This window comes from Schistocerca nitens, chromosome 3, assembly GCF_023898315.1.
Source record: "Schistocerca nitens isolate TAMUIC-IGC-003100 chromosome 3, iqSchNite1.1, whole genome shotgun sequence".
In the NCBI taxonomy this organism is placed as follows: Eukaryota; Metazoa; Arthropoda; class Insecta; order Orthoptera; family Acrididae; genus Schistocerca; species Schistocerca nitens.
In genome coordinates, this window is record NC_064616.1 from 518,086,265 (window position 1) to 518,158,353 (window position 72,089).

Here is a 72,089-nt window from a genome sequence, read left to right on the forward strand (position 1 = left end):
ATACATTTAAGTATTAGAAAGTCTTTTCTACAAGTATTTGAGTGGAAGGAACCCTTGTGAGGAAGTAAAGCGTGGTGCTACAGAATAATGCTGTAGTTTACATGGGTAGATCGAGTAAATAATAAAGAGATATTAGCCGCGTTGGGGAGAAGAATTCCAAAAACATTAGTCTGCGAGAAGAAAGAGGATTCTGCGCCCTACAACATACCAGGAAGTGCAACGGCGAAAACATTGTTAGACTGATTACAGCGTAGATATATTGTACAAGCAATTTTTTCTCATGCTCCATCTGTAACCGGAAAGAGAATAGAATTAAACAGCAATAATTCATTACCTTTATCACGTATTACAAAACGATTTCCAGGGTGAAAATACAGATGAAAAATTCCTGGCCCTCCACCGTCACCAAGTACGCTGAATCGAGATGAGGTACGTTCCACTGTTTGCCAGTTCAGATTGGAAGGCTTGAAGAATTTCAGACTTACATCTGCATGAGATTGGTATCTACGTATGGTTTCCGATGATAAAGTTACTCTAGTGGACTGGGATAGCCTTCAGCTCATATTCCTGTATGTTATAGAGTGAGTGTAGAAGAAAGATCTGGTTTCTTGTCATTCACATAAGGAGTTCAAAGTTGATTTGCTTGACGCATCTACTAAGGAGTGGCGTGGGGTCTGACTCGATTTCGATTTCATCGACCCTCTTCCTAACCATTTATTCCTCATCCTCTGGAACGAAAATTTTACATACTAATTAGCTGGATTTTAAATGATACAAAAATGCCACAATGAATACAACAATAAATCATAATCGCTAGAACTTTATGTCTCACTCAAGAACTCTATTTTGGATTCGCCTATTGTTCCTCATCTAGTGACGAGTTTTTGATGATCTTTACTTATATCTCATTTCTCCTTACTATTGAAGATGAATGACCTTGTTAGTCTCTGTTCAAATGCAAACGAAGCATTACGTGACGCAGAAGATGGAAATAATGAGTAAAACGGTGGCATTTCTGAACAATGGTAGCACGCACGTTAAATGCACTCACTGTCACGCAATCACGAAAGCCGCATAAAACGGAAGTAAGAACGGCCGGAACACCGCTATATTCGAACAGAAGTTAAATGAGGTGACCATACACCGCTTCACGTGGTCAAATCCAAGAACCATTTGTCATTTTAATGAATTTCCCATTTATTACTATTTATAAAGTGAAAATGTATTCCTGAACGTATACTTATTAAGGAGAAAATTTAGCGACAATAGCTGAAAAAATTCCGTAAACTGTACGATAAAGCCGAAAGTTAATTTTATTTTATTTACCAGGTCGTTCCAAATATTCGAAAAAATGTCCATATGCCTGAAACTAATTCTACGTAGGTAATGCTACAAAATTTCAGCGTGCAACGATCTAGATTAGATAGATATGAAACTGCAGCCTAATCTCTTAGCCCTAATCAAATAATGGCGTGTTAGAAAACACTCTCTTCGCAACACGGAACTTTGATCGTAGGTCAGTTCTGGCCTGGTTTATGAGTGTGACGGCGAGGAGAGAGGCGCATGAGCAGGAACAGTGAAAGGCCACTCGAGTTTCGGTCTCAGGTCTGGTCGTTCACCTTGGAGGAATGTTGCAATCAGAGCACAGCAGTGTCAGAGACAACTTTCTCATAGTAAGAGTGGCAGCTTGATCATCTGGAGAGCTCGTGTTTGTTAAGCAGGTATCAAGTGCATTACGTTCACGAGCAACTGACTTAGCGATTCCGCATGAAATATGTACAATATAACTGCCTAAGAAGACAATACCGGGTTGGTCGCTTTTATGTTTCCCAATTTTTTTTACTTTGTGTTCTGCCTTACGGCAGGTCTTGTCATGGGGGAAGCCTCGTCAGAGAGGTCCACCGCATGAGAGTCTAGGACAGTGATTCCAGTGGTGGTTCCACGTTGCCTTCCACTGATGATGATGAAATGATAATGAGGACAACACATCACCCAGTCCCTGAGCGGAAAAAAATCTCCGACCTAGCCGGGAATCGAACCCGAGCCCCTTGGCGTGACAGACCGCCACGCTGACCACTTTTTTTCTGAACTCTTTCCACTTTTGTATGTGTGTGTGTGTGTGTGTGTGTGTGTGTGTGTGTGTATGTAAGGAACCGCTGCAGGAGCAGGACGACGGGTAGGGCAGGGGGCGACACCCGAAGCCTGGCCATCCCGTCGCCACGGCCAAGCAACGTGTTCGAGGATCGAAGGATCAGGAAGAGGATGTAGTGGGTTTGTCTATGTTGTTTTATTTATTTATTTCTTTAATTTTTATAACATTTTTAATTTTTTAAATTTTTATTTTGTATTGTGTTTATGGATTTATTTTTGTTGTATTACAAAAAAAGATCCTACAACTGCCGTAGCCGAGTGTCCGAGTCGTCTTCTCGTCTGTTGGGAGGGGTTCCCCCCTATTCCGTCCGTAGAGGATCAATATGATCGAGGATTCTTTTTCATTTTCAGCGTCTCATGCCCAGAACGCCCCAGTGAGCAGTAGGATCCGCAAATAATGAACCTAAATAATTGGCGAAACGAGTTCTGTACTTCGGGTGGCGGCTGAAAGCTGCATGTGTCGTCATCAGTAGGGACCAAAAGTCGAGTGTGCCTTTGGGAGCATCGCAATATATGTAGTAAGGGCCATGCCTTTTAGCCAGTTAACGGCGTTCGCCCTGGTCGATGGAAAGTATACGCCGTCGGGGCGCAATATATCATCAGGGGAGATAGACTCCGGCAATCGCAGCAAGAGTAACGCCAGTACGCGCTGTGTCAGTAGCCAGCACTCGCTGGTCGCGGCGCAAGTCAGACGGTGTGCATCCGAGTCAACGACTGAGCATGTCGGACACAAGGGGTCGTCCGTCAGATGTATGGAATGTAGCCTCTGACGAGTAGCGAACTTCCCATTCACAACCACGTACCACAATGAACGCACCGTCGTAGGTAGAAAAGGCGTGTGTACCGCTCGCCACACCGTGTTCCAGGTAACTTCAGGATGTCTGTGGGCGACCGTATTTATAGGTTGCTGCTGTTGATGGAGGCGATAATAGTCTTTCGTGCTGGGCTTCCGTGTCGGCGGAAGTTCTGACCGTAAGTAGCTGAGGTCAATCAAGAACTCTGATGTGGGCGAGTGGCGGTGAAATGTGTCCTACAGAAACCGAGGGATGCAGAGAGTGTGGTGCCACTTCCGCTATCAGGGTGCCCGTCAGAGTGGCGTGGGCAGAGGTCCACGTGTGACGCATAGTGTTGAGATAAAGCGATCGCGCACGGTTATATACATGAATTAAACCGATACCTCCCACCCGCTGCGACAGTGTCAGGGTGGCGTATCGGACTTTAAAAACAAGGCCGGTGCTTACGAAATGTCCATATGCTGCTTGAAATCTGTCGGCCATCGTAGCCGTCAAGGGAAGGACATGCACAAAATAGTTCAGTTTGGAGACAAGATAGGTGTTGACATAACGTGTTCTGAGGAGCATATCCAAGCGACGCAATTTTTTGTCCTGCAGCAGAGCACGTGTCTGGTGTAGGAGACGGCGGTACGTAGCCACCGCCGTGCGGTGAACATTGCTATAGAATTGCCCTCCTAAACACTTGAGTACGGGCACCTTGTCAAAGGGCACCGCCGTTGCGTGGGAAAGCCCCCCCTCCGACATCCAAGTATTTTGTCTTCTTCACGTTGATGACGCTCCCAGCGACCGCCCCGTACTGGCGTAGCCACTGTAGCGCCATATGCATTTCATCCTCTGATCTGGCCAGGAACACCACGTCATCGGAGAATGCACCACAACGAAAGGTCACGTGCCGCATGGAAATACCTGTTAATCGCTGCCGTAGACCATGTAAAGCTGGTTCAAGCGCTGCCGCAAATAATATATCCGACAGGGGGCACCCTCGTCGCACTGACCGTCCGACAAAAATGTGACCTGACTGAAGACCGTCATGCGGGAGCGCGCTCCGTGGACCAGTCAAAGGAGCACCTGTGCAGACTCTGGAGAAGGGCCCATGTGTTGCAAAACTGGGCGTAAGAAGCCGTGGTCGACGCGGTCGAATGCGTGGTCAAAATCTACGGCGACAAGGGCGCCTCGTATTTTGCAGGCCGCCGTCAAAGCAATTACGTCTCGGTATGCTCCAAACGCCGTATGAATGTTGCTGACACCACCTAAACGTGTCTGATCGGTGTGGATGGCTTTCCCGATAGCGGTGTGGAGACGCGCGCGGAGGATGCGGGCGAAGATCTTGTAGTCGTTGTTGAGGAGTGTAAGTGGGCGAAAGTCCTGCCACCTACAACCACCATTCGGTTTCGGTACTGGGATCAAGATGCCGTCTGTGAATTTTGTGGGGACAGTGAAATCAGGGCGGATCAGGTCTTGAAACATTTGGAGCCACTTGTCGCCCATAAGGTCGTAAAAAGTGCGGTAGAATTCCAGGGGTAAACCGTCCGGTCCAGGCGACCTGTTCGGTGCTCCACGTGCCAAGGCCGATGTCAGCTCGTCGGATGTAACGGGTAACAGCAGACTATCATCGGGTGCCACGTTCCTATGGGCGGCAAAATCGTGCAACAGCTCGTCATAATCACTTACGTTTCGCGGATCTTCCATGTACAAGGCCCCATAGTGTCTGGCGAACGTGTGCGCTATGTCCGGTTGCGTCACTGCGCAGCCACCCTCCTCCGTGTTTACCGCCGTAATGAGCTGACGTTTGCGGTGGCGCCTCTCGCGCACAATGTGATAGACTGCCGTCGTTTTGTTGGGGATACAGTCTTGCACTCGCGCACGGATTCCAGCTGCTCTGCCCTGATGCGAAGTAGACGAGCTTTGATGCGTTGTACGGACATCTGACGTTCGGAAGACGGCGGTTGCGTCGCCAGCTCACGTAACGCTGTATAGTAAAATTCCGATGTTGTCCTTTGCCAGTTCGATCTGTCACGCCCGTAGGCTATCAGGGTCATTCGGAGTGCAGGTTTGACACATCCCAGCCACCACAGCAATGTCGAAGCGTACATGGGCAGGCGCCTGATACATCGACGTCACGTGTCAGTAACTGCTTGCCGACACGCTTCCTCGCAAGGAGGGAGACGTTCAGCGTCCACGGGCCTCTGCTGCGTCTTGTGAGTTGTCGGGGTAAGGTGATAGTGCAGATATACACGAGATGATCCGTGAAGGCCGTCGGCCAGAGTTCTGCATCACGGGTTGCTGTGCGGAGGGCACGTGAGACGTATATCCGGTCCAGACGACTACAGAGTGGCTGGTAAAGCGCGTACATCCACGCTGGTTACCGTGATGTAAGAGCCATGTGTCGTGGAGTGCGAGGTCCCGCATCAATGCTTGAAGAGCCGGGCATGGGACGTAATGCGGTATCTGGTCCTCGGGCCGCAGAACACTGTTAAAATCGCCGCCCACTATGTAATGGTCCATATTTCCTTGTAAACGTGGGGCTACCTCCTCCGAATAGAAGACATGCCTGTCACCACGGTGCGAATTACCGGAGGGAGCGTAGACGTTAATGAGGCAGACTGCGACAAGTGTGAGAGCGATGCCTCGCCCGTTCGGCAAGTACGTCACGTCCGTCGCGTCTATGCCATCTCGGAGAAGGATGGCTGTTCCTCCTGCAGCATCACCTGTGGGTAGGCTGTAGGTGGTGTAGCCATAAATGTCTAAACGCAGCTCAGGACAGACCTCCTGGAGAAGCACAATGTCCAAGTCTGCCGCTCTGATCATGTCTTGTAACATGCGGGTCTTGACAGTGGAGTGGACACCACTGACATTGACTGTTCCCACACGGTATGACTGAGACATATCAAGTGGCGGAGGCAGTGTGCTGGTGCAAGCCCACAGTGATCTCGCACATCACACAGCCATCCAGCCGCATGCTGTGCCTTACTGTGCCGTATGATCCCCTGACTGGCAGAGCCCTCCGGGCTCAATGTCAGCCATGGGTTCTGGTGGAGATATCGACGTTTGCTGTGCATCATAGGCCTCCATATCGTCTGCCCAATCACCAAGAGAGGATTGTGATGTCAATGGTGGCTGGTCGCTTTCACAGGAGCCCACGTTTTGGGAGTCGACGCAATGCGCCTCGTTTTCTGGGTTACCATATGTAGGAGAGTGTTCCTTGTCTTCAGGCGCCTTCTGGTGAATGATGCCACTGGAGTCCGTTGCAACTGTGGACGAGTCAACGAAATCGATGTCTTCCACCTGCTTCACATCCCTGTCCCGTTCTTCAACTGACAATCGCCTCTTCTTGTGTCGCTTGGGTTATTTTTGCTTGCGGGTCCGAGATTCGAAATCCACTGGAGGGTGGGGCTCCACATGGTCGCGGTCACCAGGAATCCCTGTGTCCGATCCCGACAGTGACGGCGGCTGGGTGCCCACGACGCTGCGGTGGGCAGAGGCTGCAGGACCCTCTGCATTGTTTGGCTGCGGCGTCGTCGATGGCGCTGACTCTCCAACGGAGCTCGCAGCGGCCCGAGGAGGTAGCAGGTTTTGATCACCCATCACATCATGTCGTGCCGCCTCCACACACGTTAGCGGGAGAGAGGTCATCGTGGATCGTTGGAGAAGTTCATTGCGGGGCACCTGAACGAGGCGGAGCTGCAGACACTGATTTCTAACATGGCCATCCTGGCCGCAGCCCGAGCAGGTCCTTGGTTGGCCATCATATGTAACAATTGCGCGGCAGCCACCAACGAAAATATATGATGGAACGTGCTTCTTCAAGTTCTATGCGCACTTGTCGTACCCCTTAAGGACATGGTACGTTTCGAATGTGTTCCGTTTCTCCTCGGTGTGGCTCAGAACCGTGCCGTATAGCCGCAGTGCATCAACGACAAGGTTGGCAGGAACTTCCAACGGTAGTTCAAAGATGCGCACGGTACGCACCCCCGAACCAGCATGGTCAATTCCTACCACGCTCACATTACCGTCTGCGTGACAGAAGTGCAAGCCGTTTGCAGATCGTTGGAGTAGTCTGTCGCAGGCCGCTTCGTCAATTAGTTTGAGGTACACTGTGCTGGATACAATAGACAAATGAATGCCTATCAGTTCTTGCGGTTCTCTGTGCATGATGTCTCGAAGAAACTACACTTTTATTGCACACTACATCGAAATTTCTTGCTTTTATAATTACGAATGAGATGTTGGAAGAAACGATAGTTTGTACCCCTCTGTAACAGTTGCTATTAGAATAATTTTATATTCACGTTCTGCACAGGATCGATTTGTACAGTTTGCTTTATATTCATTAAATATCTCCTGAAAGTTGGTCCTTGCAAATTTCTAACCGGAAAACTACCCAACGCACCCCATCCCCCCACCCACCTACCCCCTCAGATTTAGTGGTAAGATGGCTCAGCGGATAGCCGGTCAAAGACTCAACACAGATCAAGCATGAAAACAGGAAGAAGGTGTACTGAACTGCACAAAAAGGTTAAAAATAAAAATAAATGAACTGAAGACGTGCAACATCGTGCGTATTGGAATAGTGGCGGCTTCGTGGTTCTGTGGTCGTTGTATTGGACTGTAAATGGCGAGATCCGTGTTGAAATCACCCTCGTGCCCTTTTTTGTTTCACAAAATTGTGAACTGTCTTCTGTCGGGTCACTGAAGTGTCTGCTGTGTTCAAATTTCTGTCTGTATAGTGGTGTAACGTCCGTTTGCAACAGTGAGGTGTAAGGAAGGGGCCTCGAGAAGTACGTGCCTCCTATTTGTTCTTCACCATTATCACATGTTATGACTCCTGCGTTCCGTTTTCGAAGTTTTGACTACCGAATTTCTTTGTTGTAATATAGTTATGTGTTGTCTTCGTATCTGTGAGAGTTCTATGCGGCTTCTCGCCATCACATTTATTGGAACGGTAATATATTCTTACCACATAACTCACATCCTGTAACCAATGTGTAGTATGACAACTACCAAGACTTCAAAAAGGAGAACAAATACGTCAGTGACCGGGCGGGAAGTTCAAACACCGTGACCACGCAACCACGACGCTGTGATTCTTGTAATTCACTCGATGTTGCACATATTGAACTTGGACCGTTCATTGTTTCTGTTTTTCTTATTTTTTCACAGTTCACTAAAACTACTTCCTGTTTTCATGATTGATCTGTGTTCAGTTTTGACGGACTATACATTGGGCCATTTTACCACTGTGTGGGTGCGCGATAGGAACTTTCCTTTGCAAGTAAGTACCGGTCTGAAACTAAGCTCGTTTCTTCGAGTGTCCGTCACTGCGACTTATTAAAATTTCGGATGTGAGGAAGAAGCCTGTAACCATTGTGCTGTCCTTTATACGAGTATACGTTCGTTGTCCTCTACTAGTTTCATACGTTTGAGAAGTATTCCAATTCAGCCCACACAAGTGTTTGTAAACAATTTCTTCAGCAGGCGTACTGCAGTTTCTGAATATGTTATCGACAAATCGAAGGCTTTGGTTTGTTCTGTTCAAATGTGTGTGAAATCTTATGGGACTTAACTGCTAAGGTCATCAGTCCCTAAGCTTACACGCTACTTAACCTAAATTATCCTAAGGACAAACACACACACCCATGCCCGAGCGAGCACTCAAACCTCCGCCGGGACCAGCCGCACAGTCCATGACTGAAGCGCATGAGACTGCTCGGCTAATCCCGCGCGGCTGGTTTGTTCTGCTCAACATTGTGCACGGCTTGAAGATCGCTCATTGTGTCCAGTATTCTCAGCCGTGGCAACAGTAACTTCTTCAAGAATTTGTGGCGCAAATGGCCGTCGACGTCTTGCAGGAGTAATTCCCAAATCGCTAGTTAGTATGAACTTCCGAATCATGTTCTACAACTCCGATGTGGAAAGAAGACCTGTCCGTATTTCTCTAATGCGTCGATACTCGCGAAGAGTAGCAGCCCTATTGCTGTTGTTTTGGTAAAACAGATTTACGAGTAAAGCCCGGTTCTTTCTTATCCAGACCTATGTTGACTGTTAGCAAATGTAATGTAGGATGGCATTTGTGTTTCAACCCTACGTCGTCGTGCCAGTACCGACGCCTAACGGTAAGTCCTGATACTAACAACGGAGAGGCTGCGTCCCCACTGCAGTGGTCCACAACCCCACGACGACTACCGCAGTCCACTTCACCCCTCCGCCACCCCACACCGAACCATTCTTTCAGGGTTATTGTGTGGTTCGGCCCCCGGTGGACCCCTCCCCCCTCCCCCACTCCCCCAGGGAACGTCTCACACCAAACGAGAGTAACCCCTATGTTTACGTAGTAGAGTAATGGTGGTGTACGCGTACGTGAAGAACGTGTTTGCGCAGCAATCGCCGACATAGAGAAGCTGAGGCGGAATAAGGGGAACCAGCTCGCATTCACCGAGGCAGATGGAAAACCGCCTAAAAACCATCTACAGACTGGCCGGCTCACCTGTCCTCGACAGAAGTCCTCCGGGCGGATTGGTGCCGGGAACCAGGCGCTCCTTCCCAATCCGGAAAGCCGTGCGTTAGGCCGCACGGCAAACCGGGCGGGCTGGCTGAGCGTTACTTCACTGTTAATTGTACTGAAAAATTCTGGTCGCACACCTGATTGGTCGTGACCATAGAACAAGTCTTCATACCTGTGATGAAGTGCTGAATGGTCGTGGCATAATGAATTGTGTTGCTTCTATCTTATGCTTCCAACACATCTGTGAACAAATATAGATTTTCACTGGGGTACATTCTGGAATACTTTGACAACGTTTATACAGGGTGTCCCAGAAATATTGCGACCAACTTCAGGGTTTGCAGAGGGTGTCTTCAGGAACAATGCGAGGATGGGAACCCGTGTCCTGAAAAGTCATCTAACGACGCTACAAATGTCGAAGTTATAGGCACCGTTCCCTGCCATTAGGCCATCCATTCGGCAGCAAACGTGGCTTAGTATGCTGGCGGACAGTAGACGGAACGACTCGCAGTGTTCTTTGCTATTTGGTAATCACACACTGACTGTTTAGATCGCCAGGGGAGAAGATAGGGCTAGCTGCTGCATAGAAAGGCCTTGTATCCTGTGGATGAGGTACTCTGTTGCCTTGGTAAATGCCGTTTTCAGACACGAATTTCCATCCGCAGCTTATTTCTCTCCTAAAATCCTCTAAAATCTCCAATGTTTTTCGGTATACAAGAGAAAAATAAACTGCAGATAGAGACACGTGTCTGAAACCGTCATCCACCAAGGCAACAGAGTATGGCATTCATAGGGTGCAAAGCCTGTCTACGCATTAGCTAGCTCCAGCTTCTCCACTGGAAATCGTGGCAGTCAGTCGCGATCACTGAACAACAAACAACATTGCGAGACATTCCGTCTATGGTCAGCGTGCGAAGTCACGTTTGCTGAACAAGGTGTTGCCTAATGGCAGACGGTGGCGCCTGTAACGTCGACGCTCTGTAATGTCGTCGGATTACGTTTCCAGGCACGGGGTCCTATTCTCTCTTTGTTCCTCAAGACACCACCTACAGCCACTCGAAGTCTCTATCAACATTTCTGGGATGCCCTGTCGTGAGGCCTTCCTCTATATCAAAAATGGTTCAAATGGCTCTGAGCACTATGGGACTCAACTGCTGTGGTCATAAGTCCCCTAGAACTTAGAACTGCTTAAACCTAACTAACCTAAGGACATCACACACATCCATGCCCGAGGCAGGATTCGAACCTGCGACCGTAGCAGTCGCACGGTTCTTCCTCTATATCCAGAGATAATCTTGATACTGAGAAACTAAGTGCATGGTTCTCTGAACAAGTGCCATTGTTTCAGATTAAGGATATATTTTCAGTTATCGCAGGAACTATTGGTCGTGAAGAGATGAACTATTATGTAGCTCAACGAGTTGGCATCAGCTGCATGAAGATAATCGTGGGAGAAAGTTTTATAGATCCGAACCTGAAATTAAAGAATTATGTCATTACCGTAGCCGCAGGTTTCAAACGTTATGAAGACTGCAGACAAAATTGTTGCAATTGATCCTTTCACGTCTTCCACCTAGTTTGCTTTGCCAAGCACGTTTGCCAATTAGTCTCTTCACACAGTATGCCCAAGGGTACAAAATCAATGTTGTATGCAGCTTTCACTCTGATTCAAGAAGAAGTGGACCTTGGCGTGCGCTAATATGCAGTAGTGGACAGTGGATGCCTTCTACATAAAGTACAGAGTAAGATTACAACAACCAAGTTCGCTCCAATATGTGACAGTTATATGAACGACGTGTAAAAACATTTCCGATAATTCGTCTTCCACAAACTTCATTACAATGCAGATGTCTGCAATGGCAGCAAACGGCACTGTGGTAAAACAAGCAATAGAAGATACCGATGACATGATAATGAACACTGTTATATCAAAGGCTTCTGACTTCAAAAATGGTTCAAATCGCTATGTGCACTATGGGACTTAATTTCTGAGGACATCAGTCCCCTAGAACTACTTAAACCTAACTAACCTAAGGACATCACACACATCCATGCCCGAGGTAGGATTCGAACCTGCGACCGTAGCGGTCGCGCAGATCCAGACTGTAGTGCCTAGAACCGCTCGGCCACTGAGGTCGGCAAGCTTCTGACTTCGATAGTGTTCCGATGACAGGTGAAGATGTAGATATTCTTATTTTGTGACTCAAAAATACGAGTAACGTCTAGTTCCAGAAGAGTAAGGAAAAATTACAATACTTCAACCCCCTTTGACAAGAGAAGAATAAAGCCTGCACCATCTTCAAAAAACACCCTTCCCTAGCTCACGTATTTGGTAATTTCAAACAGCCAACACAAAATTTATGCAGCTGGGGAAAGGTTTCTTGTGACATTGTACGAGGGAGACTATGAAAGGAGATACACTGGTCAGTCTTCGCATGCTGGCCATAAGTGAAATCTAAGAGATGTCAAAGGGGTTGCCTATGCTGCCAATGGTTAGGGATCAGAGCATGGGTGTCTCTGTACAGATACGTTTTTAAAGCGCTTAACAAAGGTGCGCAGTTGCCACCGAGGGTGTTGCCCAACTGGGGGATTTAGAGGGACCCTTTGCCATTTTATTCACGAATGTGTCAATATCACACACCTCCGTGCACACTTGCACATGAGGGTGCGAGAAAGGTGCGATGACAAATACATTTTGCTGCTTTGGATCATGTTAAGCTCCTCTATAATGGGTTTGAACCGTCCCTAGTAGTTCCACTCTGTATACCCGAGAAAAAAATTGTGGTCATGCAACACTCCGAAGGAGTGAGATTGCGTTCAATGTGGTTGCAGCCCCGAGACTTCCTTCGAAAAGGGTTGAATCTTCTGAGAACTGGAGTGTCCAAAACGATTTCGTTGACCACCTATAAGAGAACTGCGTAATTTCAGTCCTCGGAGTCGCGGTTCTGACCCCACCACAGATGTGTCAAGAGAAGGGTTGAGATGTGGATAAGCTAGAGGAGGGTGTTGACTTTTCCATGACGTGATACGTCCACAGTCATGTTCGAAGATGTTTCTGGGTGCACTACAGACCATCATATGGCGAGAGCTGGGAAAACGTAATGCACCCAGGAACATTGTCGAACATGATAGTTTTGGTGGTCTAGGTGTTATGGTGTGGGGAGGCATCATGTTTCATGGGCGTACTGACCATATCGGACTGTGCAGATGAAGTAGCTCTTAGAACGAGAGGATATTCAGCGAATGGACTGGCTTGCCCGTTCATCTGTCTTAAATCCCTTGGCACACGTGTTAAATGCGTATTAGAGCACGTCCACATGCACCATCCATCAGTCGTCAATCGCGCTGTGGGACGAATGGAATGTCCTACACAAGAACTCCTTACCAACTTTGTGGCCAGCACTGGAGCAGTTTTCAGAGCAGGCATTGCCATCAGTGGTGGTCACACACTCTATTAAGAACCACGTCCCACCTTCTGTAATGTCCAGGGGACCATCTTACATCGGAGTGATTTCAGTGTAGTTATTGTCTTCGATCTAAAGTGTCACTTCTGTTCGTGTTTCTTTCAGTTACTTACTGTAATATGCAGTAGCAGCAGTTCTTTCTATTTATGGTCAGTTTTTATCGAGCTGTGTTACTTGACAATGTCACATCATACGGAAGTCCTTTTCGTCCGTAAGTCTTGCACACCAGTGTACTGTGGGGAGACTCCATGTATGAGAATTCTAAGCAAGGTCACCCTTACCTCGACATTCATACACATCTTATGCAGCATGCGCGTCTAAATGTAACAGCCGATCACGTGCAGCGAGACCCCATTTTCTACAACGCGCTTTGAACGATGTGCTTCGAAATATTTGTGCCTGCGGTAGCATTGTATTCTGTCGTCTTATTTGCCACATATCTACATCAACAAGATTTCTCTGCAGTTCACATTTAAGTGCCTGGCAGAGAGTTCTTCGAACCACCTTCAGACTATTTCTCTACCGTTCCACTCTCTAATAGCGCGTGGTAAAAATAAACATTTCAGTATTTCTCTACAAGGTCTGATTTCTCTTATTTTATTACGAAAATCATTTCTCCCTAAGTAAGTTGGCAACTATGAACTATTTACACATTCAAATGAGAAAGCTAGTGATTGTAATTTCGTGCCGGCCGCGGTGGTCTTGCGGTTCTAGGCGCTCAGTCCGGAACCGCGCGACTGCTACGGTCGCAGGTTCGAATCCTGCCTCGGGCATGGATGTTTGTGATGTCCTTACGTTAGTTAGGTTTAAGTAGTTCTAAGTTCTAGGGGACTGATGACCACAGATGTTACGTCCCATAGTGCTCAGAGCCATTTGAACCATTTTTTTGTAATTTCGTGAAAAGATCTCGCTGCAAAGGAAAGCGCCTTTTGTTTACTGATTGCTACCCCTACTCAGTTACCATATCCGTGACACTCTCTCGCCTATTTCATGATAATACAAAACGAGCTGCCCTTCTTTGGACTTTTCCAATGTCCTTTGTCAATCATATCCGGTAAAGGTCTCATACCGTAGAGCAGTAGTCTACCAGAGGACGGGCAAGCGTGGTATAGGCAATCTCTTTAGCAGAGCTGTGACGTCTTTTACGTGTTCTGGTAATAAAATACAGTCTTTAGTTCGCCTTCCCCGCAACATTATCTATGTGACCGTCCCAATTTAAGTTGATCGTAACTGTGGTTCCTAGGTATTTAGTGCGTGACCTCACTCTTTCTCCTTAGTGAGAAACTATTCTCACTTTTCGCACCACACATATATCGTGTCTAAGTCATTTTGCAGCTGGTTTTGATCTTCTGATGACTTTACTAAACGGTACACGACAGCATCGTCTGCAAACAATCTCCGCGTATTCTACAGTACAAGGAGGCAACCCCCCCAACCCCACGTTTTATAATGAGGCGTGATCGTGCAGCATCTCGTCGCCTACTCGTGTTTTCATCGTCCTTAAACCACTTTCCATAGGTGCTCATGCCGACCGGCCGATGTGACCGAGCGTTCTAGGCGCTTCAGTCTGGAACCACGCGACCGCTACGGTCGCAGCTTCGAATCCTGCCTCGGGCATGGATGTGTGTGATGTCCTTAGGTTAGTTAGGTTTAAGTAGTTCTACGTTCTAGGGGACTGATGACCTCAGATGTTAAGTCCCATAGTGCTCAGAGCCATTTGAACCATTTTTGCTCATGCCGGCAGCACGTGAACGGCCGACCAGTTTCACCGTTTCCGAGTTGCTTGTTCCCAGTCGTCGGGTCGTAACAATCTTCCCTTCGTCAAAGTCTTTTATGCTAGTTGATATCCGCATTTGCGGCCGTATCGTAGCGAGATTTATATGCCATTTGTCTCTGCTTCTGCTATATACTTTTATTATTGCATTACAAGCCGACAACGATAACAGGTGGCATTCAATCTCTCTGTGGGTGGAGGTTATAATGTTTTCCCTCATCAGTGTATGTCTCGGAAATGTCTTTCTTTTTCGCCCCAGCAAATTGTGATCTACCAATTTTTCAGCTCGACTGCCATCACTCTTACCCTACCAAAGGGCAACGTACTAAGCAACATAACAACAGATTAACCGTCTGAGACTCGTAATCTACGTTGAATACTGGTCTATACATAGTAATAAAATTAGATTATCCATTTGGCAAGCATTTTTAATGTCAAATAACTATTATTTGGTATTGAAGTACGCTTTTATGAATCGCATTTTGGGGGAACCATTTATGTGCTGCAGATATCTGTTGTGCTATGTTTGGAAGCTAATTTACATAAACAAAAACTGTTAATTGTAAATAATGCACTAGAACTCATTAAATATAAATCAAACAGGCTAATTAAGATAATGTGCTTCTAATTAGTAATGGCAATCAATAGAAATTAGAGAATTAGGTGTACCAACTACAGCACTGTAATAAATACACTGCTCAACAAAAGTTTGGAATACTATCTTAGTATACTAGAGATCTCATTGCCGGCCGAAGTGGCCGTGCGGTTAAAGGCGCTGCAGTCTGGAACCGCAAGACCGCTACGGTCGCAGGTTCGAATCCTGCCTCGGGCATGGATGTGTGTGATGTCCTTAGGTTAGTTAGGTTTAACTAGTTCTAAGTTCTAGGGGACTAATGACCTCAGCAGTTGAGTCCCATAGTGCTCAGAGCCAAAAGATCTCATTGACCTAGGCATTTCACGCATTATCCAGTTAGGGCCCATATACTGGGCGGTGTTTACTACTGGCACCCTTTGTGGCCCTTTCCCATTTACTTAAACATACCGCTGTCGCGGGCGCCACACAGCGAGCAGTCCAGTATTAACAACAGCTTCATTCAGTTTGTGTTCAGCACTGCAATAATATGCCACGTAGAGGCATACACTCCTTGATAGAGTCAGGATAGTGTCTTTACTTGCAGCAGGTCATACACAGCAAGATGTTACCGATCGGTTACATTTCACTCAAAGTGGCGTGTCTGAGGTGTGAAGAGAGTACAGAGACAAAAAAAATATGAACGACAGACATCGCAGTTGTCGTCCTCGTATGACAACACCAATGCAGGATCGTTTCCTCCAATTGTCAGCTCACAGGCGCTCAACATCAACTGGCAGAAATGTTGGAAATGACTTCTCCCGGGCAACAGGGATTCGTATCTCAAGCCAAACAGTGCCTAGGAGACTGCATAACGGTGGTCTTCATTCGAGAAGACCAAAGAGAAGTTTTTCAATGAACCAACGGAACTGACGCAATACAAGGACCTGGGCTCTTGCACATCAACATTGGACCATTGCAGAATGGAGTGTAAATGTCGTGTGACTAGGGCCTCCCGTCGGGTAGACCGTTCGCCGGGTACAAGTCTTTCGATTTGACGCCACTTCGGCGACTTGCGCGTCGATGGGGATGAAATGATGATTAGGACAACACAACACTCAGTCCCTGACGTAGAAAATCTCCGACTCAGTCAAGAATCGAACCCGGGCCCTGAGGATTGACATTCTGTCGCGCTGAGCACTCAGCTACCGCGGGCGGACGCAGAATGGAGTAATTTCATGTTGGTGACGAGACCAGGACTGGTTTGGAGACGCGCTATACGACACCAGGAACGCCGATACGTTCAGGAGCTCCATCCGTTTGCAGGTGTAAGTATAATTTTGTGAGCCCAAATAATGATGGGACGACGGGCCCCTCTAATTCCCATCTATGGCAAGTTGACTGGTCCCCGATACCTCCAAGAGGTCCTAAAACCGACAGTAAGGCCCTACAGACGTTAAATCGGTGACAATGCCCTCACCGTACTCTAGCAGCGTCTCGGTATCTTCAAAGATGCAACATCAAATGGTTCAAATGGCTCTGAGCACTATGGGACTTAACTTCTGAGGTCATCAGTGCCCTAGAACTTAGAACTACTTAAACCTAACTAACCTAAGAATATCACACACATCCATGCCCGAGGCAGGATTCGAACCTGCGACCGTAGCGGTCGCGCGGTTCCAGACTGCAGCGCCTGGAACCGCTTGGCCACCCCGGCCGGCGATGCAACATCTGCCGAATGCATTGGCCAGCAAAAATCCCAGACATGAATGCAATTGAGCATGCATGGGACCTGTTGAGGGTGTCCTTTGCACAGAGTTCAAAGCCACCTGATAATCTTCAGGACCTCACTGAAGCCGCCATTGAGGAGTGGGTCCCATACCCCAAGGTAAACCTCATCTAGAGAATGCCTCGCAGAGTGGAACAAATCCGTGTGCGGGGAGGACATATTCACTACTAAAGAAGACTGATAATCAGCATCATGAGATAACGATTTCAGCTGTTTTTGTTTTCAAGGTGTACACTTAGGGGAGAGTCTGCTTCGTTTCATAATGATGTTTTGTAACTAACTAAAATTGTTCTTGTTTTCAGAGGGAGTTATGTTAATGTTGTTAATAAAGTATTGAACGAACCTCAATGGATGTACTATAAGAAGTCATTGTAATAAACTCTATGATATTCCAAACTTTTGTTGAAATGCGAATTATAAACACTTTAACTTCTATAAATGTTTATAGTAGTTACTTTTTACAAACTTTATTAATATCTTACTCTGAAGTGTTCAAAGTAAATGAGCAGACGACTCCATGTATTCTCCTTCTACACTGAAGCACCGAAGAAACTGGTACAGGCATGCGTATTCAAATACAGAGATATGTAAACAGGTAGTACACGGCACTGCGGTCGGCAACGACTATATAAGACAATAAGTGTCTGGTGCAGTTCTTGGACCGTTACTGCTGCTACAATCGGAGGTTATCAAGATTTAAGTGAGTTTGAACGTGGTGTTATAGTCGGCGCACGAGCGATGGGACACAGCTTCTCCGAGGTAGCGATGAAGTGAGGAATTTCCCGTACGACCATTTAACGAGTGTACCGTGAATATCAGGAATCCGGTAAAATATCAAATCTCCGACATCGCTGCGGCCGGAAAAAGATCCTGCAAGAACGGGACCAACGATGAATGAAGAGAATCGTTCAACAACGTGACAGAAGTGCAGCCCTTCCGCAAATTGCTGCATATTTCAATGTACATGTAAATGTCGTGTGACTAGGGCCTCCCGTCGGGTAGACCGTTAGCCAGGTGCAAGTCTTTCGATTTGACGCCACTTCGGCGACTTTCGCGTCGATGAGGATGAAATTATGATGATTAGGACAACACAACACTCAGTCCCTGAGAGGATAAAGTCTCCGACCCAGCCGAGAATCGATACCGGGCCCTTAGGATTGACATTCTGTCGCGCTGACCACTCAGCTACCGAGGGGGTGGGGGATAGACGCAGATTTCCATGCTGGGCCAAAAATGTCAGCGTGTAAGCGAAGCTTTACGCCTCGCCTGGGCCCGTCACACCGATATTAGAGTGTTGACATAATGCCCGTTTCAAATCGTATCGAGCGGATGGACGTGTACGGGTGTGGAAACAACCTCATGAATTCATGAACCCTGCTTGTCAGCAGCTGACTGTTCAAGCTGACTGTTCAAGCTGACTGAGGTTCTGTAATGGAGTGGGGCGTGTACAGTTGGAGTGATATGGGACCCCTGATACGTCTAGATACGAATCTGGCAGCTGACACGTTCAAGAACATCCTGTCTGATCACCTGCATCCATTCATGTCCATTGTGCATTCCGACGGACTTGGGCAATTCCAGCAGGACAATGCGGCACCCCACACGTCCAGAATTGCTACAGAGTGGCTCCAGGTACACTCCGCTGGCCACCAAACTTCCCAGACATGAACATTATTCAGCATATCTGGGATACCTTGCAACATGCTGCTCAGAAGAGATCTCCACACTCTCGTAGGCCTACTCTTACGAATTTATGGACAGCCCTGCAGGATTCGTGGTGTCAGTTCCCTCCAGCACTACTTCAGACATTAGTCCAGTCCATGGCACGTCGTGTTGCGGCACTTCTGCAGGCTCGCGGGGCCCTACACGATATTAGGCAGCTATACCAGATTCTTTGGCTCTTCAGTGTATAACAGGGATTGTTACCTTAATTTAGAATTTTTTTTCACTCCTCTCTGGATTTAGCGACGGTGATAACACTCAATCAGTGGTGAAATAAGAGATAACAATGGGAAAGTGGGAGCATATGATAAAAGAAACGCTGATCTGCAAGTCTGCAGTGATGTAGCACATACTGTTTAAAAACTGGCCTTTCAAGAATCAACGAGCAAAAGTCTTGCAGTGCCTTTCGAAACAAACTTAATTACTTAATTATGGTTTTAACTAATACCTTTTAGGTAACTAATTTTTTCTGTGTCAACAGAAATTTTACAATTTACTTATGCGCCAGTTGTAGAATATTCACGCTCTTAGGATTTAATAGTGCATGCACTTGTCTATCATGTTGTTTTGCGGTCATATGTGGACTTGTATGTCTAGTTAATTCATAGTCATTGGGGAGTTCCAAGATGCATCAGTGCCATTTAATTATCACTATCCTCTTCAAGTGCGAAGCAAATACAAAGATATTTACATTACACAACGTATCAAATTTATCCGGATACCTCAAAGTAATTCGAAATTGAAGTTAGGTGTCACGAGGGGTGGTCCCACCAGTATAAAAGGAGGCGGGAGTACTGTGTTGTCAGTAGAGAAGCAGTAGCAGGAGAATGCGTTGAGTAGCAGTGCTCAGTGACTTCGAATGTGGACTAGTCATTGGATATCACTTGAGTAATCAATCCACTTGGAATATTTCGACCCATCTAAGGCTGCCCAATGGTGCTGTTGGTGGTGTGTGTGTGTAAAGTGAAAACGCGAAGGAAACCACTGGTAATCAGAGACCAAGCAAACCTTGATTACTGACAGAATTGGCCGTCGAGCATTGCGGATGTTGATTGTACGGAATCGCAAGAAATCGACGGAAGGCATCACTTGTGACTTCCAAAGTTCTACCAGCAGCCAGCCACCGCAATTACTGCGTGTCGGGAGTTAAAAATAATAACGAGGTACAATGGTGGAGCTGCTTCTGGTAAGGCACACATTTCAGGGGACAGTGCTGAGCGACGCTCGAAGTGCTGTAAAGAGCGACGGCACTGGACAGTGGTTCAAAATGGTTCACATGGCTCTGAGCACTATGGGACTTAACATCTGTGGTCATCAGTCCCCTAGAACTTAGAACTACTTAAACCTAACTAAGCTAAGGACATCACACACATCCATGCCCGAGGCATGATTCGAACCTGCGACCATAGCGGTCGCGCGGTTCCAGACTGTAGCGCCTAGAACCGCTCTGCCACTCCTGCCGGCTTTGGCGAATGCCTGGAGAACGTTACCAGTCATCACACGGAGTGCCAACGGTAAAGTACAGAGATGGTGATGTTACGGTATGTGGGTGTTTTCTGTGGTGATGGTGTGATCTCCTTATAGCGATTAAGAAACAGCTAAATGGGGAATGATATGAACCCATAATAAAGCATTGTGTACTGTGTACTGTAGACGAACTCCTCGGAGACGGTGGTTATTTGTATCTGCTTGACAATGCACCCTGTCATAAGGCATCATCTGTGAGGCAATGGTACGTGGCCAATAGAATTCTTGAAATGGACCTACCTGGCCAGAGACCCGACGTGAACCCAATGTAACACCTTGAGGATGAGTTAAAACGTCGACTTCGCTACAGACTCCAGCGTTCAACATCATTACGTTCCTTGGTTTCGGTTCTTGAGAGAGAATGACGTGCCATTCCACCACAGGCATCCATACAGCTGATTGTAAGTGTCCCAGAAAGAGTTAAAGCCGTCATAAAGGCGAAGGGCTCTCACAATCTTTGCTAATGTCCTTCAAATAAATGCGCTTTTTATTAGAGCGAGACCTTTTCACGAAATTTCAACCACCAACTTTCTCCTCCGAATTCGAATATACTTTGTTGGCACCCACCAACATACATAGAAATGATCTTCGTAATAAAATTAGAGAAATCAGAGATCGCACGGAAAAATTTACGTGTTCATTCCTCCCGCGCAATGTTCGAGAGTGGAAGGATAGAGAAATAGCTTGAAGGTGGCTCTATGAACCCTCTACCAGGTCCTGAATCGTAGATTGCAGACTAGTCATGCAGATTGACATGTAATAGATGTCCTGATACTTTTGATCTGATAGTGTTCATTATCAGTGTAGAAGGTTTATAATAGTGGTTTTGCTGAAAAGTCGTTATACAAGTTATATCTCATTGTCTCGTATCTATTTACTTAGAGTAACAAATACCGTCAAAGCAAGCTATGTTAACATGCCTAGTTCACTGACATTCCATCGGGAGGTTTTCGGTTTTGACCATGTGGGTAGACGAAATTCTTATCACCAATATTTGACCCGAAGGGAGAGGTCTGGCGTTACCAGACTACCCATCAATGTCATGGGATAAATATCAAATCTCTGTACAGTGTCTCATAGAGTCAGGGCACATGACAGTGCTGATGGTGACCCAGCTGTCGGGTGTAGAAGTTAAACTCGACGGCCATGTTGATGATGTTCAAATGGAAATTAAGAAGGGGAAGACAGTGGAAGAAGACGAAAAGGATGAAAGCAGAGGAGAAAATTTGAAAAAGATTTCTGCTCAACACAGTTGGACGCTCTATCAGCCACAAGTGTGTTCTCATTCAAGTGTATCTGGTGAATACTGGACCGATCGCAGTTTATATGTTTCACTCACAGCTTAGGCGATTTCTCAGCTTACGATTTTCGATCATAAGTTTGCAGTAGCTTATTTTGATTTACACCTCTTGACAATAGCGTATGTGACAAGTACAAGACGTAGAATTCTCTAGTGACAGTGGAAAGATCTTTAGGTGACGTGATGATGTGGAATCCAGTGTCCAGCTGTGTTACAAACTGTGCAGAGGGGAGAGTCTCGAAAGTGGCTGATACTTGAGAGCTGACCGATTCAGAATAATGATCTCCTTCAGGATTTCAACAGCCTCGAGGAGTTCTTGAACGATATGCTTGAAACGAACATTATTTTTACACCAGTTTTCACAATATTGAGGAAATTCGCAAAAACAACGCCACTTCTTAAACTTACAGTTAGATCAAATGAGACGAAGCTTAGCCGCGGTATTAACACAAAACATACCATAAACAAAATATGAAATTCAAAGTTGCATCAAATGGTTCAAATGGCTCTGAACACTATGGGACTTAACTTCTGAGGTCATCAGTCCCCTAGAACTTAGAACTACTGAAATCTAACTAACCTAAGGACATCACACACATCCATGCCCAAGGCAGGATTCGAACCTGCGACCGTAGCGGTCCCGCGCTTCCAGACTGTAGCGCCTAGAACCGCTCGGCCACTCCGGCCGGCTGCACACAGTACTCGATTATTTCATAAATATGGTAGATGCAGCAATACATTCGTGGTGTGGGTACGATACTATTCCTTTAAATGCATAGCAACGTACAAAGGTGGACGAAAATCTGGGAACAACGAAAACACAACACATTACCACGCTTTACGCAGTGTAGGAAAACCCGTTGGCGTTCAAAACAGCTTCCAGTCGTCTCGTAATCTGTAAATACACATCCTGTATGAATTTAGAGGTAATCTTATACAATTCTTTTTGCAAAATAGTGGCACAGGTAACAATGATGCAGGTGGATAGCGTTCATGCACCCTTATTTTTTTGACGGCCTTCGTAGTGACAACACTTCACTGTAGAAACGGCCTACGAAGTCACCGCCACACTTTTAATAGCGGGCCGACCGGTCCGCTGGAACAGTGAACAGAAAGATGAAAACCCAAACACTCGGATTAAATGAAAGTCGGTACTTATCTTTATTAACGACGATACAGAACACAGTGGTGAACATGGTCTACAGAAATCTGTCTAGTTCGAGTCGGAGCGGCTTGGTCAGCGTCGGCTGACGACAAACAACAACTCTGCTGCGATGAACACACAACTGACTAGCAGGTACACAATTCGGTGGCGAGTATACAACTGAGCGGCGGATACAGAACTGTCCTAGCGCTCGCGACTCCAGCGCTTAAGAAGCCAGAAGCCAGCGGTGGCGCGCGCAGACTTGCGGCGATTTCCTGTATCGCTGGCGCTGCTTATGCGGACGGCGTCCGGACTTTGATGCTGCCAACCTTTTTGGCAGCGGGCTCGGTTGGCATTACTGGCTAGGATATAACACTCCTCCCCCCCCCCCCCAAGTCGCCGCACCGTCGTTGAATAAGGACGTGGCGAGCGTCGACGGTGGGGGAGGGGTCTGGCCGCAGGCGTAGCAGAAGAGACCGGGGCGGAGACTGTTGTCGGTGGCAGTCCCCGGTCCGCACCCCAGCATTGGCTGCGCGGGGCCTCGGGAAACACCGACTGAAAACCGAGGTCAGGGTGCACGCCTGTGACCACGGGCACAGCTTCTGGTACTGGACGCGACGGGGCGTCGGGACCCACGAAGAGAGGCAGCGTCTCCTGACGCTGCGTCGACGGCTGCTGAGTGGGCGCCGGACAAGGCGCTGCGGTGTCAGACTCCATGGGGGTGCCCAAGGAAAGCGGTTGCAGTACAGGCTGCACAGCCACCGCTTGGGAAGGCGGCCCGGCTGAGGGGTCGACGTCCATCAGCTCCGAAGGCGGTGGCGACTGAAGAGGGACCGCAGGCGCCGGAGCGACCACCCGGGGCGCTCCCGTATGAAGCTGCGCGGGAGGCAGCAACGGGACGGGCTGTCGGCGTGGTAGCGGCGACGGCTGCTGCTGCTGCCCTGGGGGCGGCAGCGAAGTCGGAAGGCACGGCTGGAACCCGCCGCGGACCAAATCTGTGGACAAAGAACGAGCGGCAGAATCCGGGCGGCCAGCGCGGCGCAACTGGTTCTGATGCCTCCTGTGCACCCCAGTAGCACCTTGAACAGTATAAAAACCGCGACCCTGGACACTTATCACGGTACCACGTTCCCAACGACGGCGACCGTGATAAACTCTGAAAAAAACGGCGTCGTTGCGCTGAAAACGCGTGCGATGCTCAGAAGCGGCGGGTCGATCCGGGGGGTGCAACAACCGTAGTAGGGTACGATGACGACGGCCGTGGAGAAGCTCCGCAGGCGAAGGGCCGTCGCGTGGCGTGGTCCGGTACGACGACAGGAACGTGATGAGGGCCTGCTGACGAGAGTGCGTAGCACGAAGGCGGTCCATATGATCCTTGAATGTGCGTACAAAACGTTCCGCTGCACCATTCGATTGAGGGTGGAACGGCGGAGTAAGAACATGGCGAATGCCATTGGCAGAACAAAAACCTTCAAATTCAGCAGAGGTAAATTGTGGACCATTGTCAGACACTAAAACTTCTGGAAGACCCTCAATACAAAAAATTGAAGTCAACGCCCGTATAGTTTGTGCAGACGTTGTAGACTGCATGGGCACAACAAACGGAAAATTACTAAATGCATCTATCACGATGAGCCAACGAGAATTCCAATATGGACCAGCGAAATCAATATGTACTCGCTGCCAGGGACCGGCAGGGCGTGCCCACTCAAAATAGCGTTGAGGCGGAGCAGCTTGGTGTTCGGCACACGTCGAACAATCTGTAGACATCTGCGTAATCTGCTTATCAATACCGATCCATGTACAATGACGGCGGGCGAGCTGCTTGGTGCGGACCACTCCCCAATGACCTTGATGCAACAAGTCGAGGACCTTGGATTGGAGCACTTGGGGAACCACTACACGAAGCTGGTCATTCTCGGTGCGTAACAGCAAAACTCCGTGCGAAACAGACAACAGATGACGTTGCGGATAATAGCGACGAACCACAGGATCCGATATGTCCTTTGCCTTGGACGGCCAACCACGTTGAACAAAACGTAATAGTAAACTCAGATGAGGATCCGTAGCTGTCTCACGTGCCACCTGACGATAATCAATCGGAAAATCCCGGAGGGATTGATGCTCATCGGCGTCAATCTGATGGCAAGAGTCGTCAGAGGAATCGAAGACATCATCCGCAGCAATCGTCAATCTAGAAAGCGCGTCAGCGTTTGCATGCTGAGCTGTAGGGCGATACAGTATCTCATACTGGTATTGTGATAACAAAACAGCCCAACGTTGTAGTCTCTGAGCTGTCCGCTGAGGAACTGGTTTAGACGGATGAAACAGCGACGTCAGGGGCTTGTGATCTGTGACTAAATAGAATGGTCTACCATAGAGGTAGTGATGGAATTTTGTGACACCGAACACAATAGCCAACGCTTCCTTGTCCAATTGGCTATAATTACACTGAGTTTTGTTTAACAATTTAGATGCGAACGCAATAGGACGTTCGGTGTTACCGACTCGGTGAGACAACACAGCACCGAGACCGAAAGAAGAAGCATCACAAGCTAACACCAGAGGCTTGTTAGGGTCGTAATGGACCAGACAACGATCATTCAATAAAGCCTCTTTTAGCTGCTGAAAGGCTGATTGGCAATCAGCTGACCACACAAACGGAACATTCTTACGGCGGAGACGATGCAACGGTGCAGCAATCTGTGATGCATTAGGTATAAACCTAATATAATATGTCAATTTGCCAAGAACTGCTTGCAATTCATGCAGATTGCGAGGGGCGGGCAAATCACGAATAGCTGCTAAATGTGACTGGGAGGGATGAATGCCTTGAGCATTAATAACATGTCCCAGATACTCCAACTCCGTAAGGAAAAATGAACATTTATCGATGTTGCAACGTAGGCCTGCCTGAGACAACACTGTAAACAAACACTCCAAATTACGGAAATGTTCAGCAGGCGTCCGACCGGACACAACAATATCGTCGAAATAGTTGCAACACGATGGCACATTAGCCAAAAGTTGGGACAAAAAACGCTGAAAAACAGCTGGAGCTGACGCACAACCAAAAGGCAAACGCAGAAAACGGAACAACCCCAACGACGTGTTTATGACAAAATACTGTTGCGATTGCTCGTCGAGGGGCAATTGCAAATATGCTTCACGGAGATCAATTTTGGAAAAGAAACGAGCTTCCCCTAACTTATCCATCAGCTCGTCCGGTCTAGGTAAAGGAAAAGAATCAATGACAGTCTGAGGATTAACTGTCGACTTAAAATCAGCACACAAACGTAACTTGCCAGACGGTTTCTTTATAATAACTAAGGGAGAAGCCCACTGGCTCGCTGAAACGGGTTGAATAACACCGTTGTTTTGCCAACGACGAAGTTCATCTTCTACAGGTGCCCGGAGGGCGTGAGGCACTGGACGAGCACGAAAAAATCGAGGCTGAGCATTATCTTTTAACGTAATATGAGCGGCAAAGTTCGCAGCACAACCGAGTTCGTCTGTAAATATGTCACTGTATCGTTTACACAAATCGGTTATGCTGTCTTGAGGAACAACAACAGAATTAAGTTGCAACACATTGTCTTGGATAGACAGGCCAAACAAGTCAAAACAGTCTAATCCGAAAATATTTACACTGTCTGTAGCGCGGAGCACTGTGAATGAAACTGTTTTTGTGTTGCCCCGGAATGTGGCTGGCACGCTACATACACCTAACACAGGAATGTGTTCGCCACTATAAGTAGCCAAAGAATGTTTTGCCGCTGACAGTTTAGGGCGGCCGATAGCCGCATACGTAGCACTATTTATGAGAGTCACCGACGCACCAGTGTCTAATTGAAAATTGAAGGTCTTATCCTGGATGCGTAGCATCACAAATAGTTTATTACACTGTCTCTGGATCGGTGCAGCGGAGGCGGAAGACACAAAATCAGCGCGTTTAGCGCGTGTTCGCTGCTTACGACAACTCGTGGGTTGGGCGGGCGGAACAACAACTCCCGCTTCACTTGCAGTCTGTACATTACTTTTTACAGCGTTTGAATTACGCTTGGGTCGCATAGCAGAGGGCTGGGTGGGTGGCTTATTGCGAACAAGTTTATTACCCACACGAACCGTGGAAGAGTCTTTAAACCCGACCTCCTGGGCGGGCTGGCTTTGAAGAACATGAATATCCATGGGCTGGGCAGCACTAGAATTGTTCTTGCGTTTACGCAAACAAACAGTCTGGATGTGTCCTTTCCTTTGACAAAAGTGACAAACCGCGTTTCGTAACGGGCAACGTTCACGAGGATGAGCAAGAACACACTTAGGGCAAGACTTAAGTCTATCATTTTGCACACGCGGCTGACGAATGTGTTTAACATGACGCGGCGGGCTAGTGTTTACAGTCTGACTCTGCCGGTGGGGCCGCGGGCGTGACATAACTTGCTTAGCACAGGCAATTTGAGAAATACATGGCTGATCTAACTCACACTCAGCATAGTCAAAAGTATCTTGGGCTTCAATAATGTTCATCACAGTCTCTAATGACGGGTCAGGCAACTTTAAGATAGCAGCACGAATACGAGAATCTGCAATGTTTTGAGTAATAGCGTCTCGTAACATGACATCACTGTAGGAAGCTCCACACACACAATTAAATCGGCACTGACGGGTGAGGCCCCGTAAATCTGTTAACCACTGTTTATTAGATTGATGTGGCAGTTTCTTTAATCTGAAGAACTTGAATCTGGCCGCTGCCACATGAACTCGCGACTCGAAATACTCAGCAAGCTTGGTAACAACAACGTCATAGTCTAAAGCTTCTGGCTTGGATTCCGGAAACAACTTACAAAGTAGTCTATAGACTTCCACGCCTGCAGTGGAAATTAAATAAAGCTGCCGCTCATTACCTGTGATTTTGTAGACTGACATGTGCGCCTGCAACTGCGCGAAATATTCTTGCCATTCTTCTCGTGATGCCTCAAAAGCACGAAAAGGCGGTGCTGCCTGTGCTTGTTCCTTTTGTGGTGGTGGATTAGCCCGCTTGTTTGGCGATTGCTTCCACCAGATTTTGTATTTGCTGACTCTGTAACAAGATCAACTGTTGTAATTCGGCAGACATAGTGAACACAAATTAAACCAGCCCCCCCAAAATTATATCTCAAGAAACAAGTTGAACCAGCCCTGCACACGAGTTCGGAAGTCCTCGTCGCCAGTTTTGTGACGGCCTTCGTAGTGACAACACTTCGCTGTAGAAACGGCCTACGAAGTCACCGCCACACTTTTAATAGCGGGCCGACCGGTCCGCTGGAACAGTGAACAGAAAGATGAAAACCCAAACACTCGGATTAAATGAAAGTCGGTACTTATCTTTATTAACGACGATACAGAACACAGTGGTGAACATGGTCTACAGAAATCTGTCTAGTTCGAGTCGGAGCGGCTTGGTCAGCGTCGGCTGACGACAAACAACAACTCTGCTGCGATGAACACACAACTGACTAGCAGGTACACAATTCGGTGGCGAGTATACAACTGAGCGGCGGATACAGAACTGTCCTAGCGCTCGCGACTCCAGCGCTTAAGAAGCCAGAAGCCAGCGGTGGCGCGCGCAGACTTGCGGCGATTTCCTGTATCGCTGGCGCTGCTTATGCGGACGGCGTCCGGACTTTGATGCTGCCAACCTTTTTGGCAGCGGGCTCGGTTGGCATTACTGGCTAGGATATAACACTTATATCCAAAAGTAGACCAAAAAGCCTCATAATATTGAGATCTGGTGACTATGGTGCCCACGGAAGATGCGACAATTCATCCTCGCAGCTCACAATATTCCAGTCCTGGACAATGCGACCTGTATGGGCGCAGACCCCGTTGTCTTACAACACAGCATCACCATTTGGGAACAATCGTTGTACCATGTTCTGGACCTGACCAGCCGAAATGGTCACATGATCCTTGGTAGTAATGCGACTTTGCAGAGTAACCAGGGATCCATGGAATACCACAATGTGCCTACCCGAATCATCACCGAACCCCCATCATGTTTCACTTTTGGGACGAAAATTCGGCCAGAAGTTGACAACAGTGGGAAACAACACTCATTTGACCAAATGACTTTATTCTATTGCTCGATAATCCAGATTTTATGGCTTCGGTACCACGTTTTCCTGTTACGGGCATTTGCGTCGCTAGTGTCTGGTTTTGGAATTCCACTTCTCCCTGTAATTCCCTGGTTCTGGAGCTCCCTTCGTGTTGTTTTGGTGCAGACAGATCTCGAGAGCGCTACATTTAGTTCTGCGGTGGCCTTTGCAGCTATCGTTCTCTTGTTTTTCGTCAAATTCCTCTTTAATGACCGTTCGTCACGATAACTCAACAAACACTTTTGTCCGCGATGTTACTTAGCGTATGTTTTCCCGCTTTTCCCGTATGCGGTGTAAATCTTCCATACAGTGCCCCTTGAAACACGAAACATTTCGGCTACAGTGATTAATGAAGCACCTACTATACGAGTCCCAACAATATGCTCACACTGGAATTCACTCAGCTCCGACGTAATTCATTCATAACCACACAGAATACTGTTCTGATTACGACTGACACTTGCAACGTATTGAGGGCATTGCACAGGTGCCATTCGTGGTCAGATACAACAGCACTACCTGCAAATTTGCCTATCGTGTGCATTTATATTCAAGCATGCATTTCTCTAGCTGTTTCCATAGTTTTGTACTACTCCTGCATATCCGTTAGCGCCAAGCATCTGAGATCGTAAACCGCTCTTGACCGAATCCGGTGACTCTTAAATTATTAATTTTTGCTATAGTCTCTACTTAACAGTAAGATCACCTCTATCTGAATTTAGACAGGACATCGGCTTGAGTACAGCCTTCCCCAAGAGCAAGTAAATGTAGCCTCGACACCAATCGCTTTTCTCTCGCTCTCAGCTTATTAACTGCAGACATGCGGTCAAAAACTTCTTCCTGGTCTGAGAACATATTAACATTTTCAATTACATCATTTGAAGAATCGTCCTTTTACCAACATAAGTGACGGTCATAGATCCAGCATTCAGCCATATAGCAAGAAGCTAGATATAATAAGACAAACAAAAGCATACGCACATAATATCAAAATTGTAATCAACGTTAAATGAGTAAATAGTTTCTCGTATTCACATTAACTTTAATGATTGTGAAGATATGTTGCAATTCATCGTATTTAGTTCCAAATCGTCCGCAGCTCGTGGTCGTGCGGTAGCGTTCTCGCTTCCCGCGCCCGGGTTCCCGGGTTCGATTCCCGGCGGGGTCAGGGATTTTCTCTGCCTCGTGATGACTGGGTGTTGTGTGATGTCCTTAGGTTAGTTAGGTTTAAGTAGTTCTAAGATCTATGGGACTGATGACCATAGATGTTAAGTCCCATAGTACTCAGAGCCATTTGAACTATTTTTAGTTCCATATCATTAAAAAAGGCATAGGAGTATAAGTATGTGTATGAAGGATAGTTTTGGCGTCGGATAAGCAACTCCACCCAGAACGAATTTTCACTCTGCAGAGAGTGTGCGCTGATATGAAAGTTCCTGGCAAATTGAAACTATGTGCCTGGATCGAAACTCGAACCCGGGATCTTCACTTTTCGACGGAAAGTGGTGAACTAACTGAGCTGCCATTTTATCTCTTCGTTTAAATTAATAAAATATTTATTTACGTTTTAGGATACATACAACTTTTACAGGCATAAGTAAACCATACAGCCACATGCTTCTCGTGTCATCAAGACCACAAAAGGCAAACCGCAAGCTCCTTGATCAATCATTTGAGCCCTATACAACGTGTCCATTTGGTCACTAATTCACGAAATGTCGGTGCATTAACTGTACACACATTTAAAAAATGTGTCAGGAGAACACTCAGTTCCTTTGGATAATGAAAAGAAAAAAGCAAGGCCATTAGATTTTGTAAGTCTTCTTCTAGTGTCATACAAAATTTTAGAAAGTATTAAAAATAGGTTTATCAGTCAGAATCAACGGAACAAATTATGCTTCGTCTCAGTCACAAGAGGGCTCCTCTTGATCAGGTGGTACTGTTGCAAAATTTCAGTACCCAATATTTACAATCACTATTATTAAAGTTGTCACAGTTAGTATAAAAAAATGTCCGTGTGTTTCACATATTCACTCGAGATCCACTTCTCTCGGAGCATAACGCAAAGTCAATGTAACATCATCCATATTATTCTGCTCCAGATTACCAGTGCTTTATATTGCACAGTCGAAGATAGGCTTCATCTGGGTGGTCCGGAATATCGCCCGCCCAGGATACAATGGTTTACTCCGCAACCGTTTATTGTGCCTCATGGAATTCTTTGACTTACAACACAGAGATTAGCACAATTTCATCGTCCTTCTGTTCACTTTTATGCTTTTTTATATTCGAGACAGAAGTTTCCATTTCTCAGCTTCTGCACAGCTTGCCTTGATTGTTTTGAAAAAAGGTATTGTTGCTGTTTTGTACCTTTTCAATGAAGATTTTGGCGAGTATCGCAGATTAAGAGATTTTGTGATTGCATCCACTGCCCACTGATTTTTCCAGCATGGTACTCCCATCAGTCCACGATTCCTCGTCGTATTTGTTTTCTGAATGCTCAGGATATTTAGTTTCACTGCGTTTCAGTTTTGCTCTGCTTTCATTAACGCATGCAGTCATCTTGATATTTAAATTCACAGCCATAAATGCATTCTGATTTTCCTCATCATGTGCTTTGTCAATGACGCTGATAGCGTATTCGCCGATTGATTTACTTTTATTGTCTACTATGGCGCTCTCCATTCCGTTCCATTGCTCTTCGGCGGTATTTTCATTAACACTTTTCTCTGATCTCATAAACTACCCCGCACAGTGAGGTAACGAAAGTCGTGGGATGCCTGCTAATATCGTGCCGGACCTCCTTTTACTCGGCGTAGTGCAGCAACACGACGCATCATGGACTCTGCAGATATATTGAGCCATGCTGCGTCTACAGCCGTCCGTAATTGCGAAAGTGTTGCCGGTGCAGGATTTTGTACACAAACTGACCTCTCGATTATGTCTCATAAATATTCGATAGGCTTCATATTGGCCATCTGGGTGCTCAAATCATTCGCTCGAATTTTCCAGAATGTTGTTGAAATCAATCGTGAACAATTGTGGCCCGTGAAATGGAGCACCGTCATCCATAAAAATTCCATTGTTAAAACGTGCAAAAGATGATGATGAATTTAATTAATTCACTCATTGTCACTCGAAACTGAGGCTTGTGTGGCAGTTCCCCTCGAATCACTGAATTGCTAGTTACCTTTATTGATCATTTCTGCCTGTGTTTTACGAGTACCTTCCCGTTCTATTCGCTTTCCTCTTATAAACGTTTGCCGAACGGTCTAAGGCGCTGCATTCGTGGACTGTGCGGCTGGTCTCGGCGTAGATTCGAGTCCTCCCTCGGGCATGGGTGTCTGTGTTTGTCCTTAGGATAATTTAGGTTAAGTAGTGTGTAAGCTTTGGGACTGATGACCTTAGCAGTTAAGTCCCATAAGATTTCACACACATTTCATATAACGTTTTTAAGTATTTCTTCCAAATTTTTGTCGCTATTGTTGTGACTGAAACTGCCTCAGTCATCAAATATTCTCAAGAAAGTTGATATGTGGCTAGCACGTCGCAACCCTTTATTCTCATTTTATAACAAGGGACTCTATGTTGTTTTGTCCTACGTTTTCCTGAATGTAGTCATATTGGTACATTATCAAAGTTTGACAGTCCTTTATTTGCTTGATGTTTGTTATTCTAGGATTTGATCCAACGATAATAACGCAGTAACTGAAAAAGGAATAGTTTGAGGTTTTAAAAGAAGATGAAAAATGTCACCTGAAATGTTTCGAGAAAACACAGAAAGTATTAATCGATACGGCGCCAATGAGCTTTAAATCCGATCTTGGTAAGGCCAGCGGCGATCTGAAACTGTTCAGTTTCAATAAATTATAGACGTACACCTCTTGCTCAGTCAAGGAACAAATGGTTCAAATGGCTCTGAGCACTATGGGACTCAACTGCTGAGGTCATTAGTCCCCTAGAACTTAGAACTACTTAAACCTAACTATCCTAAGGACATCACAAACATCCATGCCCGAGGCAGGATTCGAACCTGCGACCGTAGCGGTCTTGCGGTTCCAGACTGCAGCGTTCAGTCAAGGAACAAGCCAAGCTGTTTTTCGCTCCATAAGTCGGTATAAATTACTAATCCGCGGGAAAACACGTTCTCTGCAGTTTAAAGCATCCATTTAATCTAATTCCGGATTGTCTCTCGATTTCTGTTTCTAATAAAATGGTTCAAATGGTTCTGAGCACTGTGGGACTTAACTTCTGAGGTCATCAGTCCCCTAGAACTTAGAACTACTTAAACCAAACTAACCTAAGGACATCACACACACCCATGCAAAATGGTTCAAATGGCTCTGAGCACTATGAGACTTAACATCTATGGTTATCAGTCCCCTAGAACTTAGAACTACTTAAACCTAACTAACCGAAGGACATCACACAACACCCAGTCATCACGAGGCAGAGAAAATCCCTGACCCCGCCGGGAATCGAACCCGGGAACCCGGGCGTGGGAAGCGAGAACGCTACCGCACGACCACGAGCTGCGGACACACACCCATGCCCGAGGAGGATTCGAACCTGCGGCCGTAGCGGTCGCGCGGTTCCAGACCGTAGCGCCTAGAAGCGCTGGGCCACCACGGCCGGCTGTTTCTAATACACACCACAAAATATAAATGGCGCATGTTAACAACGCATGGCATGGATTACGTTCCGCACACACTTGTGAACGCATCGAAGTTCCTCCCCGTTATCCATGATTTAGCTAACGTTACTTCCAATTACTAAGACAGATCTGAAAACCTATAGGCACGCAGGAAGATACCGTACAGAAACGGGACGAACGCGGCATAAAAATAAGCAACCTCGACGGAGGACTAGTAGTCTGATAGGTCAACGGGATCTCCCGACCCAGGAAGGCAGCACTAGCCTTGCGGACTGCGAGGTCGGGTAGCAGCTACAAACTGCGGCACCAAAACACAGCCTGCTGCCTGGGGAATTCCGCGTGACGTCAAAGGGCCGAGAACCAGATCCAGCGGGCTGCCTGCAAGAGTATCTGCGCTTAGGCATTCCAAAAAGGAGGAAACCAAGCTACAGCTTCCTTCAGAGCTATCCCGTTGCTAAGAACGTGAGAAAATATTGTTCGTTTTATAACGGACAATGTTGATACTTGTAGCGTTGCTCTTTGGCGGGGGGGGGGGGGGGAGCAAAAAATCGTTATTTTTATTTTATTTTTTTTAATGTCGAAAAAGTGAATATTTTGGTGGGCCACTTGGCAACAGAATCAGGGACTGATTACTCTATTATAATAACATGCGTTGGGCATTAAATACCTGAATAAGAGCAGCAGATTTATTTATTTGAGATCGTTCGGAAGAAACATTATCATTTCTGTGCATTTTTATAGTCGCGATGTAGTCATACCCGGAACAACACTAAGGGACTAGAAGATTTATAGACTTTAAAAGAAATGCAACACTACACAATTAAAAAAAAAAGAGATGATTCAGAAATAATAGGAAAACGCTAATGTTCCTTCTGCCTCATGCTGCGTTCGGCCCATCAGCGTGATCGTAATTTCTGGTGATGAACTAACACAAAATAATTATCATTCAAGTAAATGAGGAGATGGAAATCATCAAGGTTAATTTACTAAAATAAGCACACTTATCTTTAACACATGTTTTTTTAATGCTACGTACCTTTTCATATTAAATTACAATAGATGACCATTGTGGTTAAATACTTGATACATAACAGTCAAAATGTCCTCTTGATGCTGTCTGTTCGTAATCAGTTACAAGAAATTACATGTTTTCTGATTGAAAAAAATAACAATTAGCACATTTACTGAATATTTTCGCATTAAATATAAAATACCAACGAGTAACGCAGCAAGTCCGCGTCCGCCTTTCATGGAATACAAACAGTAAAATGTGAGGCGCCCAACGCCTCATTTGTCTTGAAACAACAGAATTCTTTTTTATATCATTAATCGATACATGTACAGGCACCGCGCAAGAACGGCAGAGATAAAGAATAATAGATTCTGTCGCTGCTATGCGATGGTTCATTTCTTTTACTTTGCAATTGTTCGATAACTTTAGGCCATCAGGCGTTTACTATTGAGCGTATATTAATGTTTGTGGGGCGAAAATTACTAATATTACATACTCATCGTTTCATACCACTGTGGAACAGACGTTGTTATTTGAGCCTCGTGTAGTGAAAATTACAATAAACTCTGTTTTGGTTATTTGCTTGGGAAAAGGAAGGAAGATTAAGGTTTAACGTCCCGTCAACAACAACGTCATTAGACTTTTAGCACCAGAGGCGTGTTTAGGCCTAGGCAGACTAGGCAGCTGTTTAGGGCCTCAGATTTTAGGGGGCGGCGGAATTTAAGGAATGGCTTACAAGCTGTTGCTGTTTCTTTAATAACATTTCAGTCATAATTCTTCAAAAGACAATGAGAACTTTACTCACAGTGAAATGGATGTGATTAACATTAACAACAACTAGCTCAGATTTCATGCACGGTCTGGTGACGTAACGGAAAAAGGAGAGGGTTTGTTTTAGTAATGATGTGGTATACGTTAGGACGGCAAATGCCATTCCCCCAATTAAGCTTTGTGTTGGGAGGCGCTACTAACTCTGTCAGTGTCGACACTCAACAATGCTCATTCAAACTTCAAGGTCAAGTAAAATGTCGCCACTTATTCTAACGGTCGGCCGCCTGGCTGACAATTCAGTTTAATTTGAAACTGTAAGGAGTGCAGTCGTTCAGTGTTTCTTTTATGATTTATATTTTAGTGTTAATCAAAGTGAGTGACAGTCGGAGAAGAGTAAGTGGTACCACAAAATCGCGAATGATAAGGCAATGATGAGAGATAAAATTTAAGAATGAGTGCACAAGTAGAGGCGCTATTCAAAAATCAAACACAACCAGGTAGTTCTAGCTCGGGCTCAAGTCTACAAACATCAGTGTGTAGTAACGTGGAGTATAATAATGTGGTGAACAATATTGAAAATAGCGCAGCGTGTCGACTATCTGAGTCAGGCATTTTCGATATCAGAAACAATAATAATGGCGCAGAAACAACGATTTCAGTTGACCCAAATAACGAATATAGAGCCAATGATAGTGATATAGTTTCTGACGGGCCTGCTTACTGGCTTGTTGTGTACATAGTCCCGCGTAGTCAGCGCGTACACAACTTTCCCACTAGAGCGCGCCCCGCTAAGCACAACAGCGCAGGCGCAGCGCTCGTCCGTCTCCGCACTACGAGATGGCGCTGTCTTAGAGACGGACCAAATTCTGCTTCCGCCGATATGCGTATTAATATGTAACGCAGCCAATGAGATTGCTGCTAACATAGAATCTTTTCCCCTCGCGGATCACACTCGCGCAGTGATACCTGAACGCTCGAGGTATTATAACGAGTGTACAGACCTCCGATGAGTCAGTCTGCATTAGTCTGTAGTCAAGTTTCAGTCAGCGCCTAATAAGATTATCATATTCCTGTACATAGCCATGAAGAAAAATGTATAGACACTTTGTCAAGTATCAGAGATATGTGAGAATAAAATTAACGTACCAAGACCAAAGGAACTTCAGATCGTCAATTGTAAACAGCATCCAGAATCAAGTTACGTAATGTCTATGTTATTTATTATTTTAATAAGTGTGCGTGAAAATTAATCAAGTTCTGTTTATAGTTGGTCACCGTCAATCTGCTACTCTAAGCGTGCAAGTGGCATTTCTATCGTCTGACCTAACGGCAGAAGATAAACACGCCACGATAAGACCACGAGACATATTGCTGACACTCACCTACTTCGTTAGAGCGACGAGTCAAACAATCTGATGGTGTGTGTACCGAAGCTCTTACAGTACGCACACCACATGGATAATAAATGAAATCCTTCACGATCACGTCGATAAACAAGGTCATGTGGCACAGAATATGGATTATGATTTCAGTATTTCAAGCAGGCGTTATACCAACCCTCTGAGTAACCTAAATAAACTTTCTTTTCAGACCCATGAAAAAGAAGAAAGACCATTTTTAGTGTACTCTCAAAGGAAGGGTAGTGTAATTTGTGTCCCATGTTTACTGTCTGGGAACATCACAGTTTGTAAAAGCTACTAGGAGATTTAATGACGGGAATAACAGTCAGTCCCTATTAAATACCCAGAAAATGCAACTGAACATGGGAAATGTGTATTAACTTTAGAAGCTAGAGGACAAATCATGGGGAGAATAGATAAGAAACTAATATATCAGTTTGAGACAGAAACGTTGGAGGGACCTGTTAATATGAGTTGTCGCTGTGGTCAAAAACTTTTCCACACAAGGTCTATGTTTCAGGGGTCACAACTATGGGTTTGGGGTCAATATAGTGCGGAAATTTCGAGATGGCACTACAGCTAGTAGGAGAATTCCATCCTGTGCTATCTAAATATATTACAGATCTTTATGGAAACAAAGGAAAAGGAAGTACAGCATATCTTTCTTTTCAAACGTTTGAAGAGTTTGTGTCAATTCTGGCAGAAAGGGTGGTAATGTATATTTTAGATGAAGTGACTCAAATAAAATATTTTTCCACCATATTGAACTCCACTGCCGTACTATATACACGGATAAGCTGTCTTTTGTTACAAGGTATTTATCCAACGGTGGATCTACTGTTGAAAGATTTATCTGTTTTGGCCTAAACTGAGGGCACAAATCAAAGGAGTTAGATGATTCACTGATAAAATTATTAAGTGAAAATGATTTGGCCACTCACTAATGCAGGAGTCAATCATATGACAGTACAAGCGATATGGGTGGTACTTACTCTTGTCTCCGAGCTAGAATCAATACTCTTGCTATGTATATTAGGCGTGCAGCTCACACTCTTAACTTACCGATTCAGTTGAACGGGTTTTACAAAGATTGTGAAGAAAGAGAGGAAGATATTTTTGCTTAGCAAGAGTGACAGGATACAAACTTCAGAATGTCTGAAAAGTCAGCATCAAATAACCGTTGATGACGACGAACATGTGGAGAACGAATGGAAAAAATTCAAAGGCATCGTGCAATATACCCTAGGCAAGTATGTTCCGAGTAAGGTCTTAAGGGCTGGGAGAGAACCACCATGGTTTAATAGCCGTGTGAGAAAACTGCTACGTAAACAAAGGGAAGTTCATCTCAGATTCAAGAGAAGCAGAAACCTAGCTGACAAACAAAAGCTGAAAGAAGCAAAAATGAGTGTAATGAGAACAATGAGAGAAGCATTCAATAACTTTGAATGTAAAACTTTGTCAGTCGATCTGGGTAAAAGCCCTAAGAGGTTTTGGTCGCATGTAAAATCATTATGTGGGTCAAAAATCATCTATTCGTTCACTCAGTGATCATACTGGCACCGAAACGAAATATAGCAGATAAAAGACAGAAAAACTGAATTCGGTCTTCCAAAATTGTTTCACCGCGGAAGATCGTAACAGGGTCCCTTCTTTCAATCGTCGTACGAACGTCGAAACGGCAGATATTTAGATAACCGATCGCTGAATAGAAAAACAACTACAATGACCTATTTCGTTAACGTCAATCTGTTGTAGAATTATGGAATAGGTTTTATGATCAAGAATTATGAAGATTTTGGAGAATGAGAATCTCCTCTACAAAAATCAACATGGATTTCGCAAACAGAGATCCTGCGAAATTCAGATCGCTCTGTTCCTCCATGAGATCGACAGCGCTGTAGAGAACAGCAATCAGGTTGATGCAGTGTTCCTTGACTTCAGCAAGGGATCTGACACAGTCCCGCACTGCCGCTTAGGGAAAAATAATACGAGCTTATCCATTATCGGGCCAGATTTGTGACTGGATTCAAGATTTCCTTGCAGTTAGAACTCAACACGTCCCTCTTAACGGAACAAAATCGACAGATGTAAAGGTAATTTCCGGTGTACCCCAAGAAAGTGTGATAGGACCGTTACTGTCTACAATAAATGATCTAGTAGAAATTCTCGGATGCTTTTCAAGGCAGTTCGTCGATCATGCGGTTGTCAATAATAAAGTGTCAACACCAGAAGATAGTAACGATTTGCAGAATGACCTTGAGTGAATTGATGAATGGTGCAGGCTCTGGCAACTGACATTGAACATAAATAAATGTGACATATTGCGCTTTCATAGGAAAAGAAATACACTATTGCGCAGCTACACTATTGTTGACAAACTGCTGGAAACAGTATCTATCGTAAAATATCTAGGAATAATTATCTAGAGAGACCTTAATTGGAATGACAATAAAAAAACAAATAGTGGGGAAAGTAAATGACAGACCCAGATTCATAGGAAGAATCTTAAGGACATGTAACTCATCCATGAAGGAAGTGGCTTACAAGGGGCTTGTTCGACCGATACTTGAGTACTGTTTATCTCTCTGGAATCCCTACCAGGTAGGACTGATAGAAGAGATAGAGAAGAGCCAACGAAGAACGGCGCGTTTCGTGGCTGGATCGTTTAGCCGGCGCAAGAGCGTTACATAGATGCTCAACAAGCTCCATTGGCAGACGTTACAAGAGAGGCGTTGTGCATCACGGAGAGATTCACTACTGAAATTTCGAGAGAGCACTTTCCAGGAAGAGTCGGACAACGTATTACTTCCCCCCACACACGTCTCGTGTAATGACCACAACGAGATAATTCGAGAGCCGGTACAGAGGCTTACGGACAATCATTCTTCCCCAGAACTATTTACGAGTGGTACAGGGTTGAAGGGCTCTGTTAGTGGTACAAAAAGTACTCTGGACCACACACAATTTGGTAGCTTGCGGAGTATGACGTAGATGTAGCTGCAGAAGAATCATGTGCAAGAATATGTTATCCTCAAGCAGATTCTTTTTTCTGTTTGTCGCAACAAAGTTACACTTTCATACCTAATTCGATGAGTCGGTGTGATATTTTGCAGTCAAAATTAAATAGTTCACTCTCCGTAAAACGGTCTTCAGAGAAACGCTTGTCAGGGAGCTACGATGCCTGCTCTAGTCTAAATGTTAGCTGGTTAGAAATAATATCAGCTTTGAAAGTAATTCAAGATGAAGAAATCCACAAGACACCACAAAGATGAGAGGCGACTGGAATGCTGAGCAGTCTGCAGATCCTGGAAACTGCGATAACCACGACTTTTTGGTCAGCGATAGTGAAGAGATGTAATGCTACAAATAAATTGTTGCAAATTGTTGATGCCGATATTGGGGCTAAAATAAAGTTGCAGAATTCTTTACTTAAATACGCTCGAGAAAATCGTTCTGTTTGCGGCGCGTATTATGAAAACGCTGGCCTCAAGAAGAGGAGGATGAATATGTACAAAATTGCAACAATTGAGGAAAACTAAAGAAAACTGGAAGCGGAAGAAACAGCCGAGCTTGATACTAGTTTTGAAGAAAAGGAAGAATTTCAGGTGAGTATATTTCTGATTGTTATAGACAGATTGATATCTGAACTGGAGAAAAGAAAAGAATCGTTACGAGTTTTGTAGCAATTTTGAGTTCCTAAGTAATTTGCCTGGACGAGACAACAATGAACTATTGAAATGTGCTAGAAAACTGCAACAGCGTTACAAATATCACTGGAAGAATTTTTGGGTGATGAGGTTTTTCATTTTAAAACATACGTGGAGAGTAATTAAATAAAAACTTCTCTCAATGCACTTTGTATAGAGTGTTAAGTGAAAAACACTTTCAAGGATTGTTATGTCAACCGCTACAACCAATTGCTCGGCGGAGCGCCCTCTCTCACTATTCAAAAAACTCGAGGATTATTTGCAGTCATGCATGTCGCAGGATCTAATGAATAGTCCTGCCGTCGTCTCCATGAATTCTGATATAACGCAGCAAGTAGACTATGAAGATGTCATCGACAAATTTGCTAGAAACAAAGTACGCCGTAAACAGCTTTTCATAACTTGAGTGTGACGAATTCAATACGCATGCATTTAATATTATTATCGTTATTTTTATTATTATTATTGGCAGTAGCAGTCGTAGTATTCAGTTAGTACAGATGTGAGTTACTTGGTGGTACATGTATATCGAAATGAGGTGGAAGTACTTTTCTCTGCCTAGGTTCGGCAAATACTTAAATTCCCTCCTGCTTAGCACAGACGCGGAGATCGTAAGTATGGGTAAACGTCTCAATGTGAGCCGTTCCACCGGCTCTATTGAACTGCTTTCGGCCTCTATATACTTCGCAGCACATTTGTTCCTTAGAAGTAAGCCATGGTAAATCATATTGGATTATCTATTTCAGTTAGGGAAAACGACTTTGCTCATTAATACTTCAGTTATTTAATGTGACTCTTTGTCCTACCGCCACTTAGCGACGGGAGAGTGGGTTGTCCAACCTACGTCTCGTTTCAGTTAGTGTGAGACTTTTACGCGTGAATGTATTGTGTGTTCTCCGTTTGTCGTATTAGAATTCTTTTTCCATGTTTCAGTTGTAAATTCATTGCACGAGTTTCGGGTTTCTTGTAGCTTTTGAATTGTTGAAAGTTACCGCGTGCTTCTCATGTGGCAGACTGGAGCCTATAACACGTGGGCTGCAAGTTAGTGCCAAGTACGACACTCGCCTGCAAGCTAGTGTTACCCTCTGGGAGGAATTTTGAAATGTTTGACCGTGTGTTTAAGTAATGAATACAGGTTGTCGAACATTAATTTCTTATCTATGGCAATTGGCACTGAGCACTATGGGACTCAACTGCTGTGGTCATCAGTCCCCTAGAACTTAGAGCTACTTAAACCTAACTAACCGAAGGACATCACACACACCCATGCCCGAGGCAGGATTCGAACCTGCGACCGTAGCAGCAGCGCGGCTCCGGACTGGAGCGCCTAGAACCGCACGGCCACCGCGGCCGGCTATCTATGGCAATTAATAGAAAACTGAAAGGCTTTATTTTGGTGATAATGAAAGTAGTAAATGCATAAAAATGTATTAACAAATGGTCGCCAGCCTAATTAAGCATCATAATTTGAAACATTATGTTTCGACAAACATGAATATGAGTTACTAAATTGACTTTCATTAATACTCCTTTTAAATAGTGCAATGAATACACACGACTACCGGACGACCTGAGTAGTGGGTAGCAGTAGTTACTATTTACACAAATTAGCAATCATAGGAAATTTAAAAGTTATTTCAGTCATAGTAATAATAGTTACTGTTGCAATCAATAGCTAAATCAGCACTAAGATGTTACGAAAGACCTCACAAGACTAAAATTGGGATGACAAGAGTCCTAGTTTAACTAGCATACAGACACCACAAATGACATTAAATAACATTACACAGACACTTTTTATATACACACTTTTATGTAAATGCTTCAGATTTCTTTAGCGAAAGCAGTATTTAGTTTATCTTTCATATAATAGAAAAGAATATAGTGGGGACCCATAAACTGAAACTGTCTGTACAGGCAAATTCTGTGACTATTTCAGAAACAAATTGCAATTTGCCAATATTGGTTTCTAACCCCACTTGAAATAATTTAGATGTTCAGACTTTAAGGCAAGTAATTCAAGTATTAAGTTCCATTAACTTCAGAAATTAGTTCATGGTAATAATCAAAGCAAAATTACTTTTCATATAGGTTCAATTTGTGTGCCTTATCAATTACCTGCGAAGCAGATACTTTTATGGTAACACTACACACTTTGGCACCGAACATTAGTACATTTAGTATAGAAGTAAACCATTAATTAATTAGAAACAGGATACTCGGCTTCTGCACATTTAGTATGGGACCCTGCATTGGTTTCATGATCAGGACAATTTTAAGGTTCAAACACGTGCTTATATCACTGGAATTATTATTGAAAGAAACACTCACGCAAACATACTGGTCCATACTATGATACATATCTGAGTTCCTGGAGTTGGCGGAGCAGTGGCGCAATAGTGGTGGCAAGCACGTGGCGGTTAACTGGTCTCATACTCTTGATGTTGAATGCTCTTTATAAATTCTTCTTGGCGACGTGTTATCTTCGTTTTAGAGCCATTCCACTATAACAAGCCGAAACCACATCCGAGGCAATTTCAATATAAATTGGCTTTCAAATATCTCACTTGGCACCCTCGATGTTAACCGTACAACGGCTAGCCACTGACTGCGTAACGTGCTCACCCTGTAGTCGCCCAGATCGACTGCCAAAACCACCTTTTAACGCGCACCAGGCCACTTCCGTAGCGGAGGGGGTTCCCTACACCTTTTACACTATACAATACAAATTACCTAAGCATGAACCAGCATTCAAAGTACAATTTCTCTTTTATGAGCAGACATATATTATAAAATTCCATTATTTTTAAATAACCTTTAGTTGTTATAATACATATATTACAGACTTCAACTTTCTCTCTGACAATTCAATGACCTTCATTAGTAGAGAACAAGTACTTCATAGTTACATATACACCGTGGCATAGTACAGTCTACTTATTATCAATATTGGTGTTACAAGCCTTCAGCTCTGCATATCTCATCATCGCTTCCTGTGACTTATTTTCGTAACCTTTCGTGTATGAATAAATGTACTTTATTCGAATAACTTTCGTGAGTTCGGTGTTAATTGGTGTTGGTTATCTAGCTTAGACCATGTGCCTTTCCTCCACCTGGAGAACCTTCTGCCCAACGTTATTATTCATTCAAGCTTATTCTTCAGCTTGAATTTCAAATCGTATCAAAATTTGCTTTCATCTTAAATATTTCCGTATTCTTCATACCTCCGAAATGGAGAATTTTTAAGCGAGTAACCGACCACGCGGTTGAACAATAAAGATAACGTTTTTCTGGTTCATCGTGTTTTTAATTGGGGTTATAAATTTATCCTAATGTTCTCTTCTTTCTACGTGTGTATTGCTGGAATGAATATGTGTGTGCGTGTAGGTGAGATGAATCCTTCCTTTCACCAAACCTAGGCTCTTCCCAAGTGTTAAGATACAGTTATTGGAACAGTTACTGTGTAATACAAAGAGCATCAAGCATTCTTTTCGTGATCACTATTGCTCTTCATTGAGGTTATTATGTGATCTTATTAGTGAATAAATGTTAAATGGTTTCTAAATTGTGTCCCTAACGTTACCCAAATGCTAGTCGGAGATAAAGTTCCAGTGATTCAGTGTACAAACGACCGCTGGGATTACTTCCAGTGTGACCATCGAGTTGTACAAGTAGTGGAAACTGGTAGAACTCTTTCATGGGAACGGAAAAAGAATGTATCATTTGCAGAAGTGCACACTAATATCGTCAGTGGACTAACAAGGAGCAACAATGGCATACGGATGATCACTGTAACACTACAAAATATGGTTTAGTGCGTACGCGTTCCCATTTTTTTCCAGTTATCGACTAGTCGACTGAATATGCTGCTTTATGTGACTAACGCACGGATTTCCCATAGCAGTCAGTATACAGGCTCAGTTATTAGTTAGGTTCGATTAATGAGACAGGGGCAGAGACATGTAGGTGTTTTAGAAACAGCCGGTAGGCCTACTTACAGCATTTACTGCCTAGTCTCTTATAGCTCGGGATGTGTAGATCCAAAGGTTATATTACGTTGATGGAAATATATACATGAATTTTCACACTAACCAGGGAGAGGACTATGCAACTGTCGGACTAAACTGGTCTGAAATAACAGCTTACTCGTTCACTATTTAGTAACACATGAGAACTTTATTCGAACACTGTATTTTCACCAATATCATTTGTATTACGCGTAGTTACATATGTAGCGTTAGGTCTTTTTGTATTGTGCATAGTTACATATGTAGCGTTAGGTCTTTCGTCGCGATATTCATACAGAAAAATGGCTCTGAGCACTATGGGACTTAACATTTATGGTCATCAGTCCCCTAGAACTTAGAACTACTTAAACCTAACTAACCTAAGGACATCACACAACACCCAGTCATCACGAGGCAGAGAAAATCCCTGACCCCGCCGCGAATCGAACCCGGGAAGCCGGCCGCTGGTGGCCGAGCGGTTCTGGCGCTACAGTCTGGAACCGCGCGACCGCTACGGTCGCAGGTTCGAATTCTGCCTCGGGCATGGATGTGTGTGTTGTCTTTAGGTTAGTTAGGTTTAAGTAGTTCTAAGTTCTAGGGGACTTATGACCTCAGCAGTTGAGTCCCATAGTGCTCAGAGCCATTTGAACTATTTTTTGAACCCGGGAACCCGAGCGCGGGAAGCGAGAACGCTACCGCACGACCACGAGCTGCGGACGTATTATTACAGAGTTGTGTAAATATCCAGCTTTGCCAGTCTAAAATGATTTCAGTGTTTAAATGTTTAAACCAACAACGGACATCAGATGGCATCGGGGTGGTCTTTTAAAAAAGACTACGACGCTTGCTTTCCCCGTCGTTATCCAACCGGAGCTTGCGCCGTTTCCGGTGACGCAATGCAGAGATCTTACACTCTTAATATCCTTTCTCCAATACTCAGTTATTAGTACAGTTCGACTTTGATCGTTGGAAGAACTGAATGGCTCATTGCTACAGATAAGAAATTCAAACATCAACAAAGCAAAAGTAGTTTCGCAAGCAACTGAAAATTAACTAGTCTGGTATGAGCAACTAAAAAGAAGAGTAGTATTATTTAATTTGTCTTTCGTAACCAGAAGTCGAAATGGAAATTGCTAATACCAAATTTTAAGACAAGAAAGGTAGACCCTATCCATTTGTTAGGTGAGAAGTGATAGGTATACGCTTCCCAGACATTTGTGTACAGTGCTGTTGCAGTTTCTACCCTCTAGTGAAGTCCGTGTAACTGTAAAAACACGTCTTTCCGCTCAGGAAAACGAAAACATTTGCGGCAAATCATTCTGGTGCATGCGAGGTGACAACATCTTATCTCCTTAAAATGAAGTCGATTTGCTTCAAAGGTTAGATAAAGTATAGTGTTATAGAAGTTTTCATTACCACTATCATAATATTCAGAGTGGAGTTGATGTGGAGCCCCAAGTTCCCTCAATTTGCTCAAAAACGGGGCTAGTGCATTAACCTCTTGTATGTCGCCCCGAATTTCGCCTACTGTAACCTCTCCCGCCCTCATCCTATTAACTTGATATCACTTTCTTTTATTACTTTCATCTCTTCCATTACTGCTGTTATACAGACGATGGTAGCAGCTCCTAAGCCATTCATCTTCCTCCACAACTTTATCGACCAGTTAATGTTTTGTGAATATTTCCTACGTATCGTTTTAAATCACCTGTTCTTCGAAAGCTGCAACACCATCTGCGTTTCAGATCACCAACTTCGTAAGTATTCCAGTTTGCCAAACCAGCTGTCCCAAAACTCCTTCATGGGACTGGTTCTGTAATTTTCATACATTTAAGCAACAATAAATTCACTGCATAAACTACCTTGTTTTTGTTCGGAACACTATTCGTTCAAAAATAGTTACATAAATTATTGGAAAGTCATAGCTCCAGTCTGCAAGTTTTGTCCCCATCTTGGCGTTTTCCATGATATCATCGATTGCACAGCTGATTTATCATAAATTCTTCATTTGTGTGGCCATAGTGCCCGTAGTTGCTTTATAATTCGTGAGGGTATTTTTGATCCGTCATTGCAACTACAAAAATGTCTCATTTTTTCACCAGACGCGTTTCGCTTTATTGAGGTAAAGCATCATCATTGGTGGTGATTTTTCGGCTGCTTTCTCGCTTTCAGCAGCCGAAAAATCACCATCAATGATGATGCTTTACCTCAATAAAGCGAAACGCGTCTGGTGAAAAAATCAGGCATTTTTGTAGTTGCAATGACGGATCAAAAAACCCTCATGATTTGTCATAATCTCTATTCCTTCGGGTGAAACAGTTTCGCAATTTTGTTTAAAAAATGGCAGGGTGCAATCCATCCTAACTTTTATGAGCGTCAAATTTTTCTATCATATTTAATAATTCCATGTTTAGATCAAAGTTTAATATTTAATTTGGCCTGCCCTCTATTTTCTGTTACATATTTTCAGTTTTATTCTGCATTCCGGCATTAGTTATTTCCCATCTGTCTAATGCTCGGTCCTTTTACTCACGAGAACTGATCTGATCGTCTGTCTAGTCCTGACTTGACTTTTGACACTACAGTTCTCAAATATGACAACTGTGCTTCGATTTCCTCCTTTACTTCGATTTTCACAGCAGATACGTATGATAAATTTGGTTTGGAAGATCTGTTCGACGCTTTCTTTTATACGCTAGCAAGCCTTGGTTCTTATACTCAGGAGCCAATACAGTTCATTGTTCTACTAGGTCGTTGTATTGTTGTAACGCTTGCCCTGTTTCCCACAACTGTCGGAACAGTCTTGGAAACATGATGTGCTTCGGACGTCTCTCACGTGAATACTTGGCCTCATAAAACCTGTCAGCTTCCTAATAATTATCATGTTCTTGTCCCTGCACGAAAATAATATCTACAAATTCCGTACCCAGGTACAACGCCACTCGCTTGGGCTGACGTACAGAGCACATCAGTACCAATCATAGTATACGCATAAATTTTGGTCGGATTTACCAAGCCTACGATGTAATCGTCTACGAACAAAACAAATCTATGTCTACAGCAGGTTTCCTATTCTGAAATCAGTACATTTTGCCGTCCCCTTTATCTCTGAAAGAACGCATTATCATTGTTATACCACCAAGTACATCGCAGTATTACTATCAAATCTGGTCTTTCACATAGCTCATTCTTGCCTTCAGCAGAGCCCAATTTTTAGTAGAACAGTATCCATACAACATTGCCACATCTGAAATGGCCTGTTAACGTTTCCTACTCACCAAAAAGACTGACAACTAAAATACAGCTTTATCATAATTTCAAATTCTTCTACTGCTCTTCCCATCTAAAGACGTCTGTACACCATCAGACCGCCCAGTACCTGAGACTTTTAAAAAAAGTAGCTGTCCCTTTCGTAACAACTAATTTCTGCTTCACCAGTTTAGTTGCTATTAATGAGGAACTTTTTCTTTTAGTTAGTAACCAACTGGTAGGTACGTTGGCAACTGTGAATCAGCTTCATGTGGCCAACGCCCAGTGACGTGGTCGCAAGGCGGTATCCTGTCACAAACTAGTCTTCCTGCTTCTATTGTCGCCGACGTTGCCCATAGCGAACCCCAGTATGCCACAAGATGGTGATTTGATAGTGGTGGCGAGGAGTGGTCAGAGCCAGAACTGTCTCACGGGTGAGGTTATATGTGGCAAATGGTCGAGAGGCTAGCCCATACTTCTAACGAATAGTTTCGAGGCATTCCCACCGTCTGGTAATCAGGCAGAGAGAATGGCTCTCGCCTCTCCTGCTCCAGCATTCACAGCGAAGTTCAGGAACGCCGCATTAACAGTATAATCCTGGATGGGGATTCTACCATACCAAGTTTCACCATCGTACATACTCGCAAATTAAAAATATTCAAACAAACGTCCTTGATATTAAAAAAAAGAAACAGTTAATACCAGTGAAAGTTAGCCAAGCATCAGGCACTGACGGGATTCCTATTACATTTTGCACTGAGTGCAATACGGAATTAGCCCCCCTTTCCCCATCATATTTATTGCGAATCTCTTGCGCAATGTAATATCTTACGTAACAGGATAAGAGCATGGTCGATGGAAATGCGTGCGGTGAAGCCTTGGTGCCGGCCGCGGTGGCCGAGCGGTTCTAGGCGCTTCAGTCCGGAACCGCGCAGCCGCTACGGTCGCAGGTTCGAATCCTGCCTCGGGCATGGATGTGTGTGATGTCCTTAGGTTAGTTAGGTTTAAGTAGTTCTAAGTTCTAGGGGACTGATGACCTCAGATGTTAAGTCCCATAGTGCTCAGACCCATTTTTTTTAGTGAAGCCTTGATTAGAATTGCGTTTAAGAGAAAAAAAGGTGCAGGAAACCAGGAACAAGAGGAAGAAGACTAGTGAATACTTTTGTTCCTCCTATGGGGCCAATCTCAGCAAGTATTATGAGGCTACTTGGGAAATGTGAGATCAATGTCCTCTTCCTACCACTACCGAAGTCAAAAGATATTATTGGCTCTGCAAACGACGTATTAAAACTTTACGTACCAGGGATATATAGGCTCTCATGTGTATGTATCTTTGTGGAGATAATGAATACCAACAGTCACACTTTTTATAAAATACGTTAATTACGCGACCAGTTTCGACACTACTTTATTGTCACCTTCGGGCCACTGTAAGTAAGAAATCACGAGACAGAAATAATTTACTCATGGTGACTTTGACATATTAATGGAAGTTAAGAATGTCCAATTGCTCAGTACTAGATTACAGTGTATGTGGAAAACGTGGGACTACCTGTGCAGTATGATGGAATACATTGAGAGGAAGATGACGACCTAGTACGTCCTGTCACTTACTCCTATTAACCAAACCAGGGAAGGTGTTTTCAGTTCCCACAGTAATCATGTGTGGGGTGATGAAAACCCACATACTGCATTGCCTCCATGAGTTTCAGGAATGATACAGTGTGAACATGCTAGGAAGGGAATTGTCCGTAGTCAATATGTATGGAGGAGCAATGCTGCAAATAACATCGGGAGACACACGCATGTGCAGTAAACGCTCAAGTATCGTCAATTTACTTGTTTTGTAAATAAAACTGCCTTTTCCTGCTGCTAGTTACTTTATTTATCCCATACGCGTTTCGCCTTTTTCTTGCTCTAAGGCGTCATCAGTGGGATCTATAACGACACAGTTCTGTTATTTTTAGATTATCAAACAGTTCACTACGCGATTTTTTATGTAAAAAAGTAATTACATACGATTTGCTGTGACCTGCGTTTCCTCTCATCTGGCCTGGAGGTCGCACTATCACTTTATTAGCAACATATAAGCACAATTTTGAGTTGTGGCCTTTTTCACACTGTTCATCATGTTTCTCCTTTTTTTGTGGTGTCCTATTATTCGTTTGCCACTCGATATAACTATTTCTTCGGACATTGTGCTTTTAACAATGTAAATATTGTAACTAAGAGTAAATATGTTGCAAACAAACAATGTATAAATGTCAGTAATCCTCTAGTGTCAACGACTACAACAGTTAACACCATAAGCAGAGAATCGGTAGAAGTGGAGTGTGTATACAGGCGGAATGTCCATGTATGTTGTCGTTCATTTATGGCTGAACACAGTTCATGCTGAATTTAACTTCTGTGGAAACCAATTATTAGCAAAATATTGTAGAACTTAAGAATGGAATGCGTACAGTGTGTAACTAAATTCCTTTACACACTTTTAGGACTTGTAGTAGGGACCAAGACAGTTAAGTTTAACATAGAAAATCACGTTCAGAAATGTAAGTATTCTTGCTACGCACAATACCACAACATGCGTTCACATCTCTCGTAATTTCGGCTATCTCATGCCCACTACACTTTTGTTTACATGCCATTCAGTTGAGTTTGTGATCTGCCCAGAGAGGTCTGTACCTGCTGTTGTGATTGTGGCCTTTCTTAATACTGCAAAACTTTACCCACACAGATAGGTTTGTGCCTGCTCTTGTGCGTCTGGTCTTTGTTCGTATGGTACTACAGTACACAATGCAAGCTGAACATACATTTCATTTTTAGTGTCTTGCTGTTGACCATGGTGAACTACACATTTGCGGAATGTGCCCATATGGTGATCCATGGCAGCGCCAAACACCCAGTTTGAAGAGGTTGTACTTCATGCGGTGGAAGAAGATGTGTTGACGAGTACCAGAAACATTGCAGATAGACTGAATGTGCATCACCAAACAGTCTGTCGTGTTCTGCATGAGAAGGAGCTACACTCGTGATACCACCAAAAGGTACATGCAATGCACCCACTTCTGTAGGTGGTTCTTGCACCATTGTGTAGGGGAGCCTCACTTCCCACAAAAGATCATTTTCACGGTTGAAGCCAAATTCACCAGGGAAGGTGTTTTCAGTTCCCACAATAATCATGTGTGGGGTGATGAAAACCCACATACTGCATGCCTCCATGATTTTCAGGAATGATACAGTGTGAACATTTTGGCCGGATTCCTGGGTGGATGTGTGACTGGGGCATACCTTCTTCCATCACATCTCACAGGTGCTGCGTACTTGTGATTCCTTGATGGCATACTGCATGGGCTCTTGGAAGATGTGTCACTGTATATAGATCAAAACATGCAGTTCCAGCATGATGGCACACCTCCTAATTTTCCACGTGTGGCTCAAGATCATCTGGACCAACGATTTGGGCAATAGTCGGTAGGTTTTGTTATCCCAATTGCGTGGCCTGCATGTTCTCCAAACTTGAACCCGCTAGACTACAGAGTCATATGAAATCCTTGATTTATGAGGTTCCCCCCCCCCCTCCTCGGCATCTGAGAAAGACTTACCGACATGGGTTATGGCTGTGTCAGATACTGGAGGACCACAGATTTATGGTTGTGTGTACCAGAACATGCTGTGGAAGCATTATAACTGTGTTGAAATAGGTGTTCATCACATCAATCCCTTGTTGTAAGACGACCCAGATGACAAGCAGGAGGATCCAGAGAGCAACACGTGTTGTGGTATTTTGTAGGTAGCAGGAAAACAGTACATTCCCAGAGATGATCTCCTACGCTAAATTACCTTCGTGGTCCCCACTAAAATTCCTCAAAGTCTGTAAAGGGGATTTAATTACACCCTGTACATGTGAATAAACAAACTACTACAAAATTTATCTTATTATCCACCATCTCCAGTCCTGCCATTTAAGTATTTTATAGCTCACTAGCAATAGCTGAATTTGTCCCAAGAAGAACCAATTTAAAAAATTACCAGTCAAAATATTTCTACGTACCAAGTGTCATTGGCTCCAGTGTCGCCCTCTCTGCTGGGCCATGCTGAGCAGTGAGGTCTTGTGCTCCCACATGTTGAGCAGTACTCTGACTAACCATACCACAGAGCATCACTTTTGTCACTCCACTGTTGCTGCTAACACCCACCAGTGGGGAGGGCTGATGGGGAAGCTCTTTCCCAACCAGCCTGTGGGCTGACAGGTAAACACTGCCCCACCAGCCTGCTCATCCGACTACTTGGTCACCAATCCCCACTGCCGCCAATGCCTCAGCTGAAGCAGCTGGTGTGTCAAATGCATACAGGAGGAGGAGTGGGCTAAAGCCACCTGGCTACACACATGTAGATGAGAGGTCATAATAATTGTGTGGTTTCCTTCCTTGGGCAGCAGTCAGTATTGAAACGTGAATCAAAAGTTAATAAAATATCTGTAAGCACTATAACTGTGAGGGTAAAGTGCTTGATTCAGAAACGGAAAAATAATCCAATGAGCCTGATAACCTATAGTGACTACAGTTAAAAAATATTTTTTTAATGTCCTTATACTGCTGTTAATATTATATTCATTCATGCAGTTATGTCAGCACACTCGAATGGTAAGCTAGTTCAAACGCATAGCAAGACATCTCTCATGCCGGCCGGAGTGGCCGTGCGGTTCTAGGCGCTGCAGTCTGGAGCCGAGCGACCGCTGCGGTCGCAGGTTCGAATCCTACCTCGGGCATGGATGTGTGTGATGTCCCTAGGTTAGTTGCGTTTAATTAGTTCTAAGTTCTAGGCGACTGATGACCTCAGAAGTTAAGTCGCATAGTGCTCAGAGCCATTTGAACCATTTGAACATCTCTCATGTGAGGAGATGTCACCTGACGTGAAATTAACATTATTAAACTTGACGTATAAGCTTGACATCACCAGCAGCAAATACGTCAGTGTGGGAATGATGTTGGATCGTGACATCTATTTGGTGGTGGCCTTCAAAAGTCAAAAACATAGTGATACCAATGTCATGCTATCCACATATGAATTGATACGTCTATGCAAGACATCAATGTAAACTGCCTTGTTCTATGGAAATATCCACTCTACATGTGTGATACTTGATGATCATGTGATCGCTGCAGGATTTCCCATATACCATTAAACTGCATAAAAAGAAAGAGTGCGCCCATCTAAAAGATGACACTTTTAAAAATCTAATGTATAACAGTTACGCGATCCAGCACGCTCTAGAGTGTCGGTAAAGTTGGCAACCATTTGTGCATCGATTCCACAAGAAAACAGGGAGCAATCTGTTGGAGTCAGTGGGAAAAATCCCTTATTCACTATCAGAAACCATGTTGTGCATCAGTACAGATTAACAAGCATGAAGCAACCATGTCAGATTTAGATACAAGTCTACACTCATATTTGGGTATTTTCATATACCATACTACATTGAAGTGCTTACAAATAAAAACAGTAAGAGTCACTCGTACGTTCACCATGAAATCCGCTGTATAGCCCTATGAACCATGGACCTTGCTGTTGGTGGGGAGGCTTGCGCGCTTCAACGATACAAATAGCCGTACCATAGGTGCAACCACAACAGAGGGTAGTCTGCTGAGAGGCCAGACAAACGTGAGGTTCCTGAAGAGGGTCAGTAGCCTTTTCAGTTCAAATGGTTCAAATGGCTCTGAGCACTATGGGACTCAACTGCTGTGGTCATAAGTCCCCTAGAACTTAGAACTACTTACACCTAACTAACCTAAGGACAGCACACAACACCCAGCCATCACGAGGCAGAGAAAATCCCTGACCCCGCCGGGAATCGAACCCGGGAACCCGGGCGTGGGAAGCGAGATCGCTACCGCACGACCACGAGATGCGGGCCCTTTTCAGTAGTTTCAGGGGCAACACTCTAGATGATTGACTGATCTGGCCTTGAAACATTAATCAATAATGGTTCAAATGGCTCTGAGCACTATGGGACTTAACTTCTGAGGTCATCAGTCCCCTAGAACTTAGAACTACTTAAACCGAACTAACCTAAGGACATCACACACATCCATGGCCGAGGCAGGATTCGAAACTGCGACCGTAGCGGTCTCGCGGTTCCAGACTGTAGCGCCTAGAACCCGCTGGCCACTCCGGCCGGCCGAAACATTAATCAAAATGGCCTTGCTGTGCTGCCACTGCAAATGGCCGAAAGCAAGGGAAACTACAGTCGTAATTTTTCCCGAGGGCATGCAGCTTTATTGTATGGTCCAATGATGATGGCGTCCTCTTGGGAAATATATTCCGGAGGTAAAATAGTCTCCCATTCGGATCTCCGGGCGGGAATTATTCAGGAGGACGTCGTTATCAGAAGAAAGAAAACTGTCGTTCTACGGATCGGAGCGTGCAATGTCAGATGTCTTAATCGGGCGGGTAGTTTAGAAAAATTAAAAAGGGAAATGGATAGGGTAAAGTTAGATGTAATTGGAATTAGTGAAGTTCGATGGCAGGAGGAACAGGTGAATACAGGGTTATAAATACAAAATCAAATTGGGGTAATTCAAGGGCATGTATAACAACGAATAAAAAATAGGAGCGCGGATAAGCTACTATGAACAGCATAGTGAACGCATTATTGTACCCAAGATAGACATGAAGCCCACGCCTACCACAGTTGTACACGTTTATATGCCAACTATATCCGCAGATGCTGAAGAGATTCAAGAAATGTATGATGCGATAAAACAAATTATTCAGATAGTTAAGGGATACCAAAATTTAATAGTCATGGGGGACTGGAAGGAAGAGAAGTAAATATAGTAGGTGAGAAAGGGCTGGGGGTAGGGAATGAAAGAGGAAGCTACCTGGTAGAATTTTGCACAGAGCATAACCCAATCATAGCTAACTCTTGGTTTAGGAAACATGAAAGAAGATTGCACACGTGAAAGAGGCCTGGAGACACTGGAAGGTTTCAGATATATTATATAAGAGTAAGACAGACATTTAGGAACCAGGTTTTAAATCGTAGGAAATTTCCAGGGGCAGATGTGGACTCTGATAACAATTTATTGGTCATGAACTGTAGATTAAAACTGAAGAAACTGCAAAAAGGTGGCAATTTAAGGAAATGGGACATGGATAAAATGAAAGAACCAGGGGCTGTAGATAGTTTCCGAGAGAGCATTAGGGAAAGACTGACAAGAACAGGGGAAAGAAACAGAGTAGAAGAAAAATGGGTAGCTTAGGGATGAAATAGTGAAGGCAGCAGAGGATCAAGTAGGTAAAAAGACGAGAACTAGTAGAAATCCTTGGGTAACACAAGAGACATTGAATTTAATTAATGAAAGGAGATAATGTAAAAATGCAGTAAATGAAGCAGGCGAAAAGGAATGACTAAGAAGGGATGGCTAGAGGGTAAATGTTAGGATATAGAGGCATATATCACTAGGGGTAAGATAGATAGTACCCACAGGAAAACTGGAGAGACCTTTGGAGAAAAGAGAACCACCTGCACGAAAATTAAGAGCTCAGATGGAAAACCCGTCCTAAGCGAAGAAGGGAAAGCAGAAGGATGGAAGAAGTATATAGATGGTCTATACAAGGGCAATATACTTGAGGGCAATATTATGGAAATGGATGAGGATGTAGATTAAGATGAAATGCGAGGTACGATACTGTGTGAAGAATTTGACAGAGTATTGAAAGACCTAAGTCGAATCAAGGCTCCAGGAGTAGAAAACATTCCATTAGAACTACTGAAAGCTTGGGAGAGCCATCCATGACAAAACTCTATCATCTGGTGAGGAAGATGTATGAGAGAGGCGAAGTACCCTCACACTTTAAGAAGAATATAATAATCGCAATCCCAAAGAAAGCTAGTGTTGACAGATGTGAAAATTGCCGAACTACCAGTTTAATAAGTCTCTGCTGCAAAGTACTAACATGAGTTCTTTACAGACGAATAGTAAAACTGGTAGAAGCCGACCTCGAGGTACATCAGTTGGATTCCGTAGAAATGTTGGACCACACGAGGCAATACTAACCCTACGACTTATCTTAGAAGGTATGCTAAGGAAAGGCAAACCTACGTAATTAACATTTGTAGACTTAGAGAAAGCTTCTGATAGTGTTGACTGGCATATTATCTTTCAAATTCTGAATGTGGCAGGTGTAAAATGCAGGGAGCGAAAGGCTATTTACAATTCGTACAGAAACCAAAGGGCAGTTATAAGACTCGAGGGGCATGAAAGTGAATCAATGATTCGGAAGGGAGTGAGACAGGGTTGTAGCCTATCCTTGATGTTATTTAATCTGTATATTGAGCAAGCAATAAAGGAAACAAAAGAAACATTTAGAGTAGGAATGAAAATCTATGGAGAAGAAATAAAAACTTTGATGTTTGCCGATGACGTAATTCTTTCAGAGAAAGCCAAGGACCTGGATAAGCAGATGAACGGAATAGACAGTGCCTTGAAAGGAGGACATAAGATGAACATCAACAAAGCAAAACGAGGAAAATGGAATATAGTCGAATTAAATCAGGTGATGCTGAAGGACATGGATTAGGAAATGAGACACTTAAAGTAGTAGATGAGTTTTGCTATTTGGTTGGCAAAATAACTGATGATGGCCGAAGTAAAGAGGATATAAAATGTAGATTGGCGATGGCAAGGAAAGCGTTTCTGAAGAAGAGAAACTGGTTAACATCGAGTACAGATTAAAGTGTCAGGAAGTCGTTTCTAAAAGTATTTGTATGGAGTGTAGCCATGTATGGAAGTGAAACATGGACGATAAATAGTTTAGACAAGAAGAGAATAGATGCTGTCGAAATGTAGTGCTATAGAAGAATGCTGAAGATGGGTAGATCACGTAACTAACGAGGAGGAACAGAATTGGGGAGAAGGGGAATTTGTGGCACAACTTGACTAGAGGAAGGGATCGTTTGGTAGGACACGTTCTGAGGCGTCAAGGGATCACCACCTTAATACTAGAGGGAAGCTTGGAGGGTAAAAACCCTAGAGGGAGACCAAGAGATTAATACACCAAGCAGATTTAGAAGGATGTAGACTGCAACAGTTACTCGGCGATGAAGAAAGCTTGCACGCGATGGAGTAGCATGGAGAACTGCATCAAACCAGTCTCTGGACTGAAGACCACAACAACAACATTAACCTAAACGCATATTCATCACAATGAATGAGCGGACAAAATACCTGCGCCAGATGGGCTTTATAGTAACCATATTTCCTGCGATGATACTGAAAACAAGAAGAAAAATGGATTTCTGCTTCCCAATAATACACATGCAATAATTATCAGACCACCGATTGTTGGGAAGACCAATGACTTTCTGTCATTGTTAACCCAGCATGAGAGAGTCTGCATTGAGCATGTTTATATATTCTCAAAAACATTATTTCAGCTCAAATACCAGTTATTATGGAACATTTTGCATGGCATTGATGGATTAACCTATCATATGTACAGCAAAAGCAGTGACACCCCACCTCCTGAGAAAGTGAAACATAATAGAATTTTCATATTTGATGACATTGCAGTGGAAAACCAGGATCAGATTTGGAACTATTTTTGTTTTGGTCATAGTTTAAAAATATACACTGATCAGTCAGAACATTATGATCACCGACCTACTATCAATATAAACCCTTCCAGCCGATAGCAGCATCACCTGGCGAGGGATGCCTCCTAGTCACACAGTGCATGTAGTATCAGTGAGTGTGCTGTCCATGTGTAGAATGAGGAAGGTGCACCGAATACTCCTAACAATAGGCCTCCACAAACGATGACCCATGCATTTGCCAATGTTAACACCCTAATATTAGGAACCACAACTGGACGGTGACTACAGCGGAGCCGAGTGGCTACATTAGAAACAACGACAACGTTGAGTTCGACATTTAGTGGCGAACCTCCGAAGTATTCGAAGCCTGCGCCATCTACCCACCGATCAGCAAAATACGTGACAGCAGCTCCATTCCGTAGCCACCCGCCGAACTACGAGACTGCGTCAGCGCGATTCGCCATGGACTTCGCAGTGCACATGCACCACACTCAGCAACAGCAACGCATCGCCTGACAGTCTCCTCGGCACCGGCACGACTAGCAGGGGACTTAAAACGACAAAACATCGCGACTTTGACGAGGATCGATGGGTGAGTGAAGACGATCTACTGGCGCCATTTTAAACAGTATTCCACTATCATTAGAGCGCGGAAGGAACTTCAAATTATATTTGGCAATTGCAGAAATTATAAAGACAATATTTTAACGTTTTTTTGCGAATTCGCTCTGAAGCATTGTACGCTTATATGCGTGTGTTTTCATGCTACACAGCACAGAATAGTGACACATTTGTATTATTTATTGTAAATTACATGTTTATAAGTCTTCTAAGTTGTTGTGTGTATATTACTTCGAGATTTTGTACACTCTTGGAAATGGAAAAAAGAACACATTGACACCGGTGTGTCAGACCCACCATACTTGCTCCGGACACTGCGAGAGGACTGTACAAGCAATGATCACACGCACGGCACAGCGGACACACCAGGAACCGCGGTGTTGGCCGTCGAATGGCGCTAGCTGCGCAGCATTTGTGCACCGCCGCCGTCAGTGTCCGCCAGTTTGCCGTGGCATACGGAGCTCCATCGCAGTCTTTAACACTGGTAGCATGCCGCGACAGCGTGGACGTGAACCGTATGTGCAGTTGACGGACTTTGAGCGAGGGCGTATAGTGGGCATGCGGGAGGCCGGGTGGACGTACCGCCGAATTGCTCAACACGTGGGGCGTGAGGTCTCCACAGTACATCGATGTTGTCGCCAGTGGTCGGCGGAAGGTGCACGTGCCCGTCGACCTGGGACCGGACCGCAGCGACGCACGGATGCACGCCAAGACCGTAGGATCCTACGCAGTGCCGTAGGGGACCGCACCGCCACTTCCCAGCAAATTAGGGACACTGTTGCTCCTGGGGTATCGGCGAGGACCATTCGCAACCGTCTCCATGAAGCTGGGCTACGGTCCCGCACACCGTTAGGCCGTCTTCCGCTCACGCCCCAACATCGTGCAGCCCGCCTCCAGTGGTGTCGCGACAGGCGTGAATGGAGGGACGAATGGAGACGTGTCGTCTTCAGCGATGAGAGTCACTTCTGCCTTGGTGCCAATGATCGTCGTATGCGTGTTTGGCGCCGTGCAGGTGAGCGCCACAATCAGGACTGCATATGACCGAGGCACACAGAGCCAACACCCTTCATCATGCTGTGGGGAGCGATCTCCTATACTGGCCGTACACCACTGGTGATCGTCGAGGGGACACTGAATAGTGCACGGTACATCCAAACCGTCATCGAACCCATCGTTCTACCATTCCTAGACCGGCAAGGGAACTTGCTGTTCCAACAGGACAATGCACGTCCGCATGTATCCCGTGCCACCCAACGTGCTCTAGAAGGTGTAAGTCAACTACCCTGGCCAGCAAGATCTCCGGATCTGTCCCCCATTGAGCATGTTTGGGACTGGATGAAGCGTCGTCTCACGCGGTCTGCACGTCCAGCACGAACGCTGGTCCATCTGAGGCGCCAGGTGGAAATGGCATGGCAAGCCGTTCCACAGGACTACATCCAGCATCTCTACGATCGTCTCCATGGGAGAATAGCAGCCTGCATTGCTGCGAAACGTGGATATACACTGTACTAGTGCCGACATTGTGCATGCTCTGTTGCCTGTGTCTATGTGCCTGTGGTTCTGTCAGTGTGATCATGTGATGTATCTGATCCCAGGAATGTGTCAATAAAGTTTCCCCTTCCTGGGACAATGAATTCACGGTGTTCTTATTTCAATTTCCAGGAGTCTATATAAATGTGGTCATTGATGTTTGATCTGAGTAGGTTTCTGTAATTTATGGTGTTCAATTGGGAGGTCTGTTTTGCCAATCTGGGTGAACCTAATACAGTGAAGGACTATTTAATTATTAGCTAATTAGTGAGTGTTTGGGTTACTGGAGGTTATTTTATTTTTCCTGTCTGTACATAGTGAATAGTTGAGAATGGATCCTGAACTGAGAGAAAAGATTCTGGAGGAGGTAGTTAGAAAATGGATATAGTGCAGGAGGACAAGGATGAGTCAGGAATTGGTAGTAGTGGAATGTCAGTGGAAAGACCATTGTGTCATTCAACCGGTTAGCCTGAGACACTGGTAAATCCAATGAGAAAGGAACTGAGTCTAGAGGATGGAGAATCACAGTCAATAATATTCAAGATGCTCCAAGGAATCAACAAGCATATAGAATAGATGTCCAAAGGAAATGATGAAATCAAGAAAGGAAAAGAAGAAATCAAGAAAGAAAACGAAGATATCAAGAAAAGTATAGCAAAGATGTCCCAAGAAAAGCAAGAAAACTTAAGGAAAGGCCTGCAGGAATTCCAGGAACAGATGAGAATAACTCTTAAGGAGAGAGATGACAAGCCACAGGTGAAGGTAGATCGACTGCAAGAAGAGATGAACAGTATGAAGGCAGAGATAATTGGAAAAGCTGAGGGAGATGTTGAGGGCATCAAAACTGATTTGGAAGGAAGAACTCAAAAAATTGAAACACATCAACACCAACAGGTTAAAGACATGGTACAAATACAATAGCAATGCCAAGTTAATATTATTAAATAGACAAGTGAAATAGGAGGAGACTGTGGAACATATAGTCACAAATGAGATCAAACAGTTACAGGAGGGAGTCCAACAGCTAGAAACTAAAACTGAAGAGACTGATAGGAAGATAAGTAGTTCCATCTAGACAGCAAGGGAGGGCAATGTCATTACATTAGTGAACGCTGATAACAGGTGCACCCAGACCAACAAGGGGCAAAAATATATACCTAAAGGGGCGTTGCATCCAATGATATTTACTAAGTGGTTACGGGGAGTTTTCCCAGAACGCTTGACAGCACTGGCGCAGATTGCACACGCTTGAATATTAAGCTCATCAAGATAAGTAATTAATTCTATAATAACTGTCAATTAAGTTAATATTACACCATAAGAAAGTTAATTAAAGTCTGTTTTACATTATCTATTGAAGGTTTCACTCGTTTCAAAGTATTTCTGGAAAAAAACAAAAACAACGTAAGGACTGGTTTCCGCGTACTTGAGACGTAGGCTTACATAAAAATTTAAGACATTTCTTTAAGTATTAAGTGAAGAATTTAGGTTGTTTTCATTACACATATATTTAAGAGTACCGTATCTACTCTGGGAATTAAAGGTTTTAAGTTCTATCTTTTATTTCCTTTCAAAACGCGTAAAGTACATATCTCGCATACACGATCTTAGGCCTAATTTTTCGGGTATACGAGTTTTGATTTTTAACGTTAGTTTAACTGAATTACGTTACTATACTAATAGTATACACATATATCAGTGTTCTACATAACTTTAGTGGGTTTTGTGATCTGTAGTTAATAGAATGTTACTGTTATTGCCTAGATAAAATTTGTAAAACATACTGCAACCAACCATGAGCGAGAAGTGTTTGAGCTGCCGTAGGAAAGTCAGTTCTGGGGTTCTGTGCAGGTGTTGTGGCAGATGGTTACATTGGGGTGAGTGTAGTGGCATGGGAATCGGTGAAGTAAATGGGTCTCTTCCATGGTATCGTAGATTATGTTCAAGGGATACGAAAATAGCAGAACAGGAAGGGAAGATTAGAGCCCTTCAGGCCACATTTTGCAGAAAAAATTAGGTGACATGTACCAGGTCACAAGTATTTTCAAGCCCAGCGCGTATTTTAGCCAAATGATAGAGGATGTAGGATCATTGTGCAAAGGTTTTACAAAGCACGATCATGTTGTGTTAGTGGGTGGAGTGGGAAACAGTATCGATAGGGATCAGGGCTACAATATTGAGTGTCACTTGCTGAAAATAGCATCTGCAATGAACCATACAAATGTTGGCTTGGTTCCTGCTTTCATGCAGTATCACCCACCCCAACCGAACAGCTCTATCAGGAGGGTCAATGTGGAGCTGCTTCAGGCAGCTACTTCGTCAAGCATAGGTTTGGTTCCTGTTGATGGTATTGGCAGGTGGGACTTCACAAGACATGGCCTGCATCTCAGTAGGAAATGGTAGGGTAAACTGGCTGGGATGATAGCAAAATCTTTAAGGGGGGGGGGGGGGGGCACTGAAACTCATGGGAGTACTTTTTTAGGCTAAGATCAGTATCCAATTTTCCTACATTGATTGAAATTCAGCTTAATGGTTCAAATGGCTCTGAGCATTATGGGACTTAACATCTATGGTCATCAGTCCCCTAGAACTTAGAACTACTTAAACCTAACTTAACCTAAGGGCATCACACAACACCCAGTCATCACGTTCAGCTTAATAAAAAGTTCAGACAGGCAGGTACTAGAGATGTGAAAATATCACAAGATTCTCATAACAGTACAGTGAAGAATAATGTTAGTATGTCACAAGATTCACATAAAAGCACAGTAAAAAATAATGTTAATATATTGCATCAGAATATCAGGGGATTAAAAAACGAAGTAAATGAGCTTCTTGGTTGTATAGAAGATTTAGAAACTGAGGGTAGTATAAATGTACTATGCCAGTCTGAACATCATATAGTCACAGGTATGGAAATGATAAATGTAGGTGGATATAAGCTTTCAGCACATGTAAGTAGAGACACTATGGAGAGAGGAGTTGTCATATATGTTAAAATCAGTCATAAAGTGAAAAATTTGGAAACTAAAAATTTTTGCGTAGAGCAACACATAGAAGCATCTGCATGTGAGATTAAACTAAATAAAGGCACTCTTACAATTGTATCCATATATAGGTCCCTATTGGGAAATTTTCAACTATTTTTGAAAAACTTGTGCTACCTGTCAGATAAAGGAAACCAAATTATTGTTTGTCAGGATTTCAGTGAAGATTTTCTGAAAGAGTCTGATAGAAAGCTTGACCTTCAGGTATTACTTGGTTCTTTCAATTTGACATCAGTTATTGATATTCCTACTAGGGTGTTACAGGAAAGCAGCACACTGATAGATAACGTTTTCATAGACCAAGATAAATTTAATCAAATAAAAGCTTTTCCTGTTAAGAATGGTCTGTGTGATCATGATGCGCAGCTAGTTATAGTATATGATATAGCTCCATACAGTAATGCAAAACAGTCCTCCAGAACAGTGCATTCCATTAACGATTTAACACTTCAAAATTTTAGGGAAAGCTTGCAACAGTTAGACTGGGATGAGGTGTACAGGGAACATGTTGCTAATTTAAAATTTAACCTATTTCATGATATCTTTGTGAGTATATTTGAAAACAGTTACCCTAAGAAAACAGTGAAATATAATTGTAACAAACCATGTAAAAAGTCATGGCTTACTAAAGAGATAAAAATATCTTGTAAACAGAAAAGGGAAATGTATCTTATAGCTAGGAGGAGTAATGATCGCAAAACAATGAAACATTATAAAAAGTACTGCGCTGTATTAAGAAAAGTTATTAAAATGTCCAGAAGTATGTGCATTATGTCTGAGATTAGCACATCTGATAATAAAATTAAAACAGTTTGGAGTATTGTGAAAAAGGAAACAGGGCAACCAAGAACACACGAAGACCGTATTTCTATCAAACACAATGAAAAGTTTGCTAACAAGAAGTCAGAAGTAGAAAACATTTTTAATAATCATTTTTAAGTATTGTAGAGAAAATAGGTTCCAGCTAGTTATTAGAAAATACAAGGCAGTATATGGAAGAGGCAGACCTACACAATTTGATAAAATTGAAATTCAACTAAACTCTTCTTCTGAAATTAGGAAAATAATAAATTCACTCAAAAGTAAAAGCTCACATGGAATTTATGGCTTTTCCAACAGAGTACTAAAAGCTTGTTCCCAACAAATAAGTAGGATTCTCAGCCACATATGTAATAGCACACTGAATCAGGTAATTTTTCCTGATAGACTGAAATATTCTATTATTAAATAATTGCATAAGAAATGGGATAGATTTGATGCTAACAACTACCACCCAATCTCACTTCTGACAGCTTTATCCAAAATTCTTGAAAAAGTAACGTATTCAAGTGTAGCATCACATATTTGTAAAAATGAAGTACCAACAAAATGGCAGTTTTGTTTCCAGAATGGCTTTTCAACAGAAAATGCTATATATGCTTTCACTGATCAAATATTAAATGCAATAAATAACTGAACATCACCCATTGTGATATTTTGTGCTCTCTCAAAGGCTTTTGATTATGTGAATCATGAAATTCTTCTAGATAAGCTTAAGTATTGTGGTATGAGTGGGACAGTGCACGAATGGTTTAATTCATACTTAACTGGAAGAATACAGAAGGTTGAAATTAACAGTACAGACAGTCTACAAAAACCAGCAGAGTCCACTAACTGGGGAGGTATCAAGAATGGTGTCCCACAGGGTTTAGTCTTGTATCCCTTATTGTTCTTAATATATATTAACGACTTGTCACTCTATATCCATGAATATGCAAAGTTAGTTCTTTTTGCTGATGATACAAATATAAGTGGTTATCTGTAAATGGACTCTCACTAAATTGTGAGAAAACAGAGTCTATACAATTCTGTACAGTAAATGGCATAACACTATTAATAAATAGAGACTATGAGCGGAAGTCTGTTGCTATGGTGGAATACTCAAAATTTCTGTGTGTGTACACTGATGAGAAATTGAATTGGAAGAATCACATCCATGATCTTCTGGAACGGTTAGGTTCAACTACTTATGCTATTAGGGTTATTGCAAATTTTGGTGATAAACATATCAGTAAATTAGCCTACTATGCCTATTTTCATTCACTGCTTCCATATGGCATTATATTTTGGGGCAATTCTTCATTAACAGAGGAAGTATTCATTGCACAAAAGCGTGTATTCAGAACAATAGCTGGAGCGCACCCCAAGATCACCTTGCAGGCATTTATTTAAGGAACTCGGGATATTCACAGTAACTTCACAATACATATATTCACTTATGAAATTCGTCATTAATAACCCATCCCAATTCAAAAATAACAGCGAAGTGCATAGCTGCAACACTAGAAGAAAGGATGATATTCACTATTCTGGATTAAGTCTCACTTTGGCACTGAAGGGAGTGGATTATGCTGCCACAAAAATCTTCGGTCATTTTCCAAATAGTATTAAGACTCGTACAGATAGCCAACCAACATTTAAAAGCAAATTAAAAGAATTTCTGAATGGCAACTCCTTCTACTCAATAGATGAATTCTTAGATATGAAGTAGTAACTGTAAAAAATAAATAAATTTAAAAAATTAATTAATTATTTTGTGTAAAGAAAACTTATATTAAAGTGACACATACCACATCATTGCAAAATGTCGTATTCATGATCTATGGAACAAGGATTAATGAATGTATGTATGTACTTACGAGATACAGATAAAATTCAGTTCGCAATAGACAGAATGGAGGGTGAAGCTTTCACCTGGGGAGTTAGGAAGAATGAAGAACTTACCAGCTACAGTCAAAGATGAGGAAGAGTTTTTAAAGAAATACTGGTCCAAAAGTCACCAGTGTGCAATACTTGAAGGTTTACTGCATTGCAAGTCCCTTAATATATGGAGAGGTACCTTGAGAGAATTTGCTGAGTATCTGTGGTACTTGAATGAAACATTAGAGCAGCCATTTAATGACAACATAATCATATCAGCAATTAAAAGAACATACTGTCACAAGAAGCACGGGTCATGGAAGGAGCACCTGGGGGAATTTGAATGTATCAGGAATCACCTCCCACATGACTCCACGGGATTTTTGCCGTGTGAGATCTTACTTATCCAAGAACCTGCTAGTGTGTTTCGTGAGCAATTGTATTATCCACCTAGAAATGGTTAATGTGGGAGAATAAATTAGAGTTAGTGGAACTGAGTATGAAAGAGAAAGCGAAGAGGAGACAGGAGAGACATGATAAATTGGTAAAGCCAACAACTTCTCGTGTGGGGGATCTGCTGCTAGTAAAAGTGCACACCAAATCACAGAAAATAAGTTCTGAGATACATAAATTTAACCATGTTTATGAAGGACCATATAAAATCACAAGATTTGATCAATCAAACATAATTGATTTGGAATATGTGCAAACAAAAAGAGCTCATGGTAAGGAACATGTTGAAAATATGAAAAGATACTATCCACATGAGGATAAGGGGAGGGCAGTGTTGTTTGAGGGAAGAGACCAGACATCGAGGTAATCAGTGTCATTGGATTAGGGAAGGACGGGGAAGGAAGTCGGCTGTGCCCTTTCGAAGAAACCATCCAGGCATTTGCCTAGAGCGATTTAGGGAAATCACGGAAAACCTAAATCAGGATGGCCGGACGTGGGATTGAACCGTCGCCCTCCTGAACGCGAGTCCAGTGTGCTAACCACTGCGCCACCTTGCTTGGTGAGGATAAGGGCAACCAGATAATGGAATAGAATCAGAGGAGGTGTAGGGAGCCAGAAATTCTTTTGCTGGTCTACCAAGTGGCGATTGGTACGCCCCCAGCTGGGTGAGTCTTTATTTCTTATTTCAAGTTTCACTTTTCTACCATCTTTCTCTATCCTTAGGTGAAGAAAGTTAGTGTGTAGTAGTTAGAATCGGTAGTGGTCATCCAAATAATTCAGTTAGGAACTATGTAGCAAATTTATAGTTGACTTATAATAAGGACAAGTAGTTACTATTGATATAGAGTGTGAGATGTCAAAGAATCAATCAATCAGTACATTACAAAATTAATAGTGTCAGAAGTAATTAAATGAGAACCAGATAAGAAAGCCAATGTTTATAAAATGTGGTGGGAAGCTAACTGGTCAGATAAGAGTTTGTTTGATCTTATAGAGTTGTTTTATAAAGCATGAAAAGGTCTAGCAATTGTAAGAAAATCGAAGTAATGTATCAGCTTGTAAATAGGAAAGCCTATAAAGAAAGAAATACATGAGAAGATACTTGTTCGAATAAATGATGTGAAAGATGATGTACAAGGAGACGAAGAGACTGGAGTAGTATTTTTATGTAGCTATTGCGGCGAATATGGAGGGTTGATGTAGGTTGAAGATATACATATATATTTGCAGGTAAAGTTGCTGTTAAGTTGAAGAAGTTATGTGTAATGAGGTGTATTTAATATGAGATGTTTGAAGAACATCATTTAGCACACAAGCAACAAGAACATCATTTAGCACACAAGCAACATCTGTCTGTAGGTATACATGGTGATCTACAGTATGCTGATAAAACAGAAAGTGTAACTTATGGCTAATGAGTAATTCATGTATCCAATTAGCTATCAGAGTCAATTATGGTTATACTTAGGTCAAGCTTTGGAAGCAGAATTCTGGCACTGTATAATGAATAATAAATATCCATATAGCAGATCTGTATTAATGTCAGTATAACAGGAAATACTGTACCTCTTATCTGTGCATTAGTGATAACAATTCACATATGACAGTATAAATGTTTGGCGAAATGAAATGATCAGTAGTTCAAAATTTTTCATTGGGTGACCACATTAGTTATAGCGATGCAAATAGTTATGTAAGACATATTTAGTGCAATAATGGTGCATTTAATATTATTCAATCTATAGAGGTATGAGGAATTGTAAAATAATTGCATAAGTCAAGGTATAAATGGTATATTTTGTTCTCATATTCAATTTCGCTTGTGTTAAAAATTCAAATGAATAAGTTGTGAATTTCTTCCTTAACTTTCGTGTGTGTTGGCCAAGTGAGTTAGAAGTTTGAGTGATAGTAGTATGGACGACAGGAACCCCTTTGAAAGGACGGCATAGCAAAGGGGTAGCTGGCATTTGACTAGTTTTTTTCTTGTTTTTGCTGTAGCAAGCTATAAAAGATTAACCAGTAACAAATATGGAGTTAATGGCCCGTACAAACCTTTGAAAGTGAAGATTTTTGGTAATTAAATGTAAGACAAAGTTTATAAAAATATTTGCCATGCTATGCTAATTAAGATTGCTGACACTGTATGATGTTTCTGTAGGATTACTTTGCTACCGGAGTCAATAGGGCATTATTTGTGATACATTGTAACTTTCACTATACAAACCAGAAAATAATATTCCTCATCTTCATTTATATACTATGTGATAATTTTTTTCTATTATTCTTTTTCGCTTGTGGCTACAAAGAAAGTTTTTAGGGTGGGGATGTAAGGGATCCATGATCCCACGAACATAGATTTTATGTCCGATACCCAGGTCAATGGCAGACAAGAGTCGATTGTCTAGCAATGCATGAAGCTGTGAGATTAGTGTCGAGTGTTAGTAGTACTGGGAAGACTGGCAAAAATAAAAAAAATCGCGATCGAGCTGAGTATGATGTCAGTGGCAGATGTGCCGAGTGAGGAGTAAATTGTAAATTCACCAGAATATGACACATCCCCTTATCATCGTGGGGTTGACCCTCATCAATACTGATTCGCGAGTGATATAAAACCAAAAGTGACAAGTGCCGACTTACGTGTTTCGTGTCAACCACATTGGCCAGCAACAACCATGGATTGCAATGAGGATTGCTGTGAATGTTAACCTAGAAAAAGTTTCAATCATAACTATTCCATCTCAGAACAGCTGCACTCTGTTGAAATACCACTGAAACTGCAGCAAAAAACCGATGGCCTTTCATCCATTAAGCACATGGTCGTATATTCATAATACTGTTTGGAATCTTCGGTAAATCACACAAAACCCAATAAAAATGGTTCAAATGGCTCTGAGCACTATGGGACTCAACTGCTGTGGTCATAAGTCCCCTAGAACTTAGAACTACTTAAACCTAACTAACCTAAGGACAGCACACAACACCCAGCCGTCACGAGGCAGAGAAAATCCCTGACCCCGCCGGGAATCGAACCCGGGAACCCGGGTGTGGGAAGCGAGAACGCTACCGCACGACCACGAGATGCTGGCAAACCCAATAAAAGATATAATATAATCGGAGATGTTTCATACCACATATATTCAAGGATTATGAAGAAGTTGGTAAGGAACAATGCAAACCTTGTTATTTCAAATAGAACAATGTGAATTTAATAAATGTTTACCAAGCATTTGGAGGAACTGATATGGCAGTCAATGAATTTATTGTCATATTTGGGGATTGCTGGAATCACACACAGAATGGCCTTCTGGTCATTGACAAAATGAGAAATCTAAATCATGGGTCATACAGATTAAACTTCTAGGAGATCCTGCTTAAATGCTAGTGTACAAACATTTGACTCAGCCGGCGTACTGTAGGCTATGAAAAAATTTGCAAGACTGCAACACATTCATTCTCAAGGTATGTTGTGCATGTCAGACAAAGTATATACACTGATAGTAAAACTGTAGCGACCAATGCAGAATTAATGAAATTGGATATCATAATCAGGACAGCAGCTATCAGAAGCAAGAGGGTGAATCCAAGATGGAATATCTCAGTGACAGAATCCTGCAACATGAGGCACATGATGAGGAAAAAATTGAAGTATTCAACGGAAGTCTCAGTGCATGATTAAGATATCTGGATTGGTTTATCAAGAGAATATCTATGGCTATTTAACTGTACAAATCACTGATTTGGGACATGAATGAACGAGTCCATCAATATGAATCTGAGATAGAACAATTAAAAAGGAGACCAACCCATCACCACAGCTAGCTCCAGGGTATATAAGTTATTTATCACCTCAAAACCTGTCTACTATGCAGCATCATGACAACAAAACACGAAGTTACTGAGGAAGAGAAGCCTGTTTGTTGGAATTTAAGACTGCTAAAATTAGGATAGTTGGAGCAAGATAATTCTTTCTCTGAAATGTTTTAACCAGTAACAGAAAGTATTACACAGTTCTCATGCCTGATAGATTGAAATAGAAGAGGAGGAGGTAACGGAGGAGGAGGAGGAGAGGAATAAGAAGGATGCACTGTCTCCAATTATAGTAACCACCATAGTGCCTGAAAAATAGATGTCATTTATGGGGTGAGCCAGGATCAGCCACATATGCTCGGAAAGCATCTTAGACACTTAACCAAGCATGAACACCTGTTTTAGGTGATCTAATATTCTTAAAAACTTCAGAAGAGATACAAGTGGATACCATAATACTGCATGTGACCAACCACACAGGCGAAGCAGCATCGCAAATTGAAGAATAAAACTCATAATCAGTAGTAGATACAGTAAAATCATTAGACGTGCATTAACTGATGCACATAGTCCAGGTGAAGGCATTAACATTCAGAATAAAAGACCGAGTAATTTATCTGTGGATTACATTTACTATGATAACCTCACTCAAATAATAGAGCATCTATGACTTCTCACAACATCAGCTGTCACAAGGAATGCAGCTCAGATAGTTGAAATAATATTTGTGATTCCATAGCTTTCAGAGAGACACATTATCGAGTACAATTTTGAAGACAGTGGTGCATGAATCCCACAGGCCTCAGTGTGAAACATTCCCACATAGGCACGTCATAATACGAGGTGCATTCCAGTTCTAAGGCCTCCGATTTTTTTCTCCGGACTGGAAAGAGACAGAAACATGAGCATTGTTTTAAAATGAGGCCGCGTTCATTGTCAATACGTCCCAGAGATGGCAGCACCATACGGCAGATGGAATTTTACCGTCAGCGGCGAGAATGAGAACTGTTTTAAATACTTAAAATGGCGACGTTTTCCTTACTTGAAATGCGTGCAATCATTCGTTTTCTGAATTTGCGTGGTGTGAAACCAATTGAAATTCATCGGCAGTTCAAGGAGACATGTGGTGATGGAGTTATGGATGTGTCGAAAGTGCGTTCATGGGTGCGACAGTTTAATGAAGGCAGAACATCATGTGACAACAAGCCGAAACAACCTTGGGCTCGCACAAGCCGGTCTGACGACATGATCGAGAAAGTGGGGAGAATTGTTTTGGGGGATCGCCGAAAGACTGTTGAACAGATCGCCTCCAGAGTTGGCATTTCTGTGGGTTCTGTGCACACAATCCTGCATGACGACCTGAAAATGCGAAAAGTGTCATCCAGGTGGGTGCCACGAATGCTGACGGACGTCCACATGGCTACCCGTGTGTCACGTTGCCAAGCAATGTTGACGCGCAACGACAGCATGAATGGGACTTTCTTTTCGTCGGTTGTGACAATGGATGAGACGTGGATGCCATTTTTCAATCCAGAAACAAAGCGCCAGTCAGCTCAATGCAAGCACACAGATTCACCGCCACCAAAAAAATTTCGGGTAACCGCCAGTGCTGAAAAATTTATGGTGTCTATGTTCTGAGACCGCGAGGGCGTAATCCTTACCCATTGCGTTCAAAAGGGCACTACGGTAACAGGTGCATCCTACGAAAATGTTTTGAAGAACAAATTCCTTCCTGCACTGCAACAAAAACGTCCGGGAAGGGCTGCGCGTGTGCTGCTTCACCAAGAAAGCGCACCCACACATCGAGCTAACGTTACGCAACAGTTTCTTCGTGATAACAACTTTCAAGTGATTCCTCATGCTCCCTACTCACCTGACCTGGCTCCTAGTGACTTTTGGCTTTTTCCAACAATGAAACACACTCTCCGTGGCCGCACATTCACCAGCCGTGCTGCTATTGCCTCAGCGATTTTTCAGTGGTCAAAACAGACTCCTAAAGAAGCCTTCGCCGCTGCCATGGAATCACGGCGTCAGCGTTGTGAAAAATGTGTACGTCTGCAGGGCGATTACGTCGAGAAGTAACGCCAGTTTCATCGATTTCGGGTGAGTAGTTAATTAGAAAAAAAATCGGAGGCCTTAGAACTTGAATGCACTTCGTACAAGGATTAAACGATTTATGGTAGGCAGATCCCATAGATTCACCTGGACCCAGCCTGTGAAGGCAAAGACTGGGACGGAAGTTGCACGTGTTTTTCAACAATTGCTGCAGATGGGAATAAATTGCTGTCCTGACAACCTTCAGACAAACCCATGAGGTAATATTTTCCAAGGGGTATTTCAAGACAGTAATGGAGTTGTACAGGATCAAACACTACTCAATTTTGTCCCAAAGGAAAGTGAGTATTGTGAAATGTTTGAACAGAACAGTAAAACCCATATCTGGATGCAATCTAATCTTCATGGTTCATATGAATAGGTAGATGGCTAGATATCCTCCCAAAAGTAATTGGGCAGTGTAAATGAACCAAACATCAAATGGCTTAAATAAGATCTGTTTGTTTTCATGATTATAAGCTTCTAAGTACACTATACAGTTTTAGTGAAATAGTGTATCCATGCAAGCAAATTCAGTGTAGGTGATTTGGTGCAAATTTCACATTAAAAAACATTGTTTGAGAA

The 72,089-nt window shown here is 43.5% G+C and overlaps 1 protein-coding gene across 1 annotated transcript; it reads right to left on the reverse strand.

Annotated features, from left to right (window-relative positions):
• Positions 1-6,290: 6,290 nt before the first annotated feature.
• LOC126249316 (uncharacterized) lies at positions 6,291-26,926 on the reverse strand. Its single transcript, XM_049950970.1, has 3 exons — positions 26,713-26,926; positions 23,216-23,733; positions 6,291-6,611 (listed from the first exon to the last, which is right to left on the reverse strand). Exons 1-3 carry the CDS (start codon positions 26,924-26,926, stop codon positions 6,291-6,293), a joined length of 1,053 nt encoding a protein of 350 aa, XP_049806927.1.
• Positions 26,927-72,089: the final 45,163 nt, after the last annotated feature.

Excerpts from the sequence above, each read along its gene's own strand:
- LOC126249316 (XM_049950970.1), bottom strand. The coding sequence starts at position 26,926 with ATGGATATTCATGTTCTTCAAAGCCAGCCCGCCCAGGAGGTCGGGTTT. Across the intron at positions 23,734-26,712 it reads CGCCCAACCCACGAGTTGTC|ATTTGGTCCGCGGCGGGTTC; the intron begins GTAAGCAGCGAA and ends CTTTGTCCACAG. Across the intron at positions 6,612-23,215 it reads CGACAACAGTCTCCGCCCCG|GTGCCCCGCAATGAACTTCT; the intron begins GTCTCTTCTGCT and ends CGCCTCGTTCAG.